The 72,089-nt window shown below is 33.2% G+C and overlaps 3 protein-coding genes and 1 non-coding gene across 4 annotated transcripts in view; 1 reads left to right on the top strand and 3 right to left on the bottom strand.

Moving 5' to 3' along the window:
* The window catches only part of LOC130892860 (uncharacterized), a 27,042-nt gene extending 25,244 nt beyond the window's left edge, over positions 1–1,798 (bottom strand). The window contains exon 1 of the mRNA XM_057798537.1: positions 1,566–1,798. Within this exon, the coding sequence (XP_057654520.1) occupies positions 1,566–1,798 (233 nt within the window). The remainder of the gene's footprint in view (positions 1–1,565) is intronic.
* Positions 1,799–19,435: 17,637 nt separating this feature from the next.
* On the bottom strand, positions 19,436–19,509 carry Trnai-aau (transfer RNA isoleucine (anticodon AAU)). The gene has a single exon. It is a non-coding gene; the product is annotated as a tRNA-Ile (tRNA).
* A 4,220-nt stretch (positions 19,510–23,729) lies between these two features.
* Positions 23,730–49,093, top strand: LOC130892859 (Y+L amino acid transporter 2). The gene is made up of 10 exons (XM_057798536.1): positions 23,730–23,986; positions 27,478–27,724; positions 31,779–31,904; positions 35,249–35,342; positions 36,939–36,983; positions 38,162–38,486; positions 40,117–40,191; positions 40,370–40,529; positions 42,422–42,549; positions 45,544–49,093. The coding sequence occupies exons 1-10, from the start codon at positions 23,789–23,791 to the stop codon at positions 45,691–45,693; spliced, it is 1,548 nt and encodes a 515-aa protein (XP_057654519.1). The 5' UTR covers positions 23,730–23,788; the 3' UTR covers positions 45,694–49,093.
* A 1,166-nt stretch (positions 49,094–50,259) lies between these two features.
* On the bottom strand, positions 50,260–71,714 carry LOC130892783 (guanine nucleotide-binding protein subunit alpha homolog). The gene is made up of 3 exons (XM_057798398.1): positions 71,132–71,714; positions 57,855–58,241; positions 50,260–55,704 (listed from the first exon to the last, which is right to left on the bottom strand). Exons 1-3 carry the CDS (start codon positions 71,609–71,611, stop codon positions 55,465–55,467), a joined length of 1,107 nt encoding a protein of 368 aa, XP_057654381.1. The 5' UTR covers positions 71,612–71,714; the 3' UTR covers positions 50,260–55,464.
* Positions 71,715–72,089: the final 375 nt, after the last annotated feature.

Here is a 72,089-nt window from a genome sequence, read left to right as displayed (position 1 = left end):
TTAAAATAGTGTGCAATATATTTTTCTCAATTAAAACGATGAAGAAGTTCTTCATATTTGATATTTTCTTAAATTTATAATTCTGGGACAGCAATTAAAGCAACTCACCTATATAATCAAACTTTAAATGAGGGAAAGAATATTAATAATAATTAATTAAGTGAAGCAAGTGCATGTAAGGCGTCAGTAAGCCGGTCGATAAATAAGTGCAGTTAAATGACCGGTATTATTTCATTCCATTTTTGTTATTTTCTTTGGTATATGTTCAGTTCAATTGCTTTTTTTTTAGTTATTTAGTTTTATATGTCACTACTCCTAATTCAAAACAAATTTAGTTTCCAGTTCATCATATATACTAATTATAAGTTTTCCGTAGTGGGATTGTGGCAAAATGAAACAATAAAGTGTACTAATTAATATATTTCCGAGCTTTTGAATAGTTGTATATTCAACGTCTGGGAATTAATTAGTTAAGAATTACAGCGTTCTATATCTACCTGGTAAAGACTTTGTTTTTATTAATATATTAATATAAATAACTAAATCTTTTCTCTCGAGTAGGCCTCCGAAACGGCGATTACCTCCTGTTTCCATTCAAATCTATAGCGAACTAATGACTTTTTCCAGTCTAGAAACAAAAAAAGTCCCGCAAGGCCAAATCTGGAGAATACTGTGGATAATGCAGCCTAATTCCCCCAGTATAATCGTGACGACAGTGTAGATGTAAGACTGTTTGTTATTATGGACGAAAATCCCTTCAACTTTTCATAACTCGGCTGTTTTTTTTTTCAATTACGCATCAAATCTGCCCTATAGTTTGACATCTGTCTTTACCCGGGTAGTCGAAGTAGATCAAACCATGTAAATTGGTGGTTATCACATTATTGGGAATAAGTTCCCTAGGATAAAGCTCATTGTTCTATTCTGAGGTATATATTGTAATATAGTTTCATCTACTATTGGAAAAATGGTCCTAGTCTCTAGATATCTAGATAATCGCTGAAATTTTTAGCTCGAGCGGGCTTTTAATCAGCATTAAACAATTCCGCGTACGTTCAGTGTCAGCTACTGGCCGGTAACCACTTACTAATTTTTCCACGATACTAAACAATTTTAGGATAATATTTACGTAACTTTTCTTTAGTTTTAACACTCTTTAACTAACAATATAAATTTATTAGACATATTGGGCAGATTTATGAGGAATTTTGACAGATGATATCTGAAACATGGCAGAAGGGATTTTACTATATTTTTATTTGGCCACTATGTATAGTAACTACTATTTCTGTAATCAGACACCTTCTATTTTATTGATTGAGCAAAAAACTTGATATTCTGGGCTCAATATTTAGTAATTAAAGCATTTTATATTATTAACGAATTTGTGAAAAAACTGTCAGCTTAAACTAAATTTTCAAATATTTTATTTTGTTATTGTGTAAAATAAATATTGTTTGTAGGTATGTAATTTGAGATTCGTCGTTTTGACATTTTATCGTCAAATGAATGCTTTTATTATTCGATATCAAACAAAAAAGAATCATAATTTAACAAAAACTTACTTATTGAATAAAGTTTCCAAAAGTTGCGCAGAATGCGGCAGCCCTTCAACAAGTAAATCCAAAGGTAATTCACCGGCGACGGCAGCTATAGTGTTCGGACCTAATTTTTGTAGCACAGCAGCGGCTTCCCTAAATTGCCGCCCTTCAGCTAACACCATCACTCTCCTTAAAATTAGCCTCGGGCTTGTCGGGGAAACCCTTTCGCGCCGAAATCGATCACCACTGTCACGCATCCTCTCACTATCAACGTCATGTAAATAGTAAAGAATAAAACCATCAAGTGCCTCCGTATCGCCGAAGAATGGAGAAGACACCATCAAGTTCAAGATCGACGATGACAGAACCGGATTCAGAAGATTACGTTAAAAACTTTCTTTTATTAGAATTTTTAATTTATTCGTCCCTAAATATATTATACAATAATCTATTTTAACAGGAAATCATCGTATGATATGTTTGTGTGGCCCCCAGAAATTATTATCAAAATTTTAGGGCGTATATGAAAATATAAAATTGAAAAAGTAGCAATTTAATTAGCTACGTGAATGCTAGAAGGCGTTGTTTCATATATTGTGTGTGTGTGTATACCATTGTATACGAATTTTATTAAACTATCAGATAAAAAAAGTAAATTATAATAATTTATTACAAAGGAAAACTAATTTCGCGAAATGTTATTGTCAGTTATTGGTCATTATTTATATAATTATTGGACATTATTTTATAAGTATACTTTCTACCTTGGTGTCTAAGACCTATACCTAACCTTTTAGTTATATACTAAAAACTGGCTCGTGTTTGACAAATATACATTTCATATAATTCATCTATTTCTTTGGCATCTTCTTCCGTATCTACAAACATTTCTACTTCTTCCTCTTCTCATTTATCTACATCATTCTGTGATTGTATATCCCCTTGTACAAGTTCTTTTCTACCTACATCAACATTCGATTGTTTGACCCCTTATTCCATATTCCATATTCTATTATATTTACATCCCCCTTCGATTTAACCCCTTGCCCAATTTCTTCTACTCCATCAACATTATCCTACGATTAGTTAACTCCTTTCACTTTTATAAACCTCAATGTTGATGCTTTTTCTTTCTCTTCTTCTTCTATACTTTCTTCTTCTCTACTTTCGTTATCCCTTTCGGATTCTTCCTTATAACATATGTGACATAGAAAGGAATCGTTATAATCTGAAATATGTTGTGTGTGAATTGATGGGATGGACGATGAATTAACTTCTTACAAAAATCGCAGGTGACCTAATTTCTTTCAAAATTTCAAAACAAATATTGCATACCATTTTAGTGACAGGTGGAAACTTGGTTTTTGACGAGACTTAAGTGGCTTTCTTTTGAGCATTAAGTTATTTTTATTTGTTAAGTTCTATATCCTCTACTTTGCTCTCTGTCTATCTGCATCTTCCTTTAGATCAAGTTTCCTATTTTCTGTTCTTATTTCTATATCTTGTTTGCACGTTTCGTTGCTAGTATTATCTTTGCGACAAGTTATTACATATGGCAGCCGTTCAGTTTCTCGTTTTCCTATACGTTTAGGAGACTCTAGCTAACCAAGGAATTGGACAAATTTGTTAATAGCAACATTTGGAACCACATTCACAACTGTACTTGTAGTTGGCTGGTTAGTAAACTTAGTGATTTCTATATCTGTAACTGTTCTATAGTCATTAGTTAAGTAATTAGTTAAGTAATTAGTTAAGTAATTAGTTAAGTAATTAGTTAAGTAATTAATTAAGTCATTAGTTAAATCATTAGTTAAGTCATTAGTTAAGTCATTATTAGCTAAGGTGGTTAACTCATTTTGTAGCGAGTCTTCTTCATTATTAATTTCTTTTTTAAAATATCGCTTTATTCTAAACAGGACAAAAAAATAATTGTTGTTACTCGTGTCTAGAAATCCTTTCATCCTTTCAAATTGTTTTATTTTTTAATTTTCAACAATATTTTGAAACGTTTGCTACTCCATTACAGTGTTTTGTTCTTCTTCTTCGTTGCCATTGATTTTATTTTTTGAGCTTTCTAAACATTTGGTTTAAATTGTAGTGCCTGCATCCAGTAGATAAAGGCCACTCACTTTAAAAACGCTTTCTAATATTGTTGATTTAATATGGGAATGCACAACGTCTAGTAGTAATCTTTGTTAGAGGTTGCCCAGAAACTCCCACAATCCATCTAGAAAACGAAATGAAATAAAGTTGTAGTACTTTGGCCATCTGTCCAATATCTGCTCAATGCTCAATAATTGAAAAACTTTCTGTTCAACATCACTTTTACTAATATTTTCACCATACGATAAACATAAGCACCGACACGATAAATTGAAGGTTACCGAAAACAATATGATCAACGACCACTAAGTAATTGACTGGAAAGCTGGGTGGACGAATATTACATGGATATTATATCTATGATAGAATGTACAAAACTACAAACAATTCTAATAGTAGGATTCTAAATGCAAGTGTCCAATACCTATGGGTGTCCAATGACTGTATGGTTTACCCTAGGACTTTCAAAAGTAAATTAAATTAACATTAAAATAAGCCGATATCCTTTTTGTGATCCGAGATATCTAAGAATTGCATCAAAGGCGTCTATTAGGCTGGTTCGCCCTTGCGCTAGACGGCCAGGAAACAAGAAAATGGCCCAAAAAAGCTGGATTGAGTGCAGACGAACTATTACTTCACTCAGTTCCTAACACGTCACGTTTTTTTGTCAGTTTCATCCACAGGATAGACAAAATGGCGACAAATATTTACGAAAATTGCGGGAAAACTGATGATCCAGAACATGTGTACGCAGAATGTAGTAGGTGGGCTAAAGAAAGAGAACAAGTTATGGCATGTGTTGGAAAACTTCCTGGTTTCCAGGAGTTAATACAAACCATGCCCAGTGACAGGAAAAAGCGGAATACGATAGACACGTTTGCGGAATTATGGAGAGAACAGAAAGGGAAAATAGAGTACAAAACACAGATAGGTACTCATCAAACACCTGAAGTTATGGACAATGCCATTCCGTGTGTTAGTTGCTTTAAGACAATTTGAAGTGAGGCGGATGGGAGCTTCGCCCAAACTCTTGATAGCACAGCACATCTCAGCTGTCAGGTAAGGCTGGTAGAGCATCCCTATACCTCTGGAAAGAAAAAATGCTGGTTCGCCTAAACGGAAATAAAAAATTTATTCCGGATGAAAAGCTCTTACTGCCTACTTGCAGTGATTTAAAATGTTCTTCTAATAATCTTATTATTGCCGCTAGATGGCGTTATCTAAATGTGAAGCTAATATTACTAATAATGAGAATAAATGAGGTTACGTTTCATAGTAATGGTGGAGAAAATCGCTATAATTATGCACCACTGATCCGAAACGAATCCTCTTTGGATGTAGATCAATCATCAGGTTGGTTGGTCTATAAATGTGTAGTGCGGGATTCTAAGCGGACAAATGATTAAGTCAGTTTTTTTTAATGAGATCGATAATGGAGAGAGGTATTTACTCTTTTTAAGAAACGAGCTGCCTCTTTGTAGTACCCTTAGCCATTCTTCGGGGCATATTCTTACAATATGATGATTATTCCATATATGTTCGGCATTTTTCAGATCATATATATGTCATGGATGGATAGGACGTGTAAGTTTATTTATTTGGCCATCTAGATCATCAAACCTAACTATTTACTATTTTGCTTTGACCGAGGTCCACAATTGTTCAAGTTTTCTCTCTTTTTCTTGTAAAAACCCCAACAAAGACTCCACAATCGCTGAAAATCTTGTTAAGTTAGAGCCTCTTGATAATCATGCTTTTTTAACCTCACCAAAACAATTTTTATTGTTCTCAATGAGAGAAATTAACTCAAATCCATTAAAACTAATGAATTGGAGTAGACTGGAAACAAAAAGTCAAAAATCTAAGCATGCAACTGGATGTAAGAATAGTTAAAAGTGTTCACTGTCTTCCTCTTGTAGAGAACAGAAGATTTGATTTATAGCATTTTGTTTCATGTAAATATTTATAGGAGATATACGAAGATGTATTGAAATCTAGACCAGTTCTCTGTATAAACAAAATATTGCGTTACCATAGCAACGTACAATAACTTAATAGAAGTGTCAAAGTAAAGTTTGACGTCACAAAAGTAAACTAGAATTACGCAATAAATTAAAAGAAAAAAAATGTCCACCGAAATTGTGAAAATCGAGAAATTGAACTGCAAGCTTCAAAAGAAGTAAATTTTCCATTGAAGATGATGACCGATCGGAAAGGCCAGTTTCTGTATCGGTCCCCGAAAATATCATAACATGATTTTATCAGACCGTTGAATTGAGCTAAAACGGATATCTGAAGCACTGAATATTTCTTCTTAGACTTCTTAAACCGAATTGTTACTAGGGATGAGACTTGAATACATTTCTACGATCCAGAAACGAATCAACAATCGATGGAATGGCGACACGAAACCAAAGTTTCGGGTCCATAAATCTGCTGGAAACGTTCTTGCTTCAGTTTTTTGGGATTGCCATGTAGTAATCATGATTGATATTTTAAATGAAGGTAGAACAATAATTGGAGATTACTATTCGACATTACTGACCACTCTACGGGAAAAAATTAAAGAGAAAAGACGCGGAAAGCTATCCAAAGGTGCTATGATTTTGCAGGACAACGTCCCTGCACACAAATCCCATGTTGCCATTCAAAAAATTCGTGATTTAGGGTTTAAATTACTTGAACACCCCCCTTATTCACCAGATTTGGCTCCGTCCGACCATCATCTCTTTCCTTAACTGAAAAAAAGTTCTAGAGACGTTGCAGGTTCGCTGTATCCAATTAAGAGGAGAATATGTTGAGTAATAAAATATTTTGACATTGAAATTTGGTTTGGTTCTATAGTAGGCTAAGAATTTTTCAATATATCCTCATAATTAGATCATTTTCCTATCCTATTTTATATATAAGAAATGACATATTGTTCCTGATTTTATCACATAAATAACATCTTGAAAATTGAATTTTTCAAACATTCTTTCAATACTTCAGTAAAATAAATAAAATTCGATTTTTATATTGTTACTTGTATATTTACAAAGTCATCTAGGTTTTTTTTACTTGCACTTATAATACATCTTACTTACACTAGGCTACTCAATGCAATAATAATTTTTCTAAATGTTCCTAATTTTAGGTCTCTTCTGTTTCAAAATTAGTTTTTTTTCTCTTTTATTACGAGAGGTAATACGAGGCATTTCAATAGCAGTAATTGCAACTGCTGTCCTATCCACCCCTCAGCGGATGATTTGATATATAGAAAACAGTTATCTAAGTAAGGCTGGGTTTCTTCACTTCCTAATAAAGTCGCTACTAACTATTATTTACCGAATAATCAAAAATTCGGTGTCTTCACCTACTAATAAAGTAAACCTCCGAGTAAACCGAGTTATTTGTCAAATAAGTTATTAGGTTGTCAATGAGAGAATTTAGTAGAAACTAAACCTTTAATATACATCAAAAATGGTTTGTATGTTTATTATAGGTACCTATATTTGATTAGTTAATTTTTGGAAATATTCGTCATACAAATAATTAAATATTTAATATGGATGCTTTTCGAGATTTAGAAGATTTGTTCGATGAAGAATTGATTGGAATACAGAAAATTTCAGAACAAGCTTATTCCGTTTGTCATAAAATTGATCATTACAATTTTTTGTCCGATGATGAAATTTTTTGACCGTTTTCTTTTTCCCATCAATTTTTTTCAATATAAACTATAATTATCAGACCAACACATATTTCTCCAACTAGTGACTACTTCAACATTAACCTTAACAAAACACGTGCAAATATAATGACGCATCGACACAAACGTCAATCGAAGAACTTTTTTTCTCTTATTTCTTTCCTTATTCAATACATGGACGATTGCTATATAGGCATCTTTCATAGTGTTACCAACAGTAGACTATTTGTTAACTCTAGCGCAATATTATTCGTAACCTGAATGGACGCAATTCATCTGAGAGATCAAATACCTTTCTTATTATGATTCCCTTAACCGAAAAAGAGAGGATAGAAGTTTTAATGACGATAGGGAATAAGCGACGATGCTAATTTCTATATTTTGCTGCCAATAGAAGACAACGCAACAGAAATTGTCTTGCAATAAAATATTAATCAGTCGTTTGTAGTAAAGTTTTTAAAGAAATAAAAACTGTACCGATACAAAGTTCCACTTGTTCATGAAACTCTTGAGAAAGGAATTTTATGAAATATTCATGAGGCATTGTGATGAAAATCCAAATGATCTAAATACCGTAGTATTTTAAAACGTTTTGTTCAAATGGTACAGTAAATCTACACAATACTTCATACTGGGCTTGAGAAAACCTCCACCCAGCGCCCTAAAAAAATTATATTTGGGCAAGGAAATTTATTAGTCTATATTTCTTTTATGGAAATTTAACAGCTGAGTGATATTTGGAACAACTTTGTATGGCAGTGCTTCTAGTTTTTCTGGTGTTAATATTATCAAATCGAGTGCACTTCACAAGAAATTTTATTTAATCTTTTAATTAATGAAATCGTTTCACTCAATATCCGTCCTAACCTCTCAGTTCTTCCAAGGATTGACGATCACTCCTTAGTACCTCAGCCAGATAAAGTAATCCGACAAGTTCCTTGAATTCAGCTACCTCTATAGGTTTTTCGTCTATGACCCTTTAAAAGCCATTGGGAAGATAGTTGGAAGGTCTACTCTCTGTTGTGAAGCACAAAATCTTGGTAGACCAAAATATATTCTACTCATTTTATAGATTAAATGTGCCCGACGAAAGGTTAAAACCTTACTAATATTTTAAATGTGAAAGCCTGAACGTTTGTTAGGCTTTGACGCAAAAACTACTTGACGAATCATCATGAAACTTTGTACACATATTCTGGAAGGTACTAGAAGTAGCATAGTATACTTTTTATTAAAAAAAATATTTTTTACAAAAATAAAAAAAATTTGTCAACAAATATCAACATTTTGTTACTTCAGCGCCATCTAACATACAGTAGTGAAGTTCAAACCCCCAATTCAATTGACTATAGTTTGAGCTGTTTGAAATTTTGAGGTTAAGTACCATTGTTATTTTCAACTGTCACTGAAAACGTATGTCTAAAAAATGCCTTGGAAGCGTAAATCTACATTATCTAAAAATTCGTCACGGGCCCGTGCAGTAAAAGTTGCAGAGAAGACAACAGGAAGCAAGGTGACAAAGTGATTTGAGAGCTGCTGAAACACCTTTTCAGACCCAAGTCGCTCAGCAGCGGGTAGCTAGAAGAGCGATAGAAACGCCAGAACAATCACAGGCTAGAAGAATTGTTCGAGCAGATACCACGCGCCGTCGAAATTTCATGTGTAAGGAGTGGTCCGTATTTAATGATACTGGATTTCCATAATACCCTACAATGGAATATCACAATCATCCTCTAATGAATAAAAAATGTCAATAATAATGAAATTTCTCGAGATCTAGATTATCTTTTCATAGGACTACAACATCAAGTGACGGAATTAGTCCCTCAATTACTTCCAGAGTAAAATTATGTTTTCCATCAAGTTTTACGTACAATAGACTCCGGCAATGGTGGATTCTTCTTTCTCAACGCATCAAGAGGAACTGGAATAGTTATTTTCCTAACAAGTGCGGAAAGTGATACTTTTCCGCACGCGACTGCAGTTGTCCCGAACGACGCGGAGCGGAAATCGGGCAAGCGGTCAAGTGCGGGAAAGACACTTTACGCATGAGTTAGGAACATTATTTTTTCTACAACCGTATATACAAAAAAGTATACCAACCAATTTTTCTAAAATTATTTTATTCAAACAAACATAATAATATACAAAACTTTAACTAAAAACTACTAATTATTATAAATATTAATATTGAAAACACAATTTGTTGCATTCTGTAGACTAGTAAGTTATTTGGTTTCAACTGGAAGGTAGATGACGTCGATGAGGATGGCATCGGTTGCAGGTCGCATAAAGATGACGGTGACGGCAACGGTTTTAAGTCATTTGGCAGGTAACAGCTCGGAATTAGTTTCATTTGCAGCCTTCAAAATGGCTTCGGGAAGTTCTTCGTCGGATAAATCCATTAATATTATTGTATCGGATTCGGTTTAATGTGGTTTAATTTAGAAGAAGATTGCACTTTGGTCACTTCGGTCACTTCCATGACGTTTTGAACAACTTTGATGTTTTAGTAACAATTACATGGTTATATAAAAAATATCTGTATTATTTTATATTTTCAAAAAATTAAAAATGCTACAAAAGCTAGAAAAGGTTTAATTTTTATTTGATGGACTATTTCGTAAATATTTATTTACCTGTAGTAACAATAGTTATAATCTCAGAAGCAAAAAACTATCTAATAAGGTAAAAATTTGCATAATTTTACTTTCCCGCACTAGTGCGGGAAAGTGACACTTTCAAAACTAAAATGCGTGCGGGAAAATGGGTTAAAACGCACGGTCGTAGAAAAAAATATTTTTGCTCATCTTATTACTAATTTCCGTCAGAAAAGACCAGAAAATAGCAGTTGCCGTAGCTTACAGGAAAATCTATTTGTTATTTGTTATTGTATTTCAATAAAGCATGTTTTGAAACTTTATTATTTGTAGTAATTTTTAAAAATCGATAATACTAATCAAGCAATAAAATAAACTTATCATATTGATATATTTCTATTATAATGATTTCTGATACTTATTTAATGGATTCGATGCGAGCGAAGCCACGGGTAAAACCTAGTATATATAATAAAGTGACAAAAACTTATTAGTTAGTTCGGTTTTAAACCAAGTAGGGTGAAGAAACGGTAAATATTTATTCGACAATTAAAAATTCCTACCTAAGTTATGTGGCTAATAATTATTTTGGCACTTTATTAGAACGTGAAGAAACCGGTCCTAAGTTGTTAAATTATTTAAGTACGCGCCTGTGTCGTTGGGAAACATAAAACTTTCGACTTGATCGAACATCAACGATCGCTCTTCCATGTTCATTTTGAACGGAACTCAAAGGTGGGAATTTAACATTTTTTTTTTCGTTTCTATAAAAAACGGAGACAACGAGGATGTCGATAATATGAAGGGGTATATGGTAAGCACCACACCCGACACACTGACACAGATTTCGGAAAAAGTGCAAGGGTTTAACATATGATTTTTGGTATTCGTTCATTCGGTAACTTGTCTGATTATTGAACTAGATACATTTACTATTACTAAAAAAATCTCTTATAAATTTTCATATCACTGAACAAATTACTTAAAAAGTGTTAAATAAAAATTTCAACATTGTAACCCCGTAAGTTCCAGCGGAAAGAAATCGTTGGGAGGTTATTAACCTCTGGGATTTCTATGAGGTATTACAATTACTTGTTGAAGAAATTAGGAAAACGTCAAACAAAAGTCGAATCTATTTTCCTTATAAATGTTTTTGATTTTAGGTCTCTTCAGTTTTAAAATTTTAATAAAGACTTAAAAAAGTCGAAACGTCAAATTTTATCTTTCTTCCAAAAATTTTAATACAGAAGAGCCTCAAAATCAAGAACATTTAGATGCATTAATATATCAAAAAGTCTAAAAAATAAGAAATAAAAAATTAAAGAAATATATCTATTTTCCATCGAGCTGATGCAACGCTTACAATTTCTAACCAGTCGAATTGATACAAAATTCATAAGTTGGCACATAAGAAGTGCATGGAAAACAAAAAAAAATAGTTCTTGAATAATTTGATGTCATTATGTTAATACAGCTTCCAAATATGACCCCCGTAACATACTTTTCGACTGCACTGATCTATATTTGAAATATACTACGTATATAAAAGATTTTTATAAAGATTTGAATTTAATAATTCGAAAATAATAGTTCTGTGAACTTGTTGTTATATTCATTATTGAAAGCTATTTGGGTTCACATAATTATCATAATCTGGTTTCACGTTTCTTTGACCTCGTACAAGACCTTTAAAAATTTTTAGGTTGAAATATTGAAAATATGTTTTTAGTGATATTACGCAACTAGTAAAACGTTAGATATTTTTCCAAATATTGTTTATCTTAGACTCTTCATAGAGTTGCGGGAAATACTGTTACAGAAGATATTTTTTATGTATTAGATACATTGATTGGTTCGAATGGATTAGAGACTAGAGATTAGGCTTTGATAAAATCTTTTGATGACTATCCACATTTTTATTTTTAAAAATATCAATTTTTAATTAAATGAATTTTAAAACTTTCTTAAATGTGAGTCCTCTTGAAATGAAAGCGCACTAATCGAGAAAGTGCATATAAGACAAAGAGTAGGATGAGAAAAATATCTCGTCAGAAAATATATTGCTGGTTTAGAAAGAATTACTTACTTCGAACTAAAAAGGCTTTAACTAAGGTCAAAATATTCGATATTTAGATCCGTGTTGAGAAAATATTGATACATATTTCTAAATATGTTTTACTTGAAGTTTTTTACAAAAATGTCAAAAATTGTTACAATTTGTAGACAAAAGCTTGTAAAAACTAAAGAGCAAACATAAAAATAACTAAATAAAGATACAAATAAAATAAATAATATGTCTATATAATATATAAATTCATAGCAAAATTAAACCAGCATACAGAATGCCCGGAATTGTATATTATTAGAATAGAAATCGTTTACAAAGTAGAAGGCACTTTCCAGTAAATATGCCCTCAAATTATTGCGAAATGCAAATATCGATTTGATTTCAATTGGCAAGTGATTGTGCATTTTTTTGCATTGTAAACTATTAAGCCCTTAACTAATTCTGAACGTGGAGTGGGTATGTAAAGGTCGTGCCCCGTGGTTCTAAGTGGATAGCTGATGAAATTGGAGAAGGGTGCTTACCAATTAGCAAACGGTTTCAAAGATGAATAAGGAAGGAATAGTCAGAATTTTTAATGTTTCAAAGAAGTCCTGGCAGTAAGCAGCTGCTGTTTAGTCCGAGTAAATACCTAACAGCTCTATTTTGTAGTTTGAATATTCGCACAAATTGAGCCGCATCACACGTACCCCAGAAGAGAAGGGCATATCGGATGCGACTCAATAAGGGGATAATAAACTGACAAGTTCAGTTCTTTGGAAATAGATCGCAGCCCAAATTGGAGGAACTTAATTTTTTAGATAAGGCTGCAATATGTAACTCCCAATGCAAGGAATTAACCAAAACAAGCCATAAAAATTTTACAGATTCAATGACCTCAATGGTGGTGTTTAATAAAAAACGCAGCAATGTATTTTTATATGATAAATTTTTAATTTTAGAAACGTTAAGAGACAGAATGGTACCATGATTTGAGGGAGATTAGGTCCCTAGATATGGTTCTATGAAGTCATGAGATCAGGGTTGCTCCAAGAGAAACTAATATCGTCTGTAAAAAGACATATTTTATCGTCTACTTAACCGATGTCGTCTATAAACAGAATAAACAAAATAGGGCCTAGTATTGAGCCTTGGTGCACTCTACATTCTATTGACTTGCAAGAAGACGTCGTTGAATCAACCCTTACAAGCTGACTTCTGTTGGTAAGATATGACTTAAGCCATGCGAGAGGTTTTAATCCTAAAACATTAATACTGTAATTTCTTAAAATATGATTAACACAATCGAAAAATCAAAAAAAGTTGTTGCAGTGGAGTGATGGCTGTTAAGGCTGGTGCAGACATTATTTAGGAGAGAGAATATTTGTTACCTAAAAACCCAAATTTATGGATAGTAAGTAACTATATTCTCCAGTTTATAACCGAAAAGAATGTAGAATAATAGTACGAGGGTGGTTCAAATATAAACTTTTTGAATAAGCGCGCCAAAAATTTAGTAAAAGTGGATGTTAGATTGGTCTGTTACGAAGCGTAGAGAACAACAGGGATCGCATACCCCTTTTTTTAAAAGTACTTATTCGCGAAAATTACGACTTTCTCTCAAACTTCAATAGAGGTAAACAACAAAGCCAGAACTAATTTTGTTGTTTTATAAACAATAGAGATAAAAACAACCACACATCCATAAGGTGCACTTCGAAAACGATAAAAAAGTTGTAAAACTTTTATTGTTACAAATATACTAGTTGTTAAAATCCTATTCTAGGGGCCAATAAAACTCTTGTGCACCTTTTTAATAGTTTTTAGTATTTATTCAAGAAATCTCGCTGAAAAGCAGTTACGGATTCATCATTTCGCACAAAACTATCATACGCGTACAAGCGTTGGTCTAGCGTCCACGGCTCCATCTCAATGACTGAAATGTAAACGCTATGAACAAAGGAAACGTTAGATACCAGTCACGTGCCCTTCCCACCATGAGCGCCCGTGTACAACACTTCAAAAACACCTGTTCCCCTAAATGACCTTGTATAGTTAATTTATTTAAATCAAAGTAAAAACAGAAAAAAACAAAACTTTTCTAAAATTTCTACTCAATCCACGGAGACTCGTGTATTTTTTCGATTGAAATAATTGGACACATGTCATCTGTGATATCTGCTAATGCTGGAAGACAGTCACGGAAAATTTCTACGTTTTCTTCGTCTATCCATTCCAAACTTTCATCCCCAACGCACAACAGCTCTTTACCACGAGGCATTGGTTTAATCCTGACTATACTTTCTTGTCGAGCCTCATGAAGAGCTGATCTGTGGTTCTGCAGCTTTACACCAGAAGCGAAATAAATGCCACATATCTTTCTTTAATATCTTCCTTTATTTTTTTGAAGTTGATGTGAGATTTTCTATTATCCCCACGTTTTAAATTAGATTTGGTGAGATTCTATTGAACTCCTCCCTGCCTCATTCTGAGCTCACGAAATTAATGGATGCCCTCAAAGGAGAAAATTCATTGCATCGAATACTCATCACAGATTAAACTTGGAATATGAAGGCGCGCCAATTGAAACGAAGGTTATACTGGCAGCGGGAAAGTTGTTGTGTACCGTTTTTGGAACATAAGAGGGGTAACTTCCTAAAAAACATGGTGAAACTTGTCCACAAATCAAAACGTTATTACAATCCGTAGTGCGATATTGAAGCAATAAAACGCCAGACAACTTAACTTTCGATGGAAACGTTGAACGAATTGGAAACACTAAAAGATCCTCCTTGTAGTCCCGATATTTGAACTACCCCCGATATGTTATACACCAAGATGGTGGACACTATTTTTATTGAGCAAGAATCAAAATTATTTCGCGAGGGTGTTGGTTGATGTTGGGATTTTCTTCTTTCATTATTAATATAATCGATCCAGTAGATCACCAATATTTTATAATAGTTGTTCTAAATTTATTTCTTGTATTTATGCATACAATAACGTTATTAGTGATTTCTTTTAAGAGAAAAATTTACAATGTTCCTTATGCACGCCTATAAAAAGGTAGTCGCATCGGAGAAATTCACTAGCCCGCGGTAAATTGAAGATGTCGTCGAAGAAAATAATAAAAACCTCGAGGCATTCATTGGACCACTTGTCGTCGAGAAACTAGTGAAATTGAAAAGTGGCACAAAAGTGTGTTTAAAAGATAAATGTTGTACTCGCCCAGGTGTGTCCGAGATTATTTTTCAAGCAAATTGTGATCAATTGTTACTTCAATTGATCATTTAGATAAGGATTTTAATTCATTTACGATTTGTATTAATAACAAAAGCGCCATAGTTCATTCGGAAAGTACGTATTAAGTACCAATACGAGGGTTGCTACTTAAGTTTTGAGATAGACAAATAAAAACAAATATTTATAATTGAATATGGCTTCATTCTTCTGCAAACTATTTCTCATTAATATCAATATACTTTAGCATGCGTTTGAAATAATTATCGATTGAGATACCTTCAAAACATGTGATTTAAACGACTCAATCACTTCTTCGGGTGCAGTTGATGTCGCAATTTATTTTTAATTTGCGGGATTAAGAAGAAATCGTTGGGTGGCAAGCATGGACTTTATGGCGAATGACCCATCAATTCGATGTTTTGACTGTTCAAAAACGTTTTTGTTTGAACTGATGTGTGAGAGCTCGCAATATCGTGGTGAAGAATCATTTGTCTTCTACGATTGGTTTCCTTGATTTTTTCCAATACTTCTAGTAAACAAATGCTGGTATACCATTCAAAATTGACTGTTCTATGTTGCTCTAATGGAACGGTGGCGACATGTCCAGTTATTGAGAAAAAACAGGCTACCATTTACTTCGAAGTGTTTCGTGCGGGAACAAATCTGTTTGAGTAGGTCATGATGTAAAGACTACAAGGTGTCTTCTTCCCGAGGGCTCATTTTAGACTCGTTCTGCGCATCTCTTTGGGAGCGAATTCTCATTGGCTGCTTCCCAGCTGGTGCGCTATAGCACACCTTGTAGTCTTTACATCATGGAGCAGGTCACGATTTTTTAGACGTCTTTTGAAGCACCGCGATGGAATTTTTTTCAACACTTCTTTGCTCTAATCGACACGAGCTTTTTTTAACGATTGTCAATTATGGGGTATCCAACGCGAACAAATGTCCAAGTAGTTTAGACGACTTTCACGAAATTCATCGTATAGAGAAAGGCAACCAAGATTGAATCCAGAAAACCATCTAAACACGATGACTCGAGATGATACTTCATCACCAAAAGTCGAAGCGAGTTGATAGGTACAGCGATGTTGGTATAATCCACGTCGAAAGTCATAGAAAATCATCGTACGGAAATGTTTACCATTTTATTCTATTTTTTGACCAAGATGGATATTTCAAGTATCTGTGAACAACTCAAATAGCACTCACGTCCTGAATACGTTCACCATTGAAAATGTCAAACAATCAGCGTTGCCATATCTCAAAAACTGTAAAAGAAATTCAACTTTTCTGTATTTTATTTAAATGGTTATCATCGACATATTTATTAAAAATCTTTTGATAAAAATATCGAAATACTGGGTGAATAAATTACAAAATCCAGAATTAATGTTAGGTTTGTTACTGGAGAACTGATTTTTTACGGAATGACTATATATATGGTTTACAAAAGTGACGTAATATTTAGTCTATCAACTGGGTGTTCTCTTAACTAAATTAAAATCACTTTATAAACTGATTTACATTAGGATAATAGTAGATTCACACTCGTGCAACGTTGATAGCAGAATATTTGACGATTCGGAATCTGAGCTGTTTTCGCCAGTTTTTATTAAAAAGTATATCCCAGAGGACAACTTATTTAGATATAAAATCTCTCGAAACATTTATATTAAAAAAAAAACTGAATCATCCGACTCAAATTCTCTAATATTAAAACGTCCACTTTTACCGTGAGGATGTTTTAAAGATGTTTTAGTCCTTATAAGTTGGCTGCCCTAGGAGTTATCTATTCATACTTCATTAACAGTATGACCTGCATCAATTAAAGCAGTAGTTTCCTGTAATGATTCAACTCCCTCAACGTTTTACGACGTTTATTTTCTGTCAAATTACGCAGAAAATTAAATATAATAAATGTAATATCATATTCTTGAATAATTTTTATCAGTATTCTATATACAATTATACAGAAATTAAACAGAAATCAAAGAGCATATGTGTATCATAACCAATTTCATTTTCATTACAAATAGATCGAATAACTAACCATCCACTTTCCATGACTTTTACTTAATTGCATTGGGTATTATCTTTTTATTAGAATATCATTCATTGTTTTTCATTAGCATGGTGGCTTCGTGTGTAAATAAATATATCAAAATAAAGTAGACAGTCTAGCAAAGACGATATATGAATTTCAAAGAATCTCGGGGGAAACTCATAGTTATACAAGAGCCCTGCGAAATGCCCCCTTCCTATTCAAAACGTACCAACAAATTCTACAACCCTACATGAAATCGTCTGATTCCAGGTATCTACTCTAAATGACTGCGGAGTTAATAAGTTTCTGAAAAAGTATTCAAAGAGGTCCTTTTGGCCAAACTTTTTTATACGTACAACTCTACCCTATACAATGACCTTAAAAAATTCATATCCTCCCTCTACTAAGAAGAGATAAATGTTGATCAACAAGATGTTGACAATCGTGGGCTACTCAATATTTGAAATTGATTTATTTGTTTTTTGTAAGTGTCTGAATTAAGAGTTTTCCATCTATGTTTCATTTAGAATTACTTTTCAAATATTTATCGTAGCTTAACTTAAACAGAAAACAGTTTTTTACATATAAACATGGCTTAGCAGATTAGATGTTACTATATTTTCGTTTTCTAATCATTCAGATACTTCATATTCATCTTGGTTAACAATATCTGAACAATTCTGGCTAAATATCCGTCCTATGATGATTCAGCTACTTTATATTCATCTTGGTTGACAATTTTTGAACAACTTTAGCCATATATCCATCCTCTGATGATTCAGCTACTCCATATTCATCTTGGTTGACAATTTTTGAATAATTTTAGTTATATATCCGTCCTCTAATGATTCAGCTTCTGCATATTCATCTTGGTTGACAATTTCTAAACAATTTTGGCAATATATTCGTCCTCTTATCATTCAACTACTTCATATTCATCTTGGTTGACAATTTCTGAACAACTTTGGCCATATATTCGTCCTATGATGATTCAGCTTCTGCATATTCATTTTGGTTGACAATTTCTGAACAACTTTGGCCATATATTCGTCCTCTGATGATTCAGTTACTCCATATACAATTTCTGAATAATGCTGGCAATTTTTTATGTCAATTTTGGTTATATTTTCGTCCTCTGTTCTTTCAACTACTTCATATTCATCTTGGTTGACTATCCCTGATCAACTTTGGCTATATATCCGTCCTCTTATGACTCAGCTTATTCATATTGGTTAACATTTTCGATCAATTCTGGCTATAAATCCGTTCTCTGATAATAACTATTTTTAATGCAACATATTTTTTATCTGTATTAGTTGTGTCATTTTATTATAAACTACAGATATTTCTCTAATTCTAATATGGTTCTGAAAAGTTAAAATAATAAGCTTACAAAGCCCCAAACTAACAGAAAAACAAACAAATTATCCTTTTGTTTGTTTATTTGATATTGGAAATTGAACACTTTCATGTTTGGTGTTTTTTTGTTACATCGTGAGACTTCGAAGTCATGCTTCAACGATATCGATAACGAGATGTTTCGATTATTTTTGTTTTATTCTAAAATTGTTGTTTCATATTTATGTTAACTATTGCCAATTACTTACAAATGAATTAATTATTGCTCAACTTGAATAAAACGATCATAGTAATAAAATCTTTTTATATAGAGACACAACTCGAAAAATGAGGAACCACAAGCTTAATTGTAAAGTAAACTGTGGAAAATCATAAATAAAAGACAAAAGATGTATACTTATAACACAATTCTAGCACATCACGAGGAAAACCATCGACCAAGACTTGTTTGTGCAAGCATTATTTGAGCTATAAAAACGTTTCCATCTAGATAATTTGAGGTTATCTTCACAGTAGGGATAGATAAATCAGCCCATGAAATTATTCTCTGAATACTTGGGGAGGTAAAGGCATTGGTAGTATTCAAAATCATAATAAGCAATGACACTAAGAAAAACATAAGACTGAGGAACGGAATATAATTTTCAAAATGTTACAAATGCAAAAAAAACCACCACAAGATTATTTAGACTCGATGATAATAGTTGTGTTTAGGTCAAAGAATTTTATAGGTACAAACATTCGCTATCGAAAACGTTTTAATAAAAAAGACATAAGAAATTAAATTAAACGAAATAAACAAAAAATATTTGGCCCATGGGGGGATCGAACCCGCGACCTTCGCGTTATTAGCACGACGCTCTAACCAACTGAGCTAATGGGCCATTTAAAAAATTTCTTTCAATTACTGTAATGGTGAAATAAGCGAGAATTATTAAAATAATATATTTGTTGTAAAAGGTAAATTCTAAAAAAATAAAGTTATTTTTTAATTTATTCTGAAGTAAGAGAACTGTTAACCATGAGCTTGCTGGAGCTACATTAAAAGACCAGCCACTAGTCATATTTTGCGCATTTTTACGCAGGGCTGTTGATTGGAAGAGAGACCTTAGGTGTTTACATTCATCTCTACAGACTACTCCACTTGGAGACTATCCACAGATGTGACTACAACGGCATATGTACTGCTTGAAAGTTGAGGGTACAGTGAGACAAAGAACCTTCCTGTTTCTGAGTTACGAATAGTTTTGAGGAGATCCACTACGCACAGTTCAGAGGTGTATGAATGCTTGCCTACCTAATAGGTAGAATTGTAGTTCTAATAAACTATTGAGTAAATTTTTTGTATTGAAAGTATTATATCATTCAATTAAGTTTGATAATAAAATAAGACAATATTTATTAACTGTTGGAATGAAGTTCGTCAAGTCAGCTATGTAAGATATAAAGAGAATTTTCGATCAAATCTATGTCTAAATATTTTAACATGTCCTTTCTTAACAAAATAATCGTCTCAAAAAAATTATTTTAGCCTTAAAAATGAGATAAATATTGTTTTTTAGATCAATTTTCCCAGACTAATTCAATTTCATTGTTAAAATGAGCCCACTCACTCGTCTCAAGTGTCAGACGAACTTTATATTCTTCAACAAATCACGCATTCTAATTTCCTTTGAATTGAAGCACGTTTATTATATGAAAAATTGCACAACAATGGACTAAATATAAAAAATTGCCTCTTCTTTAATGTGGGAGAGCAAAGCAGTAAATTACGACTTCCTTAGAAATTTATATTATTGTGCAGATGAGTAAAAAGAGGTCAAATATGTTAAAGACTTTTCTTAATACTATTTTAAACACTTAAGAATCTCGATAAGGATTAAGAAAGGGAAGGAGCGAGCAAAAATCAATATTTATACTGAGATATACGAGAAAAGTGAGAACATATGCTTCATGGGTTTAATTTTCGTCAAAGTATGTAAAAAGAAAAATGATTAGAAACAGTACAAAGTAACAAGGAAATGTGATGATACCTTTACTATTTACGGTAGTCATAGCCTTAAAAAAGATTAAAAGAAATGTGTAAATGCTCAACAACAAGCTATAATAAAATTTTAATAACTTTGCCATGGGAAATTACATCGAGAGCAGTAAAACCATCCTTTTGTCTTTGAAGAAACACCATAGATGAAAATCTGAAGTCCTTATTTTTGGATGGGAAATAAATACCACGTGAAATAAAACCAAATAAGCAGCTTGACACGATTAAAATGAAGTAATAATTCCTGAAATGAAATTCTTGAGAAAAAAAGAAACCAGACAATGAAATTTGTAGTATTAAAGCCTATTTAAACCATAATTCGAGTTCATCAATCAGAAGAAATGAATAAATGGGAAGACCAGGTCCAATTAAAAATGAGAATAGAGATACAGTAGAGAGAAGCTAAATAATTAGATAAAACTAGCAAAGAGAAATAGAATAATAAACAACTGTGGTAGTGCATGGTTATGACAGTAAGAGGTCACGACACATGGGCCTCCTGATATGACCATCGTGCCTAACTCCTTGGAAAAACTAATCGGACATCTTGGTTTGAACATTTTGACGTCACTAGGCAAACTGTGTTACATGTTTTATAACTTGTTAAATTATAGTAAGGACTTTTTGAGTATTATTTTATTAATCGAACATATATTATTTACAAGATCAAAAATAAGCGCAGGAGTGCCACTGACGTTTCTACTTGACGTCCGTTCTGCTGCCACCTAGTGGTCATGTGTAGTTGATATAGGAGACCATACACTAGCTATCTAATGCTATCTTATGTAACAAACTGTAAAGCTCCCATACAGAAATTCTAGTCACTAACTAAAAACCTTGTGCAGTTTCAATTCCAGATCATCTGTGAGCATGGGGATGGCCTCCTAGATTACTATATCTGGTTGAAAGTCCAGTCACTAGTTGTAATTCTGCCGAAATATGATAGCTATGCCATAATGGTGGATTTTCTGCTTCCAGTTTGATCAGCGATGTATATCTTCTATGAAAAATACAACAGAAAACATACCAAAATAGCTCCTTGGGTAGCATCCAGAATCGACTTAATATAAGAGGAAGATTGTTAAAAGCAACGCTTGATGTTGACAAAACGTATATTTAAAGAAATTAACAAAATTGGTTTTGTATTCGAAGAAAAAAAGAAGAAGCTGGAAATCAATCTAATGTATTAACAGATAAAGCTTCCTTAGGTATTGTTCATTTACATTTCATGATGTATTTATATTTTTCAGGGTGATTATACTAAAATCTAGTGACAATATCAAATAAGATGATGCTAATATATCCAAATTCGAAGTAACTTTGCCATTTTAATACGATTTTTGTTCCCCACGTGAGGTTAACCGCCAAAAAACTTGTAGCCACTAGCATTATGTCCAAAACACTAGAAGATTTGTTTATTGATCCATTTCTCTCCAATAGGAATACAATTGTCATGCGCGTTGGTGTTGACTCCGCAGCGGCGGAGCTTTCAGTGGAAATGAACGAAATAACAAAATACTTTGGTCCAATTTCATCAATAAATAGAACTGATTTAAAGTGGATAAAGCATTGACGGTACATTTTGTATTGTTTCCATATTAATTCTTCTAAATCGACAAAAAGTATTGTCTCTAATGACAGGATTAAGATGTGCAACTATTCGCTGCTACCACTCATAATTACACTGTCTGTTGCGCGTTTGGTTACCAAAGATATCATCTTCAGAGACCCAAGATTATCTTTTTGTCAAAAGTTCTTGTTGGTGTTCAATATTTATTTCTCATAATGAGGAATGTTGAGGATGAATTACGTACATGTAGACATTAAAGGGGCTGGAAAAAGCTACGTTTGGATTAGCAAAAAGCTACGTTTGGATTAGCAAAAATCGACTCAGCAGTACGATATTGCCTATTCTAAATTTTTCGAGTGGTGTGAAAAAAAAAGTGAGTGAGCAAGAGGATGTTCAAGAAAAATCAAAAATAGGGTTGATGTAAGCAAAACTGGTGTCGAAATGAATATAAAGCAACGTATTTATGAAAATGAGACAAATGGGGAAGACATATAAGGTAAAACTAGAAGCTTATGAAAGTTTTAAATATCTTGCTAGGACATCGACACCAAATAGAAGATTGAAACAAGCGATAATTGAGAGGATAAAGAAACTTGAAGATTATTCAATGTAATTGAGAAACAGTTTCTAGCAAAAAAAGAAATAACAACAAAACTAAAAACGGAAGTAAATAAAAAAGTAGCATTCCCCATATTGACATTTTAATTAAGAAAATTGACACGTGAACAGAAATAAATATGCAAAATATAAAGTGAATAATGAAATCTAAGAGAAATAAGGATACGACAAAATAAGGAACAACATTAGAAGGAAAAATTTGAGCTTAAAATCCATTGATAACAAAATCGAGGAAGTAAAAATAAAAAGTTAGGAACTTACAAAGATAAGAAAGAGAGATCGAAGAGGGGCTGGACAAAATAAATAAAGATTACAGAGGTAAAACAAGGAATAAGACAACAGGAAATAAAACATACAGGTGCGGAAGTAATGGAAACAGTTGTGGAAAAAAGAGCCCATGCAATGACTCAACTCCAGCTTATTATCAGCTAAATTAGTTTCGGTTGGTTATTCACTTAGATGAAATATCCAAAGAATTGGCAGTGGTGAGGTAAAATAAGTGATTCTTGAGAGAAAAATTTAATAATCTGAACATAGGAAAACAATTCGGCAATTAGAAAACTGCACATCACCAGTTTCTCGTACATCTAGAGTGTCAAAGTTATTTTCATCAAAAGAATTATTATCTTCTTATCTTTTTCATGTAATAATTTGCTCCTGTATAATTTCTAATAAACAATGTATAAAAAATACGTTTAACTACTACCAGACTATGAATAAAAATCAAAACCCTTCAATACCTTGATATCTACAGCTCTGTTTATCCTTCAAATTGTGGTAGTGCGCAACGAAATAACCGTCCTCGCGATGTCCATTTGCCTTATTCTCCTTCCGCATAAAGTTCAAATTCTTTTAGTATCCCGTATTATCTGGTCTTATAGAGAACTCCAGGACCTCGTGTATTAAATTTTTGCACTACAGAACAGGTTCAACCATGAATGAAGACGAACCTAAAAAGGGCGATGAGGAAATCACCCTCAAACCAAAAATGACCCTTATCAATGGGATCACGGTTATTGTGGGAAGTATAATCGGTTCGGGGATTTTTGTTAGTCCATCGGGAGTGTTAAAAAATACGGGAAGTGTTAATGTTTCGTTGATAGTGTGGACTGCTTCAGGAATATTTTCTATGGTAAGTAAAATCATTGAATCTGGAAATAATTGTGGGTATTTGGTTACTTATTCTACAATTCTTTTATTTGTTTGTTGAATTTTAAAACGGGATATTATATTTCATATTACAATTTTTCTAATAAAAATGATTATTTTATGTAATTGAAAGATGTTTTCGTGAAAACTAAGAATGAATTGCCAAGAATTTAACAGGAAATGAAAGCTAGATCTGTGGCTGTAACAGTGAGCAACAATTAACATTTCTCAATAGAAAATCAGTCTCATTTTGTCACAAAAAGACTTCCCCAACAAATCACTTGCTTCTTCGTTTGTGAAGGAATATGCAGCTTCGAATATACCTACGCAATAAAGTTTGAGGGGAGTATATTTAATATCAAACATGAAATCTTTTTTCTCATCCAGTGACAAAAATATTACTCACGGAGAATATTTCATCCTTCTGCTAAGCACATTTTCGGAACCTTCTCGTTTAGGGATTGTATTAACAATGAAACTGAGCCAAAAACCGAATGCTTCGAATCAATAGGAGAGACACTGAATCAACAGCTGGCTAGAACACAAGACTTTAAAGGGATTTGAGAAGAAAGAAGGCTGGAAAGTTCAGTTTCCAAGGAAGTTTAACTTGTTGATGCCTGAAAGCATGAATATAGGAAACATATGCATATCCAATTCAAAATTTTAGTCATGGTCATGTTCTAGCTCATAATGGGTGTTAAAAACCGAATGCTTAAGGAAAAAGAAAACCAGGAGAGTCCTGTTTCCAAGGGAATGTAACTAGTTGATGCCATGAAACTATGAAAATATGAAACCCATGGATATCCAACTCAAAATTGCAGTCATGGTCATGTTCTAGCTCATAATGAGTGCCGAAAAAAGAATGCTTCAAATCAATTGGAGAGACTCTAAATCAACAGTTTCCTAGAACAAACTTTAGAGGGATTTGAGAAGGAGGAAGGCTAGGAAAGTTCTGTTTCCAAGGAAGTTTAACTTGTTGATGCCTGAAAGCAGGAAAATAGGGAACCCATGGATATCCATTTCAAAATTGTAGTCAAAGTCATGTTCTAGCTCATAATGGGTGTTAAAAACCGAATGCTTAAGAAAAAAGAAAACCAGGAAAGTCCTGTTTCCAAGGGAATGTAACTTGTTGATGCTAGAAAACATGAAAATAGGAAACCCAAAGATATCCAATTCAAAATTGTAGTCATAGTCATAGTTCTAGCACATAATGGGTGTTAAAAACCGAATGCTTCGAATCAATAGCAGAGACAATGAATCAACAACTTGTTAGAATACAAGACTTCAGAGATATTTTAGGAAAGAGAAAGCCTGTTTCCAAGAGAATGTAACTTGTTGATGCCTGAAAGCTTGAAAATACGAAACCCAAGGAAATCCAATTTAAAATTGCATTTATGATCGTGTTCTAGCTCATAATGGGTGCCAAAAACCGAATGCTTAAAATTAATGATTCCGAATCAATAATTTCCTAAAATACAAAAGCGTAGAGACAATTGACAGAGAAGAACGCTAAGGTAGTTCTGTTTCTAAGCATGCATATCCAATTTGAAATTGCATACATCATCATATTGTGGGTATCAACAATGAATAATTTAAGATGAACTAATGATGTAGCGAAATATTGTTTTTGTTGTATTTTTCGCCCGCTTTCTTAAGTCAAGTACTCAAATTCCATACTCCCAAACCCTGTACTTGATTTTTGTTTTTTATTTGAAGGCCAATGATTAAGAAAATGAGTCTAGTCTCTAATTTTAAAAGGAAGTCATTACGTAATAAAGACAACTATACTGAAATGGTCTTATATTTCATTTTATACTATAATTCTCATAGATTTCATTCTTATGTCAAAACAAAATGGTCTTGGACCATACTTAGACTCCTATTTTAAAAAGTGGCAAAATGTCTATTAGGACAACGCGTCTCAAATCTTTTGAGGTTATTAAGAACAGTCTATAAAGTATAGAATGTGGCTTAGTCGTGCAAGACCGTTCTAAAGTTAGTCCTTTTAGAGGTTTTTTCCGTTTTACCTACCAAAGTCCCTATAACCGCATGGTCTAAGGATGATAATGATTTGATTGGAATAGTCTAATTAAAAAGAATGTCTAGCTACACTTGATGCAAATTATGAAAATAATTCAAATTTTCAATATAATAAACGCAAAATATTTTTGGATGTACCATTACCATTTCTTGAACCCCCAACTCTGATATATAAGAAAATATTACCAGAAGTACCTGGTCTGACCTAAAGATGGCGGTTGTTGCTTGAAAAATACCACTGTATCAGAAAGTACAGCATATGTTCTAAGTTTGAAGACGCAAAGTTCTTATTTGAAATTTCTTAGCCCAACCAATATAAAAACTGAACTAGATTCTACTCTGGATGAGACTGCTCCTTAAGTGATCTGTCCAGTTTTTTGGTAAGGGTCTTCATCTCACTCATCCGTCTGTGCGTCCACCTCATTGATTTTTCTTCTAATAGCCTCTTTTATTGTTTCGTCCTTGATGCTAGAGTTTTCCTCTTTCCATTCCACCAGTAATCGGTGTAGACCTTGTAGTAGTACTGGATGATCGTCGACTGAAAGTGTACGAGCTACCAGACATGGTAGACATTTTAAAGTGTGGTACATCGCATATTAACTGAAAATTTGGAGATGAGAAAGCTGTGCGCAAGGTGGGTGTCGCGTTTACTCACAATGGAAAAAAAACAGATGCTTCCGTCGATTATTTAGCAATGTTTCACAGAAAGCCAAATTTTTGCGCCAATTCATAGCCATGATGAAACTTGGGTATATCATTTCACACCCGAAACAAAAGAATGGGCTGAAAAGGGAAAACCGGCTCCAAAGAAGACAATGACCGTTTCATCTGTAGGCAAAGTCATGGCGTCGGTTTTTTGGTATGAGCATGAAATAAATTCCATTGCCTATCTTGAAAAAGGAAAAACTATCAACGGCGTGTATTATGCGAACTTATTGCAACATTTAAGCGAAGAAATCAAGTAAAAACGGCCCCATTTGGCTAAGAAGAAAGTGTTGTTTCATTAAGACAATGCACAAGCTCACACATCCTTTATTATAATGGACAAAATTGATGAATAAAGTTTGAAGTGCTACCTCATACACCTTATTCACCAGATTTAGCCCCCTCGGATTATTTTTTTCCTAGACTTGAAAAAATTATTCGGTGGTCAAAGACTTCCAACAATAAAGAAGTGAGTTAATGGCTATTTTGAGAAGCTTGACGATTCTTATTATAAAAAGGGTATCGAACTTATTGAAAATCGCTGGGAAAAGTGTATGGAGGTAAAAAGAGATTACGTTAAAAATTGAATATATTTTTTCCAAAAATTTGTGTGTTTTTTTGTTGAGCTAGGTACTTCTGTAAATACTTGAAATGTATTAGACATCGCATATAAGGAAACTATCCACATTTATTTTCATTAATATTAAATGAAGTCACTCTTTTTTTCAGGTGGGAGCGTATTGTTATGCAGAACTGGGTACCATGATAAGAAAAAGTGGTGCCGATTACGCCTACATCATGGAAACTTTCGGACCATTCTGGGCATTTATAAGATTATGGATCGAATGTATGATAGTAAGGCCTTGCTCACAAGCTATAGTAGCTTTAACTTTCAGTCAATATGTCATGAAACCATTTTTTCCTGAATGTGAACCCCCAGACGGCGCAGCAAGACTATTGGCAGTTTGTTGTATTTGTAAGTCTCTAATTAGATTAAGCTCCAACGCTACTCTTTGATATAGCTTAAGAGACATTAAATATATTATACCAATCAAAACACACTCAATTGTATCACATTAATTTCATTGGAAACAACAATCTGATGGAGAGATCCAATTAACTTTATTTCTTTCTTGTCAATGTAATCTAGTACTCCAATTAGTTTCTTTCTTTCTTTCAAGATAAACTGTTATATAATCAGGTCCTTTGGGAAACGACATGTCCCGCTACTCAACATTCTTATAATGATATTTTATATCCTTATTATTGGATTTAATGAACGTGTCCGGCTATCTTATTTACTATACACAGTTTTCTAATGCTAATACATCGAAGGATGTTTACTGTTGGTTTTAAACTGATGTTCTGCTGAGGTTGAAGCTTCTTTCGAACATTATATCCATACGTAGTAAATGCGTACGTTATAGAAAAAAGAATGTTCCTGAAGAGATGGATATTGGTCTTCAGTTGTAGCTTGGTTCATATTTCGATGTTGAAATGGTCCCTGTAGTCTAAGAGCTAGCAAAGATTTTGAGAGAGATTTTCAGGTAGGCCAGTTTTTATATACTATCTCCTTCACTCTCCCGGACATTATACGAGCTATCTGGCTGGCGGTAGTTATTGTGTTAATCAAAACGCATCCTACCTGTACAAGTAAAATCAATTTTTCAAATCATTTTAAGAAATTAATTTGCCAAACAATAATTCGATTGTTAAACCTTCAGCCAGACCGATCTAAGAGTGAAGAGTGATTAAGGATGTTGGAAGATTACAGACAATCACGTGTTAGTGGTAGGTAGACGGCAGCAGTTGTTAGTAGCCAGGATGACGTTAGTATTCGTAGGGCTGCCAACTTTTTTTACAAGAAATAAAGTATATTCAGTTCTATGAAAAAAATTTTAGAAAAATGAACAGTATTTTATTTATTTATTTTTTGTTTTCAATACATATTTCAAATTCAAACCCTAAATCACGAATTTTTTGCATGGCATGAGATTTGTGTGCAGGGGCGTTGTCCTGCAAAAACAAAACACTTTTGGATAGCTTTCCGCGTCTTTTCTCTTTAATTTTTTCCCGTAGAATGGTCAGTAATGTCGAACAGTAATCTACAATTATTGTTCTACCCTTATCTAAAAAATCAATCATGATTACTCCATGGAAATCCCAAAAAACTGAAGCAAGAACTTTTCCAGCAGATTTTTGGACATTGGATCGTAGAAATGTACCCAAGTCTCATCCATAGTAACAATTTTGCTTAAGAAGACTATATACTTTTCAAATCGAGCACAGATCGAAGGCGATGCTTCTACCCTTGTACGCTTTTAATCAACATTCAAACATTTGGGGATCCATTTTGCAGAAATGTTTCTCATGTCCAAATTGACGTGAACTATATGATGAACAAGTTACCTCTTTTGAAGCTTGCAGTCCAATTTTTCACGGTCGCATACGAAGGACATTATTCACCAAGGGTCTTAAGCATATCTTCGTAAATCTGCTTACGTCTTAACCCCTTTAAATACATGTACTTGATGATGGCTCGATACTCCAATTTTTCGATTTCCAAAATTTCGGTGGACATCTTTTCTTTTAATTTATTGCGTAACTATGGTTTACTTTTTTGACATCAAACTTTACACTGACACTTCTAATAAGTTATTGTTCGGTAGTTTGACTTTCTTTCTTGACGTTGTAGGAGAAGAATGTAATTTGTTATCCATTTTTTGTACACTAAACTTATCACTGTTATATCTTCTTCTTCTTCTACTGCCTTGCACCTACAGTGCGTTGGGGATTATCTTATGGTCAGACATCTATTTATAGCGGCATGACACAGTTCACCAGTGTTATTTATGCCATTCCAGTGTTTTATATTGCTAAGCCATGACATTTGTTTTCAGCCTACGTCTCTGTTTCCTTCGATCTTTCCTTGTATGATCAATTGGGGTATTGTATATCTTTATCCTCTAAGAACGTGACCCAAGTATCCAACCTTTCGCACCCCGATCAAGTTGAACAACTCTCTCTCAGTCCCCGCTCTTTTCGGTACATCCGCGTTCCTCATTCAGTTTGTCCATGGTATACACAACATTCTTCGAAGGGCCCACATTTCGAAGGCTTTTAGTTTATTGATGGACGATATCTTTAATGTCCATGTTTCCAAGCCGTACAGTAAAATTGACCACACATAACATTTGACCACTCTATACCGAAGGTCAAAGGTTTACATTTAATGAATGCCTGTCTTGCGTGTTCAATGCGGCATTTAATTTCCTGCTGAGGGTCCCATTTCTCATTTACAGTTGTTCCTAGATATTTAAGCGTCTTCGCTTGCTCGATAGACGTGTTATCTTTATCTATATGCAGTTGGGCACTTAAAATTGCATTTCTACTTATTGTCATGCACTTGGTTTTTGTTGCATTTATTTTTAAGCCATATGATTTCCCAATATTATTTGTTTTATCTAGTAATAATTGCATCTCGAGTACGTTGTCTGTGAGTATTGCCGTATCGTCCGCATAGCGAATATTATTCAGCGGGTATCCATTAACTTTAACGCCATAATCAGAGCCCTCAAGAGCCTCAGCAAAGACATTCTCCACATAGAGGTTGAACAGAATAGGAGACAAAATACACCCCTGGCTTACCCCTCTTAAAACTTTGAAGTCTTCTGGGTTGATTGTCTGATTCAGCCTAACGCGTGCTTTCTGGTTCCAGTAGAGGTTTTTAATAATTCTCATATCTCTGCTGTCAATGTTGGCGCTATGCAGCGTTTTTATCATACTGTCGTGCTTCACGGTATCAAACCCCTTCTTGTAGTCGATGAATGTGATGTAAACGTCTTTTCGTTGCTCAATACAGTTTTCAACGAGGGTATTTAGGCGGAAAACTGCTTCGCGTGTACCCATACCGCTTTTGAAATCAAACTGGGTCATTCCACTTAGTTCTTCTAGCTTTCTGAACATCCTTGTGTGAAGGATACGGAAGAATAGCTTGAGCATATATACTCATTAAACTAACCAGTCGATGATCTTTGCATTTTACCACTTTTGATGTCTTAGGAATCATTATAAAAGTTAAGTAGAGCCAATCGTTTGTTGAAAAGGCTTACCAACATGTTAATGTTATCGTCTTCGAATAGCTTTATAGCCTCTATGCGAATGTTATCTGGTATCTAATTATTTCAGTTTTATTGAAGTTGTAAGACAAAACAAGTCTACGCGAAAAAAGGTTATGTTCTGAGAGTGCACACACTCGCATGTCTGTCAGTGAGTCTTGAATATTTGACATTGACAGATTCGTTCAGAAACTCAGTGTGATGTGGCTGCACTGCACTGAGCAGTGAGCGCCCTCTGACTCAATAAAAACAAATTTGTGCGTGCATCTAAGTACAGTATTTTGTATACTTTATATTTGTTCAACAGTAAAAAGTATAATAAAAAAGTAATACTGTTCAAACCCGTATAGTTGGCAACTCTATGTATTCGTTGCTTCGTTCGTTTTCATACTTGAAATTGAACAAAATATTTTGCTTCAAGATGACTTCTAGGAAGATGGTGTATGAGTACGTTCTCCGTCTTTAGCTTCCATTCATCATAGGTCAGATATTGTTCTCTTTTGAAACTGTATCTTGTATTGAGTAAAATTTGTCTTTAATATTAAGCTTTCAGGCTAGAAGGGGTTGAAAACTTTGCTGAAATCTTTTCTTCGTGGACTGATTAGCGTTGGATCATTAAGTAGCATATTCTACTTGAGGTTTCATTTTGTTACCAAGAATCAAGGGTTCTAGGGATTGTAAGAGACCATGGTTCGATTTGCTGATTTTCGGTATAAGAATCACAGTTTCTTATATTTCATGCAGTTACTCCTGATGTGAATATTGTTTCAATGTTTTTATGCACCTACCAATGACATAAGAAAATATTTCCATAAGTCTGATGAATTTATGTAAATATAATGTATTGTTTGAACATTATTTGTATGTATGAGTCTGAAACGTAAAATTTTTAATCAGAATGTTTTGTTACAGGCGTTTTAACGTTTATAAATTGTTATGATGTGAAATGGGCAACGACAGTTCAAGATATTTTTACTTATGCCAAATTAGTAGCCCTATTTATAATTATTGGAGCTGGAATATATGAATTAACAAAAGGTATTAATCAACATACTTTATAAAAAATGTTTTTGTACCATACATAAATCATATTATCTTTTGTTTGCGATAAATTCGAAAGCTGGATAGTTTTCACAAGATTTTCACCAAAGGATGAAATTAGCAAAGTACTTTCTTCATTTTTTAAAACTAAAAGACGCAAATCAAATCATGGGACTTTGCTTAAAAAGAGCTTCAACTACAGTGTTGGCTAATACAGTGATGTCTTCAGCCAAACACTGCTGTAGAATGAACAATTTCTTAAAGCCGCTTGACATGATGCAATACAACGTGCAAGGCAATGCAAGACGCAATATTTCTTGATCAAAAGCATGCGCAGATGAAGTTCATCTCATTGTTTCATGCAAGATCTTGAAATTATCGGTTTTGTGCTCTTTTTATTGCGTGCAAGCTACAATCTAGTTACTTTTGGCTTATTCTGTTATTTTCATTGTTAAACTAGGTACAAAATATTAGATTAAATTTGAGGTTAGGTAGTTGTTTACATTTACTGTTTACGGACTTGCATGCAATTTCTTGCACGTTGTATTGCATTATGTCAAGCAACCTTTAGGCTATAAATTGAAAGTAGATCTATATTGATTTACCTATAAAATTCCCTGAAACTATTCTGGATTTCTTTTTGATTATTCATTTGAAGAGCAAAATTTCTAGAACTAAACCATCTTTCACTGGCGCTGGCAATGACGAGGCGCACATAAAAATAAAATTTTTTGATTGAAAAATGGATTTAAAAATGTCATATTTCACTGACGGTTTGATATCTCTCTGAAAACACTCAGAAAATGATTATTCTACTTATTTTCAGCTTTGTTTCTTACAGAAGTCAAGCGCACATTTGAAAAAACCATAAAACTCCCTTATCGATATTAGCTCTCATTTACTACTAGCAAATATCGATACTCGTCAGTAATAGCACTTATAAATTGTCAGCTTTATTGTCTATTAAATGATTTATTACTGCATATTTACGAAATAAAACTATAGTAACGAGTTAAAAAAAATTTCACAATATCAGTTTGAATTTAGTTTCTGTTTTTCTTCATGTTTCAAATAAATAAACTCGTGAGTAGGTCCTCATAATAGCTTCTTGTCAAACTATCAATTAGACGGCTCAGAATATAAATAGACCAAGTCCACTTTTCATCATTTTTGATCCATTAAGCAGTAGCAAGTTCTGTTGCTTAGTTACAAATTGTTATTTCACAAAATCAGCGCTGAAGGTACTTAAGGTGGTGAGCAGAACAAGTGCGGATAGATCTGAAGAAAGTCATGTCAGCCATACAAGATAAAAAATATATTTGCATTTTTAATCTTCAAAAGACATTGGTTTCCATCAAGCTCACAATTTCAGTAGCCTACTATAAAAGAAATCTTTATGTCAACAACTTTGATAGTTATTATGTAATAACAGCACTATGTCTGAGGATTTGGTTCCAAGAAACATGCCAGGACATTCTGGTTTTTGACACATATACTGTAAAGCTACTATAAAAACTGGTCTAACTCTAATGAAACTTGGTCAAGACCCTCTATTGGAAATTGAAAGAATTCATGTGAAATTTACAATACCAAGTCACTCATTCCTTCCCAACGATACTAAGAACAAACAATTACAATGAAACCATATGACTGGTAGACATCATTAAAACTGAAAAAATTATTGAAGTTGTGAAAATGCGACGAGAAGAGTCTTTGAATACAAAACATATGGAAGATTCAATCAAATACAGATGGTCAAAGGACACTGAAGTTAGAATATATTTTATGTCCAGGCAGGACCAAATCCTGAGTATAAACAGCAGCTTGGGTCTTAGCTACTTCAAACTTAATCATATTGCTTCCACCTCACTCCATAATGTTTTCAAGATCAGTATTGATGGTGGTGATCTGTTGCTGCCTACGGATTTAGATGTTAACATAGGACCATCAATGTGTCTAGTGATTGGTAGCCATCAATAAAATTGCAAATATGATAAAGCCTTAGTTTGAAGGTGTGAAAATACAACGAGAAGAGTCTTTGAATACAAAACATCTGGAAGATTCAATCAAATACAAGAAAAAGGACACTAAAGTTAGGATGGTTCTGGTGATATTTTATGACCAGACAGGACATTTGCTAAACTCAATCAGATTACCTCCACTCTACTCCAGAATGTTTGCAACATGTTGATGATCTGTTGTTGCCTTTAGATTTGGATGTTAACCGAGTATATTGGGGCTTCTGCGTTGAACCACGACACCAGTATGCTATCGTCGTTGAAGCTATAGATCGGTTTTGCAATTTGGTCAAATAGATAGTTGATATACAGGAAGAAGAGTATAGGTGACAAGATGCATCCATTGGAAACACCAGCGTTAACCTCAAATGTTTCTGAGGTATGTCCTTCGATAGTGACCTGGATGGATCGGTTCTTGGAGTTATAACATGAATTTGATGGATAAAACTTATGTAAATGTCTAAATTACTATTTGAACTTTTTAAAGTGAATAAATACTTTTAAAAAAAGTGTTGTTATGAAGCTCTAGCTTTAAACCTGTGTAGCTCAAAAGTAGGTATAGTGGACTTGGTTCACTTGTATTTTGGACCCTCGTATTCAAGGTTATGAACCTTATAATCAAAGCTAACCTCAATATTCCAGACTAGCTATGCCCTGCAATTTCACCCCTATAGTTTATAGTGTGTTGTATGGTTGATAGTCTTCTATTTAACATCAACACACATACTGGATACACTGTTTACACCTCCACTACACCAATACTCACACTGTCTGACGCGCGTTACGATAACCAAGTTATCGTCTTCAGAGACTGAAGGTAATTAAAATCTAATACCTGTTTTATAATAAATTTTGTGATATGTGAAGTGTGGTGTGAACATTCCCGTCAAGAAGAGTTTCCCGCTGGAATTAATTTTCGCGGGAGAAGGTTTATTGGAAGGAAAATTTAGCATAAAACAAGTAAGTGAAGTAATTAGATTTTACTTTACCTTCAGTCTTTGAAGACGATAACTTGGTTATCGAAATATCAACTTAATCAACATAGATATAAAAGAGTGAGTTTTAATCTATAGACATTTCCTAGCTTTGTTTTAATCTTTACATTTCGTAGAAAGGTTGCAAACATGTTTGAAACTGTATAAAACTATATAAAAAACTTATCAATTTTAATGTTATTACGTACTCAGTTTATTCATAATAATTATATTTAGCTTCTATTCTATAAAAATAGAAATAGAAAACTTGACGCTCACATATTAATGATAAACAAACTCTTTATATTCTTTTAGTTACAGAATATGATCATTATAACTTTATTTTCAGGAAAAACGGAGCACTTCACGTTCATGAACACCAATCACGAAATAACGTCACTGGCTCTATCTTTTTACTCAGGGCTTTTTGCTTATAATGGTTGGTGAGTAAATCGATGCCATAACACCATGTCAAACTGAATTTAAACTTTATTTTCTTTTGAATACGTCAGTAAGATAATCAAATGTATTGATGTACCTCAAACTTCTTCCACGAGACTGCGGATTCACTTACAAACAAACAAACAACGAAGCATATTATGAAAAAAATTTAATAAAAACAAGGGAAATTAGTAAGAGGAAACACTACAATGAAAACATACCATAATTTAATAAATGAAAACAAATTTCGACGAGACTTTGTTATAAACTGTTCTTTACAAATTTCCAAAAAACACATAGGATACTTACTTTTGATTATGAAAAATAATTCCAGTAAGGAAATAACCAAATTTGGAAGTCAACACGCACGAAGAAGACACGCATTTAACTACACCAACTATCAAATGGATAATAATATGTTCCTGCATATTCCAAAAGAAACTATAACATATTTGTAGGATAATGAATGGAAATTAGCTTCTGTGTATAATGTTTGTACTGATTCTCCTTCAATGTGTTTATCTATCTATTTTATATCATTATGATATACACTGCTTAGTTGCTTCTCCTTCTACAGAGAGTGTGTTATAAGGAATGTCGGTATAAGATCGAATAATTTGGAGGTATAGAGCTCCTATCACATCCAGCATTCAGTCAAATTACTATTTATTCAGATTCAAGGCGAAAAATTTGAGCCCAAAGAAGATGTCCAAAGGATGGTTTTACAAAAGTCTCAAAGAGCTTGCTGAAAGTTTGCTACTTAATTTTTGAAATATGGCAACACTGATGTGAATATGCTAAATCTGACATTGCCATAATAAAATTTGGATATTTTTAAAGGGGAACGTCCTCAGAAACTAAACAGCAATCGACTGTGTGGGTCTTTCAAGACGAATCAAATCCAACAAAAGTTGTTCGCTCATGAAGCGCTTCGGAGCAAATGGTTTTTTCAAAATAACTGGACATTTCGCCACCGTTCCATTAGAGTAACGTAGAACGGTTAATTCTGAATGGTACACCAGCATTTGTTTGCTAGAAGTGTTCGATAAAATCAGAGAAACCAATCGCAGAAGACTAATCATTCTCCACCACGACAATGCAAACTTTCAAATATCAGTTCAAATAAAAACGTTTTTGAACAGTCTAAACATAGAATTGATGGGTGATCTGCCGTATGGTGATGGTTTAGCACCCAATGATTTGGTCTTATTCCAGTAGATCAAAAATAAATTTCGAGATCAACGTTTTTCTACACGGTTGATGCGTTCGACAATTGGTTCAAAAGCATGCAAAAGTTTATTGATCTCAATGGATAATGTTTTGAAAAACAATAAAGCCATATGCAATTATTATATTTGTATCAAAACTTAAGTAGAAACCTTCGTATTATTATCTAATTAACAAAGTGAACATTGAATATCGACATTATTTATAAGACATTCCCTATATTGTTTGTGATTTAAGTTTTGCTTTTATTTTTATTGATTTCATAGATCCAATTACGAATCGTCAACTCTGAGGGTGTAATTAGAGTGACCGAAACTTGTAGTTACATTAGAATTGATAAAAAATAAACTAATTATCATTTTCTTTTTCAGGAATTATTTGAATTTCATTATTGAAGAGTTAAAAGATCCTGTTAGGTATGTAAAACAAAATTACCAGAATGTTTATAAAGACACGAACAATGTAATACCTAAATATGTTTCTTACGTTACGAACTCGTCCACTGATATAGACCATGAAGCTGTTCCTATATGATGTCGTAACTAAAATTTGGTAAACTCACCGGGAATTTGTTTGTTATCTATTGACATTATTTTTCTGTGTCCTGTATAAGCTTAAATTCATCAGGAAGTGGTATTTGGCCTCAGTTAAAGTATATAAATATCTGGTACTCAGATGGGGCGAGCAATCAATATTAAATTGAACGCCATCAGCTTTTTAATGAAATACCTTAAAAATTAATAAAAAAAGGCGGAAAAGCTGAAAACGATCCCCAGACACGATTATCCAAATTAATATTTATTAAGAAAAATAAAAGTTTCAGCTACAAATAAATTTATTGAAAAAATAATAGATTCGCATTAACTGCGTATCCAAAAGAGCACAATGAATAAAAGCAGTTATAAATTAAAAACAACTCAGATTTGTGTATGTATTAAAGATAAGACGGGGACTTATGGAAATCCGAGATGGTTGCAGCCCCCAACTGGATTCTCAGATGTTTAAGTTGAGTTAATTTTATTTCTTGTGGTGTACCGGTTGAATCCTTTAGGTGTGGCTGAAACTCCAGCTTGGCAGCTGTAGAACAGATGGAAATTATTGAAGAAGGAACGAGTAGAAAGAACAGATTTGAACAAAAGGAGCTCAAGCACTAGCATATAATAAATTTGAATTTATATTTTTTCAAAATATAACAAAACAGGTCTATTTTTTCTGTTGAAAATACAAATTTATATGAAAACTATCATACAAAATTTGCTTAAAACAAATGGAAATCCATAAAGATAACAGGAATTTTTCTGAGCACAATAAAAAAACTTACGAGCGAATATAAAGAATTCGAATCAATTTTCGAATCGACTATTTTGGAAAGTGATGATACTATATAAAACAAGCCTCTAGCAGCCGTAGGAGTTAGTAAACAATCAGGATAAAGACATCTTATCAAATAAGATCACAATATTTTAAATACTCCTTTTCCTAACCAAACTACAAGTACCACTGGCATTATCATTGATGAAAATATTGACAAAATGACGAAGACGTTGACTGACTAAGTACGATTTTTTCAGATTGTACATTTAATATTTTTCAGGAATTTACCGTTGGCGATAGCGATTTCCTGTACTTTAGTTACTGCTGTTTACGTTCTAACAAACGTGGCATTTTACACAACTTTATCACCAATTGAAATACTAGGTTCCAAGGCGGTGGCTGTGACATTCGCAAATAGACTTTTCGGTCCTTTAGCTTGGACCATTCCCGTTTTTGTAGCGCTTTCAACATTCGGAGCAGTCAACGGAATTTTATTAACATCCTCAAGATTATTTTACGCGGGAGCATGTAACGGTCAAATGCCCGAACTACTCACAATGATTCAGTCCCAGAAGTTAACTCCTACACCATCTGTACTCGTAATGGTGAGAAGCAAATCCTTAAATTTATTACAAAAATATGAAAGATGTTTCTTAATATACATGCGCAGTATTTAAGGTCTTTTTGCTCACGAATACACCAATTTCCATTCGCTCTTAAAGCTTTCGTCACCCAGTTCTTCCTTCAGCTTGAGGAACGTGGTGACGACCTACGTGGGCTCGAGCATTCTCATGAAGAAGCTCGCTGGAGTTTCATCTCAAACACACAACCTTTTAGCCGACTGCGTTTGTTTGAATGTATTTGGTGGCCGTAAACGAAAGTGACATCACTGAACATTTTTTTCCTTTGGGTGTAATGTATCACTGACGTGACGATAGAGTCCATTCGTTAGCATCCGAGGGACTCAACGAGCATTCACTTTGAGATAACCCGTTTCTTTTGAAATTCACCAAGCTCAAGGATAGTCACACACCGATCTTTTAACAGCTCACTATCGATCTTCTGGACAATCACACCTGATATCAGTGGTATTCCATTCAGTTCCTCATCGTGCGATCTTCATTCATTCATCCTGTACTATTTGCAGGAACTTTCACGCGCGAAAAGTTTTCAATCTCGATCTTTGACGGTTGACAAGCGGACTCGAGAGTGGGGGAGCCACAGCGCACGACATTGTTGTCGGATTTAGTCTAGTACCTTCCTTCGAGGCTATAGCTCATCAATACAATCCTCGTAGATTAGTTTGAATATTCATTTGAAGAAAACTGGTTTCGTTGTAGGGTAAATATGTAGAAAACAGTATTTAAAGTATAAATTGACATTATTTATTAGAAACAAATGAATTTACAAACTACCCTCGTGTAGTAAACCAGTGGCTGCTATGCTGTTCATAACAGAAACAATGAAAATCTATGAGTATTGCCCTTCGCGTTCTCGCACGTTCCAGAAATTTATTTCCACAATAAAATTTACATGATATTGCATTCCATTCATCATTGTATTTTTACTATGTCGAGAAAAAGTTACAAAGAAAAATCATGCGTCGTAATTTCTCGTTTTGATAGACAGTTAACGGCATTATTGTTGGTCAATAATTTACCCCATACTGTTTTAATGATAATTTGGGGTGTTTCGAAACACATAAATTCTTTCAGCATTACTTGTACTCGTTGATGAGGACCCTAGAACCAGAAATCGCAAAGATTTGATTCCAGAATTGGAGGAGATCACTATTTTGATCCTTCTCGACCAATTTTACGGTTAGGGCGATATGCATTGGTGATGTACGACTTAAATATACTACATCATCAACGGGGATGAACTATATCTTGTATTCAATATTGATTAGAAGAAAAGTAACAGGACAACTTAATTCCCTTTATTATTCTTCTCGAAACTTAAAAATCTGCTTTGGGACTACGCCATGAGTCTAGTCAAACCACCAAAAGTAATTTACTTAAGGTATAAAGGCAATCTCAGCCGAGGCTTACAAGAAGTGGATTAATTTTATCTATATTGGCTCGAAAGAATACGTGAAATGTTGTTTTTTGGCCAAAGCTCTGAATATTTATATACAAATATTTAAAAAAAAATGCATTTAATATGTAAAATAAGCGCTTATGACTTAGTTATTCGGTAATTAACGAACTTTAATGCTGAATTTTTCATTTTCAGGCCATTCTGTCTTTACTTTATTTAACTGTATCAGATATAGACGCACTCATAAACTACGTAGGCTTCGCTACGTGGGTAAGTCACCTCCTTATATGTACGTCAAACATTTTACAGATATAAAAAATATATTAAAACAAAAATAATAAGAAAAATCTTGATAAAAATAATTAATTTGAATCTATTTAGAAAGAACTGATACCTTCTATTGATAAATATTACGTTAATACGATTCAAATTAACCTCATGATTTTAGTTGAGCATTGGAGCAGCAGTTCTTTGTTTACCATGGCTCCGATGGAAACAACCAGATCTCAATAGACCAATAAAAGTGAATCTTATTTGGCCCATTCTCTATCTTGCTTGTACAATTTTTGTAACGGCAGTACCGATGGCGGCTAGCCCATACGAAACTGGTAAATATTGTATTTTTGAGAAATAATAAAACAATATAAGTAGTGATTTTTGGACGTTTTTGAAGTTTAATGCATCATTTTTGACGTTTAATGCGTCGTAGTTGACGTTATAAGTGTCGTTTTTGAAGTTTAATGCGTGGTTTTTGACGTTTTGTGTGTCGTTTTTGACTTTTAATGCGTCGTTTGCGATGTGTTATGAATTACGTAATTATTTTTTGACGTATACCGTTTTATGCATCGTTTTTGACGTTTGACAAGACCGAATCCTCTTATACTATTGTTTTTGTCGATCTTCTTGAATGAACTAAGACGTTCCATTGAAACAATTTATCAACTTTTATTTTTAAAATGGTGATTGGAATTTTTTTGTTTTACAATTTTAAGATAACTTATAATCCTTTTTTTGGGATTAAAGTTTAAAACTGTACTATCATCTGCTTTTTTTACTATACTATTTCAAAGTAGTGTGTGGGTGTGTTTGCGGTTTTGTGATAAAGAAATTATTTCAGTTTATTCTATAATTTTTGAACGTTTACTTATCAAGATAAGAGATCGCTGACGTCAGCGCGCCAGCAGTGAGCGGTGGAGTGGTTGGGGGTGTCCCAAGTAGCCCATCCTCTACTAATTTAGCATGTTAATCTAACGAAGCAAATAATTTAGTAAGAAGTATATCTAATTCATATTGATAGTTTATGAGATGTGAGTGAAAGTTACCAAAATGATTTCATATACACTTCAACACCATCATCGTGGTATAGCTCTCAGTGGAGCAAATGACATCTGTCGATGTTTCAGCAGCTTTGGTAATACTTTGAGATTATGCCTTGTTGAGTTCCGTCCAATTTTGTTGAAAAGGACTCTCTCCATTTCTTTATGTTTTTTACTATTTCAGGATAATTTTTCCATGTCATTTTATCTATTGCAATTGTTTCTCTATAGTTATTCTTTGCGCTCGTAGAGGTCTGCCTCTTTTTCTTTTGCCTATTGTATTATAATTAAATGCTTATCTGGTTATGTTTGTTGCTGGTTTCCCTACTATAAAGCCAATCCATCTTCAATTTCGCTTCCAAAGTTATTTGATTCAAAAAATGTGGCAGATAACTCATAGGCACCAATAGATGAAACTCAATATAAAGATTTGCCTTCTGAAGAAACTGAAAGATATTCTATCAGAGATAATAAATAAAACGGTCATTAGGCTACTAGAAAATTCTGCAATATCCGTCAGTAATGATGCTCTTACTGAAAAATGGATCGAGGTGTTTGAAGAGACCAGATGAACACTAGACAAACTGAAATCTGTGCGTCCAAGATCTTCTAGACCGGTCGAAAACTCGATTTGTTCGTGATGAGCCTGTCTATTTGGAAGCGTGCTGTTTCTTTAATGGATTATCATTATTTCGTATTTAATACAAAGATTTGGGACTGCACCCTTACAAAATTCAGTTGGTGCAAGAATTGAAGCCTCAGAATGCTAGTCAAAAAGCTTCGCAGACGTTCCAAAGCACAAACATCAGAAACCCCCCTAAAGTGATAGTATGGACTGCGATGTCAGCGCGAGCAGTTACAGGTCCTTACTGTTTTGAATATGAAAGGAGACGCATAGTTACAGTAAATTCAGAGATTTATGTACACATGTTAGACGACTTGTTTATAACAGAAGAACATGGTTCCAGCGGGAACACCACGCAGTCCCGATTTATTACTCATAGACTTTTTCCTGTGGTGTTATGTCAAATCTAAACTTTTTGGCAATAGAAAAAAGTGGGTTTTAATCAGTTGATAGTAATAAATTTATCATTCCCGTGGGTTTATTTGTTAACGTAAATTAATTAATATTACTTCCAACAATTATGTTAAATTATATGATAATGAATTGTTAATAATTTTAGGAATGGGTCTCCTAATGATATTATCATCGATTCCAGTTTACTTCGTTTTCGTTTATTGGCGCAAACCCGATTGGTTCAAAAAGAAATCAAACGACGTTACCATCTTTTTGCAAAAAATATTCGTGGTGGTGGGTAAAGCGAAAGCTGTAAAAATATAAGAACCATTTAGATTTATAATAAGAATGATTTGTGGATGACTAACCAGGGTCCAACGGATAATAAAGCAGACATTTCATTTTTTTTCAAATGCTTCCCTACTTTTTATAGCATGAAGATTATATAAGGTAAAAAGACAAGTTACTAGTCTAATTTAAGGGAAGCAATTGATTGGTAAGGCAAGCTCATCTTTGTGAACTTACGAGATCTGGCTATTAAATAACGAGATTGCGCGCCTAAAGGGCGCTCTAGACGGGTAGAGTAAAAATCTAGATATCTTGTCTATGCACGTTCCAAAATACGTTTCTGTCAATATTATAGTATTTGTGCAATAGCGGTTTGAAACGAACGTGTTTTTTTCTCGTGCCGAAAATCAGGAGCAACGTATAAATCTTGAATTTCTCGTTAAATTGAAAAAAATTCCTACTCAGTGCTACAAATTATTGCAAGAGGCCTATGGGGATAATTCTCTATCTCGTGCGCGTGTTTTTGAGTAGTTTAAGCGCTTTAGTGAGCACCGAGAGAGCAAATCAAAATTCAAGGCAATAATGATCGTTATTTTCGACATCAACGGTATCGTGATGACTGAATGGGTTCCAGAGGGTCAGACTGTCAACAAGACTTACTATTTGTCAGTTTTGGACACACTGCGAGAACGAGTTCGTATACAATGGCCCGAGATGTGGAAGAACAACTCGTGGATTTTGCACCAGGACAACGTACCTGCCCATAACGCGCTATCTGTGAAGCAGTATTTGGCCAGTAAGCGCAGTCCAGCGCTCCAGTACTCACCAGATTTGGAACCTTACGACTTTTTTTTGTTTCCAAAGATAAAATCTGCTTTGAAAGGGACCCGATTTAAGTCGATGGAAGCGGTAAAGCAGAAATAGTCCAAGAGCTAGCTACAAAAAAAAGCATCGATTTGGTACACAGCGTTTGAGCTCGTGAACTGTAAGAAAATACTTAGTACATCCCCGAATGGCATTTCTGGCTGTTTGTTCAGAAATTCGGAAAATCCCTACGAAAAAACCGACAAGGTACACGCGTAAAATTTTTTCCACATGAATTTGGGGACCTTAATTAAGAGCGATGCATTAATGCCAGAAACGGGATCGGTCGGAAAACCCTCGCCAGAAGCGATCCAAAGTTCGGGAAAATCAGTCAAAAAAAAACGACATGGTACACGCGTGAAAATTTTTTTTGCACTTCTAGGGACCCCAACTAAGAACGGCAAAACAGTGCCAGAAATGTATCTGGTCGGAAAACCTTTTAAAAAAATTAAATAAGGTCGACGTAAATTTAAAATCGATAGCATTCAAAGTCGTTATAGTCCAGAGCTTTTCCATTGACACCACTAGAAATATCGTTTTTTCTACCCCAAATAAAAAAAAATCATCGCGATACGCTGCAAATTCGCTGAGTTATTTCATTTTTCGTATCGCGTCCGATTTCAAGCCGCTTTCCCAGTTTCTGGCGTACCGCGCGGCCGGCCGCAACTCGTCTTTACAGCGCTTCTGGCGAGGGTTTTCCGACCGATCCCGTTTCTGGCATTAATGCATCGCTCTTAATTAAGGTCCCCAAATTCATGTGAAAAAAATTTTACGCGTGTACCTTGTCGGTTTTTCGTAGGGATTTTCCGAATCTTTGAGTCGCGTCTGGCGAGGGTTTCCCAACCTTTTTCATTTCTGGAATTAGTGTACCGCTCTTAGTTGAGGTTCTCACATTAGCATGCATCAATTTTCACGCGTGTACCTCATCAGTTTTTCCGGCACATTTTTCGTCGTGGAAAACTGGTTGTAATTATCTTTTGCGGCCTGAACGAACAGCCAGAAATGCCATTCGGGGATGTACTAAGTATTTTCTTACAGTTTACGAACTCAAACGCCATGTACCAAATCGATGCTGTTTTTTGTAGCTAGCTCCCCGTCTAAAAACGGCAGAGCTTCCAAAGGCACTCACTAAAGACTTTCAGCACTGCTTCGATCAATGTAAAAAACGTATGGAAAGGTGTGTGGCTAGGGGAGGAAAGTATATTGAAGGGGAGCATTCGAGTGTAGAATAATTTTTATAATAAAATTCTTAACCAGTCTCGTTATTTAATAGCCAGACCTCGTACAAGCTTTGCATATCGTAAACATAGTGGTTGTTACAATCAATGAAGGAGAACTTATTTAAGCTTGACGGTTGCTCATTGTCACGCATTTTTCCATTGAAGGCATGAGGTCTCACTTACCAAGCGCTTTTTTTAAATTTCTCATTTTTTAGAGACTATTTGATTTTTATTATAATGTGCATTGAGGTTGTGATAATATAAAAACAACCATGGGCCGCTATTGCCTACAGAATAATTTTAATTTTATTATCCATGAATCATTTTTTGAAATAATTCATCATTTTAACAAAATTCGTGGAGATTAATTTAAAGTTATAAGCAAAATTGAACTGAGAATATACCAAAACAAATTTTAATGACTCATTCAAGGGTAATGGGGAGATAAATTTAGTGATTTAATGGATAGTTTCCATTTTTAGTTTATTATACATTTCTTGCTAATTTTCTTTCGATTCGTCTTCCTTACCTCATAGGTTCATATTAGTTTAACTTTATTTCTATTCGAAGGTTGTTTTCTTAAACCTCCGATTGCTCCGTACAAATGCTACATGGGTCTAAAAAAGCGAGCATGCGCTGAAAGCGATTGCGAAGCTTTCACACTACACACTCCGCCATTTTTGACATTCAGGCGTCAGTCGGCGTTATGCTATAGCTACGTAAACATGTCCACCATTATTGATGCTCCCTACGTAGTGTGATTCGTTTTCTACAGACTGAAGTGCTGCAGAAATCCATCGGAGAATGAGTCGTGTGTATAGAGAAAACTTGAGTGATGGTGTTGTGCGTGAATGGGGTCGAAAGTTTAAAGATGGCCGTAATGATCTGCATGATGAAGGCCAATCTATCGTTTCAGGTGACCTGGTTTAACAGAATGGTTGAAGAAAACAGCAATCTCACCATTGATACTTTGTCTATGGAAGAAGGAGAAGGAAAATATAGTGAGATACATAAAAGTACAAAGACTCAATTGGGCTGGGCATATAATGAAAAGAAAACCAACTGAAATGATCAAAAGAATAACGCAATAGATCCCATTGTGGCCAAGGAGAAGAGGCAAGCCGAGAAAAACTTGGTTAAGTTAGGTTACACTTGGAGAAACGAAATGCCGGAACCAAAAGTAATAGAAAATAATAACAAAAGCAGCCAAGACAAACGGTAAACTATAAAGAAAAAAAGAGAAAACGAAGAGTAATCAACCGAAAGTGATTTATCGCAGCTAATAATGGGAAGTCAATGAACTATAGAAAGAATGCAAAATGAAGAAAGCTGCAATTTTACAGAAACGGCATCTTTTATTGATTTGAATATTGAACTAGATATTAACGTTTTGAATTCCACAGCTGTTAACATCTATTTCTAGTAGATTTTTCGCTACGTTTCGTGTAATTATTTTAATAAAATATATTGGTAACTCTCCAATACCCAAAATGAGTACAGATGTAGTTATTTATAGTTTTTATAATGTGGTGACTGTAAATAAAGTTATTGTAATAATATGTATTTATACTACAATCACTTAAGTTATATAACCTAATTTACTATCAACTTTGCAAGTTAAAAGCCTAAACTGCAAATTTCTGATGTCAGTTTGATGAATGAATGATTGTGATATATCGAACGTATTGTTGAAATTTTATAAAAGGTATATAGACATATCTAATTTATCAAAATTGTTTTTTTTATTTGTTTTAGTAGTGATTGTTGCCTTATTGTTATAACTGCCAAATCTATTTGGATTTTTGAAAACAAAATTTTCCAAAATTCTCTATATTTTACAGATTTAACATAAATATGAAACGTAAATATAAAAGAGAGGTTAATAAAAATTTCTAACATACGAAGATGATTCCAGAAGTACCTTGCCCAACAAAGAAAACACAAAAATGTTGGACATAAATATATTTCTCAATGTAATCTCCTTGTAGCTCCATACATTTTTCTCAGCGATGTTCAATAAGTTCAATTCAAGTTCAATCTTTGACCACCGAGTCATTTTTCAAGTCTGGGAACAGAAAATGATCCGAGAGGGCTAAATCAAAGTCAAACTTAAAAAAAACGGCCGCTTTTGCTTGATTTCTTCGCTTAAACGTTGCAATAAGTTTGTATAATACTCGCCGTTGATAGTTTTACCTTTTTCAAGATAGTCAATGAAAATTATCCCAAGGGCATCCCAAAAAACCGACGCCTACAAATGAAACGGGGCGTCTTCAAACTCGAAACATATGCTGTATAGATTGTGTACTTTCTACAGTGGTATTTTTCACGCAGCTACCGCCATCTCTAGGTCAGTCCAGGTACTTCTGGGACCCTCCTCGTAATTTTAGTATACATAACTTGACATTTTAAAAGTAAAGGAAAGTTTTTTTGAATCACTAATTAAAAAACATATACGTATATTATTAAAAAAAAATACGAGGTTTGTGTTAGAATTAAAAAGATACAGAGTAGAATAATAGTAGAGGAAATGAAGCAAACGAGGAAAATAGCAAGGAGAATGAGGATGGATAGGAAAAGAAATGATGTAATTTCAGAGAAGCTCAAACAAGAACCGACAGGAAACCAAATAATTTTAAGATGATTAAACTGGTACGGACACATAGAGAGGAGAACACCACAAAGCCTAATAAGAAAAAGGATAGAAGCAAAAAGATATGAAAAAAGGAAAACCCAGGAAAACTAGACAAGTAGCTCAGGAAGGGGGAAGACAAGGAAAAGCAGAAAAGTAGATGAATTAATTAGCAGAGGATCGTAAAAAGTGGAAAAAATGTATGAAAGGAGAATGAAAAATAAAATCTCGATAATCTGACGCTCGAAAGACAATAGAGAATTCTAGAGAAGAAGTGTGAAAATTTGCCTACCTAACAAAAAAACAAATTATTTTTTATCCATAATAATTTTTATTATTCTATTACTAGTCATTTGAATATGAAAATCTAAATTAATGTGATTGCCTACTCAGCGATATATACTCACCTGCAGAAACAATAAGTTCCTAGTGATGAAATACGTTGACCTTTATTTCAGTGAAGGACACATTTTACGATAATAGATCAGTGCTAAAGCCTTTGAAAATGGTAGGAAATGAAAGAAAAGGGTAGTAGGATGGAATCTAATGGAAAACGAAGGATTTTTATGGTGAAAAGTAAGTTAAAACTGCTCCTCAATGACCAGCATCCATAGGAATGGTGACAGATTTGTCCAGATTGTGAAAAACATTTTTTCGGGAGTCAAATTTTAAAACGGACAATCTCAAGTATAACGTATGACTACGATCCACGGTTTAACAGCAAAAATTAAGAAATTTTCTCAGTAACTATGATGAAAAGTAAGTTAAAATCACTGCTCAATGGCCAGAATCCAGAAGAAGACATTTTTGGAGTCACTATTTGAAACAGAAAATTTCCAGTTCAAAGTATGACTGTGGTTCAGTGTTTAACAGTAAAAACCTCAAACTTTCTCAGAAAGTTTGGTGTATAGCAAGGGAAAATCAGAAGTTTACTGCCTAGAATCAAACAGATTTGATAAAATTGTGAAAAAGACACTTCTGAAATAACGTTTTTAAAAAACAATTTCAAATATGGAGTATGACGACGATCCACCGTTCAACAGTGAAAACTATGGTGAAAAGTAAGTCAGAAATAATGACTTCCTAGTGATAAAATACTTTGACCTTTATTTCAGTGAAGAACACATTTTACTATAATAGATCAGTGCTAAAGCCTCTGAAAATGGTAGGAAATGGAAGAAAAGGATAGTAGGATGAAATCTATTGGAAAAAGAAGAATTTTTATGGTGAAAAGGTCAGAAATAATGACTTACTAGTGATAAAATACGTTGACTTTTTTTCAGTGAAGGACACATTTCACTATAATAGATCAGTGCTAAAGCTATAAGAAAAATGGAATGAAAAATAATTTACGAGCGATCTAAGTTTGAGAAATGAGACTTGGAGAGTTTTTGAGTGTAAAAAACGGTTCAAATGTTTGTTACAAACATATTTTAATTATTATTGAATGTTTCTTCTTAAAAATGGTTCCAAAGTGTAAGGAAACGTCAAGATTCAATAAAATATTAACCAACGAATTTATTAGAAATATACCCCATTAAAAACTGCAGTATTATTTACTCAAGTATTGATTATAAATTAAATTACCAAAAATTTGTATAAATGAATGGATTGTTTAATAAATTACTTATTGTTTATAAAAGTTCGAAAATTGTTATCTAATTATTTTGATTATATATTATTTTTTAATATTTTCCTTGTATTATATGAAAATCTTATGCTTACTCATATCGACAATAAATGTGTATTGTTTATAGCTTGTATAGTTTATGTACAATAAAAAAACCAAAGAAAGAATATCTCTTTGTTGGATAATAATAAATAATATAACCGAAAAGGGGAGTTTCATTTATTTTTTTTTTTTTTCATATTGAATCACAATTTACTAGCCAGAATCCAACATAAGGGTGTCAGATTGGTAAAAATTATGAAAAAGACACTTCTGGAGTAATATTTTGAAACATACAATATTAAATGAAAAGTGAAACATCATAAATTACTGGCCAGAATCGAAGGGAAATGTGACAAATTTGTTAAAATTGAAGAAAAGGCACTTATGGGGTCGTGTTTTGATACAAACAATATCAAATATAAAGATGACTGCATTTCATCATTTAACAGTATGAACAATTATATTTTATCAGCAACTATGGTGAATTCTAGGTCGAAATAACTTCTTAATGACCAAAATTTCATAAAATCGTGACATATTTGTTAAAATTGTGGAAAAGACATTTTTGAAGTCATCTTCTAAAATAGACGAACTTAAATATAAAGTGTAGCTTCAAATCACCATTTAACAGTGAAGAATTAAAATTTTCCCAGCAACTATGGTGAAAAATAAATCAAAATCACTCCTTAAAGCCTAAAATTCAATTTTCAAAATAATAGTGACCAATTTGTGAATATTGACACTTCTGGAGTCATATCTTGGAACAGACAGTCCCAAATATAAGGTGTAGCTTCAATTTACCATTGAACAGCAGAAAAATAAATTTTATTAGCAACAATTGTATAAAGTAAGACAAAATCAATCCCTAATGACCAGAATCAAATGGGATAGTGAAAGATTTATCAATATTGTGAAAAAGACACTTCTGGAATCAAATTTTGAAATAGACAATCCCAAATATAAAGTGTATATATATATATATATATATATATATATATATATATATATATATATATATATATATATATATATATATAAATAATTGAATTCTCAAGCATATTTTGATTAAATTCTCTAATATAAATACAGCAGCCTACAATTATAAACCATAAAGGCTACTAAAACTTGAGAATTTCTACACTGAGAAACATTTTGCTATGTTTGTAAAAATTAAAATTTGGGAGTTCAAGTAAGTTTTTCTGCTACTTTTATTATGTAAATGTATAATTGTTAGTGATTTTCATTTATAGCAGAGTCCAACGGACATTATTGTGTCCAATATTATCTGTTTATGGTTTTAGAATCTGATGGGAGAAATAAAACCACATAAGAAAAATATATATAGTAATTTAATAAACAATTTGTACACTATGTATTACGATGAAATGCAAATTACAGAATATCTTTTTTACATTTGAAATTATAAACCAAAGAAATTTCAGGTTTACGTAACCTTAATTTAAAATAAATAAAAATCTAATATTTTTTTTTTTTTTGGAATGAATAATTTGGGCGTTTCTTTTGGAAACAAATATAACAAATTCTATCCATTTTTCAAAATACTAAAGTTCAAACAAAAGTCGATAATTTATTATTGTGACTCTACTAATCCCTGAGTAATTGGTCATCTCAAACATACAGGGACGCCCTAAAAATTGTTAATTCAAACTAATAATCCCAGTATGTTATTAAGCCATTTTGGAAAAAAAAATTAAGGTTGGTGATCTAAACTATTACTGCAGGTATTTTTGTATTTTGTTACAAATAACAATATTTGGTTATTAGATAGAAAAAATTTGGTAAAATATTTACGAAACATCAAAGTGACGAAATTTGTGAGTAAACTGATTCAATTGAGCCCCTAAATTGCCATAACTCAGCAAATTAAAAAAATTGAGTCGAACAGATCTTCTCGTGGCTCAAAATGAAAGTGGTAAACAAAGACGATCAAAGGACATCAGTCATAGTACTCTAAAGAAGTTAAAAAATTCCATGTGCCAATGAAAAATTATACAGAAGAATATTCTGTAATTTGAATGATAATTCAAAGGATTAGATTGAAATAAGAAAGACTTTTTAAAATGAAGTAAAAAGAAGCACTGAAATTGAGTTTAATGTTCTGAACATCAAGCTGACGGGTAGAAAAGTTTGGCAAAAATATCTTAAATGTTTCAAACTATTTCAGTACAAGTTTCTCCATGATTTGAAAAGTGATGTACTGAGTGTTCTTTTACATTTCTCGTTTATTTTTCATAAAATATCTATTTTTGTCAGATGTGGTTACACAATCCGGCAGAAAAATCGTATATTTTTTTATACAAATTTATTTTTAATTTCTTTATGTGAAAATATAACGCTTTTATTGTACAAAAGTAATCTTTTACTTTTACTTTCTATTTTCCACGCAAGATTTTCTCTCTGAATATCTAATTTTTTGAGATGTCGTTAAAAGATCTGGTAGAAAAACGTCTATTTTTTATTTAATTCCATTTTTAGTTTCTTCTTGTGAAAATATCATAATGTTTGTTATAGTATCAAAGTAATTTTTTACATTTTTTATTCTTATTTATAAGATATCTGATTGTTTAAGTGTGTATTCACATGATCAGGAAAAAAAAGCAGTCAAAAAAAAAATAATATTACTTTGTTCCATTAAAATATGGAATTACCAGGATTATTTCGTAGCATTTCATGAATTATCTTATTGTTTAAGGTGCATATACACGATCCAGCAAAAAAACGTCTAATTGAACTATATTTTCTTTGATATTTTCATGGATGGAAGAAATACACCCATACCAAAAAAAAAGAAATCTATACAATAGAAGATGTTGCACTTAAACCGAAAAAAAGAAGATTTAAACAAGAACCAGTAAGAAACAAAATATATAAATTAATAGATACATTAGAAGTTTAATTTGTTGTTTTATAAATAAACATATCTCAACTTTTCAAATAACCCTCGTAGTATGAAATATAATAAATATAAAGTAGTTGTTTTTGCGTCACTATAGGTTTAATGACTAATATTACTTGATTATCCCATTAAAGTATCATATTAAAAAGTAATAAAACAAAGGATTTCTTCATTAAACTTTGATGACCATCTAAACAGGGTAGTTTTTTTTAAATTGAATAATTTTCCTTGTAATGGAAATCAATGTTTACTAATAACATGTCTGTGAGTAAATTTTGAGCAAGGAAGTGGTAAAACATCTAAAAGGGCTAAAGTCAAAAGGATCTTTACTCCTTTTGATGACTCAAAAAGAACCGAAAATAGTTTTCAATGCCTTTATGGTTCAAAAATGATTTTTACAGAATTTGTTTACGAAAAATCAGATCCTTTTAATGATCAATTCTTAAATAAACGAATCAAACAGTAATTTGACAACGGAAATGCACGAATTTATGGAAAATGATTGTTAAGAAAGCGAATCAAAAACTACTACTAGTTGTTCTTAGTCTTAATAGATGTTTTGACACTTTTTTTGTTAGAGACAACAAGATAAATAGCAGATCAAGTAACTTTAAGTCAAAGTTTAATCCTCACATTAATTGAAAAAAAATTATAATGATTAATGTTTCCAAAAGTGTATATGGTACAGTATAATCTGGTATCAAAAGCTGCTCATTTTCAATAAATATTCAAAAAAAATATGGAAGAGCATTTTCACAGCTGTAGATAATACTATCGCAGTAAATTCTTATGAAAATAATTTTTTTACAAATATTTATTTACAATTATTAGTAATTTATCAAGGCAAATCTTAATTGTGCTTTTTCTTAAAGATTCGAATAAATTTTCATGAATTTCAACTACAACTACATCAAACTAAAATACGTTTGATGTAGAGAACAAACCAATTCAATAGTTTTTTCTTAGAATCAACTCAAATTTTGATAATTTTTTTAAAAATTTTTTATATATATTTATAACTAGTGTTTTTATAACGAATAATTTTGTTCTTCTCTATTTTCTGCTCTTTTTTACAAAAATTCTCAAATTAATCATAGTATCTTAATAATCTAAAAATGGTAATCCTTCTGGTCATACCAATAATTAATCTTCAATAAAATCCATATACTGAAAATGGTAATCCATTAGGGATGACAATGGTCATTTGGAACAAATAGTGTCCAAAATTGGTACTAAAGCTTCGCTAGCTGTTGACAGAGGTTTTATCGGAAACTATATTAGAGTTAAGACACATCTACATGGCTTAGAGAAGGAAATCATAACTTTTTGTTAAAAATTGGGATGAAATAGACAATAGAGTGTTTAGACTGTATAGAAGCTACAATTTTGATATCAATCCTTTTCTGACTGCAATTGTGTTAGTCGAATGGCTTAGCAACTGTGGCCAGAATCCATCGAAATTGTGACAGATTTGTCAACATTATGAGAAAGACACTGCTGGGATCATATTTAGGAAAAAACCATTAAACAGCAAAAAAATCGAATTTTAGTGTCAACTATGGTGTATTGTGAAAAAGGCATTTCTGGAGTCATAATTCGAAAGCAACAACCTTAAATATTAAGTAGGACTATGTTCCAGTATTTAACTGGTTAAAAAAATCAAATTTCATCAGCAACTATGGTGTATAGTAAGACAAAATCAGATTTTAGAGGCCACAAACCAACGAAATGGAAACAAATTGTCAAAATTGTGAAAAAGACTCTGCTGGGGTCATGTTTTGAAAAACGAACCTCAAATATACAATCTGGCTACAATTTACCCTTTAACAGCAAACAAATCGAATTTTAGGAGTACCAATTGTATAAGGTAAGATAAAATTATATTTTAGATGACAGAGTCCAATGAAATAGTAACAGTTTTGTCAAAATTGAGAAAAAGACACTGATGGTTTCATATTTTGAAAAAAACAATCTCAAATATGAAGTCTGGCTACAATTTACCATCTAACAGCAAAAAAATCAAATTTTAGCATCAACTATGATGTATAGTAAGACAAAATGATATTTACAAGGCCACAATCCAACGAAATGGAAACAGATTTATCAAAATTGTGAAACAAAAGACTTCTGGGGTGATATTTGAAAAAAAAAATAACTACAAATATGAAGTAGGACTATGTTCCAGTTCCAACTAAGGCGAATAGTACAAAACATCACACTTTAATGACCATAATCAAAAGGAATGATGACAGATATGTCAAAATTATGAAATATACACTTCCTAGGTCACATTTTACTCATATTAGATATAAAGTATGCATATGATCCACTAATTCATAGCAATTCATTTCTTTTTTACAAAAATATAGATAAAACTGAATTGTGGAAAATATACATGAAAAAATCATCAAAATCGGAGCTGTTTCTGAAAACTTTTAAAAATAGACTATTTATAAAGTGTCCACTTTAAAAACGATATAAATCTAAAGGTGAATTTTCATACATTTTTACATTTACAATTAAATACAAATAAAAATACATTTCGCAAAATTTCATCAAGCTGGTGAAATCAAGCTGAGAAACAATATCTTTGGTCATTCCTTAGTGGAAATAAACTTCGTACCACCCACAAAATAATTTTTCGAAGCAAAAATAACGCATTACCCAAAGAAAATACCATAATAATAGTCCTTGAAGGACGAAATGATTTAATTTTTATCATCAATTGAGGGTAATAAACGGTGTATAATTCAGTAATATATTGCAAATCACGCGATATTTGGCCCTTCGAGCCTTCTAATTACACTATTTGATCCTTCAAGCATTCTAAATGGTATATATCCGGCTCAAAAGACCAAAAAGTGTAATTAGAGGCTTGAAGGACCAAAAATGATTAATTTTGATCATCAGTGAAGAGTAATAAACGAAGTATTTAATTTTTTACTGCAAATCAGGCGCTATTTGGTCCTTGGAACTTTCTAATCACTCTATTGACATTTCTAACCTTCCATATGTTATATAACCGGCTCAAAAGACCAAATAATACAATTAGAAGGGTCGAAGGGTCGAATAGAAGGTCGAAAGACCAAATAATGTATTTGGAGTAACGATAAATGTTATTAAACAGTGTGTTTAGTATTATACTGCAAATCAGGCACGATATGATTATTATTTTGGTTTTTCCGGATTTTCTTGGAAAAAAATTGGAAAGCAACACGAAATTTTTCATCGAAACTAATTATAACAGGAATGTATTTATTTCTTTTTTATATCGGTCGTAAAACTGTTTATATATCGGATCATTTCCATTCATAAATGTTTGGAAAAACAATGAACTTCTAAAACGGGGACTATGATGTCATGAAAAAAAGTTTCGGGCGACTTTATAGGATCTTTTAATAACTGTTTAAACGCCATAAACGAATTACGTAAATTTTAATTATGTATACTATTTTCATTGGGAAGTGATGCGTTATTTTCTTCGAATCCGTTCATTTTAAAATAAAAGTTGTTATAGGTGTCCAACATTTAAAAAAAATGAGAAATCCACTTTAAATCAGTCTTAATAAAATCTATGTTGCATCGAACACAGCCTAGTGAATCTAATTTTCCGCAACTCTCACTGAAGCATCAAAATTTCCAAATTTCTGTGGAGGATTGTGTCTTTGACGGAGTTGAACACCACCTTAATGTTCTCTGTATCAACTGCGGTGGTAAAATGATGATAAAGAGGTTTCTTCGGATCCCGCTTGATGGCTGTGAACATCGTAAGGATGAACGCTTGGACATCTTGCATCGAATGGGAATTTCCCTTGAATTGTGGAAAGTACCAGCGGATGTCTGTTTCAGGATTCGCCACCTAAAAAAATAAACGTGTTAAAATTTTACTTTACTAAACTGAAAAGCAAAATTGGTTACTATTTAACATCAATAAATATATTAGGAGTTAAACAAATTAACCTTAGAGTTGTTATACTCTCCTAACAGTTGTTTTCAACATTTCCAGCTTCCAATTTCACCGATGACTTTGATAAAGTTATATTTTTGCTGAAAAGTTTTTTTTATAAAGCATTCTAAAGCTAGGTAAGCCTGAGCTTCTTCCTCCTCCTGCCCATAGTACCATTAACCAGTTTCTGCTAGGTCTAATTTAATCAGGAGTTTCTATAAGGAAGCCGAAGAGGTGTATCTTCCTTTTGCTTGGATTCAAATACTTTTTGGACCTGGAGGTATCAAAGTTTTCAAATGATTTAGCCTTAGATAGCACCTCCTTTTTGTGAAAGTCTTACAAGCATTTTGTACCCAAATAAATCTTCTTCTGGGTTTATACAAGAGATTTATGCTCCTTTTAAAATAAATATATTGGTTTCTCTTTCCATTTCATTATTGTACAGCTAGGAATACAAATTTTTGTCTTTTTTAACAAGTTTTTGGGTAAGTAAAAAGCTTCCTCTAGATCAATCCAAGGCATTTATGCTCCTTTCAAAGAGAATGTGTTGGTTTTTTCGTTTTACTTGATTCTTATACAACCTGAAGTCTTAGAAAGCACTGCTTCTTGTGGAACTCTTCCTAAAAGAAGCATTTTGTGCTCAACGAAAGTTAGTTACAAGGCGTTTATGCTCCCTTCAAAGAGATTTTGTTGGTCTCTTCTTTTCCTTTGATCGTTGTACAACCAGCAGCTCAGAAACGTTTTCTTAAAGAAGCCATTTGTATCCAAAGAATGCTTCTTCTGGGTCAATACGAGGCGTTTAAGCTCATTTCAAAGCGATTGTGTTGATCTTTTCGTTTCCCTCCATCCTTGTACAACAAGGAGGCACATTTTTGTACCCAAAGAAAACTTCTGTTTGTAGCATTAGAAGGCACTGCTTTTTGTGGTACTCTTCTTCAAAAAAAGCTTCTGGGTCAGTACAAAGTATTTGTGTCCTTTCAAAGAGATTTTGTTGGTCTCTTCTTTTCCTTCGATTGTTGTACAACCAGCAACTCAGAAACGTTTTCTTAAAAAAGCATTTTGTACATAAAGAAAGCTTCTAGGTCAGTATAAGGCATTTATGCTCCTTCTAAAGTGATAATGTTAATCTCTTCTTTTCCTTTGATACTTGTACAACTAGGAATCTAAATTTTTTTCTACATCAACAAGTTTTTCGACAAATTTCAGACAATGACATGGAAGATCATTGCTGAGTAGTAAATTTTTGAAACTATCGGTGATAATTATTCTGAATTACATGTTTTTTTATACGTTAGGTTTTGTGCGCTGATGATGTCCCTAATCGTTCAAACCGGTTATATTTATGTACAAAATTGACCTTGACTATCAAAAATGAAAAAGAAGCAAGTTAAAATAAATCCTCTTGTTGAGAATACGTCTATGACTATTGCATTTATAGTTACAGCACTTGGTATGTTGAAAATCTAGTGATTGAAGTATTTTAAAGAAATTTTCTGCAAAAAGAAAAGAAAAATGTGAACGCCAACAGAAATTTACTCTGGGAAGTGATAAAATTTCAATAAAAAATAGTAAATTAAGTACAAAAGAGCAAACCACATATTTTATAATGAAATTTCTATATTATGGTAATGATTGATTGTTGACGACTTGAAAATGGCGATTTTCACATTTATTTCGCCAGGAATATAAACCACGTTTTGTTAAAAAAGTGAAAGCAACATCATATCCAACAAACTTTTAAAACACCCATATAAATAGGGTTTTTTCACAATATATGACCCTGTAAGGTTAATTCCTATAGAAGATATGATAAATTCGGTCGAATATTGAATCATAAAATTATGAAAACATGTTAACATGATTTGGTCACTTGTAATAATTCGAAATTAGTCCTGAAAAATGAATTATATGATTAATTAGCCTAGTAATTCACCAGAGCTGAATCCATTTGAGAATTCACAGCACTTCCACGATGATGAAGTTACAAATATGGAGAATCAAATAATTTAAAAGGTAGACGATATAGAAAAATGGTATTGAAACGTTTTAAAAATAACACTCACCTTTTTTTCTAATAAATCATACTTATTTAAAAACAGTATAATTGAAACTCCAATGAAGATGACGTTATTGATAATAGTATCAAATATATCTCTCGCTTCTTCCAGTCTATTTGTTTTCCTATCTTCCAACAGCACTTGATCAAATTCAGATGAAGATACCAAGAATAGGATGGAAGTAACTGAATCAAAACACTGGAACCATTTTTGTCGCTGCGATCTCTGTCCTCCGACGTCGACGAAAAGAAACGGGATACCGTTAATGGGTACCACGCATTCTGTGATACCTTTGGTAGCTTTTCGACAATGGAGAATATCTCGATTTGTTGGAATATACTCCGGTCGGGATATTCGATCTAGATTGTTGAGAAAGTATTCTACAGAATCACTCTGTAACATATTTAAAAATAAAAAATATTATTCCATTGAATCATGCTTTTTTAATGTCGTTTTGGTTAATGTTAATGAAATAAGGTTAGGTAAGGTACTTTCGATTTCAAAAAAATGACTCAAGTCGCACGTTCGCGGTAAAAAGTCTCTAGCGATTTTAGCATCTCAAAGCCATTTTAGCTTTATAATGAGTGGTCTATGAGTAAAGAAAAAATATGAAACGAAAAAGAATCTTAAACAACAACCTGCAGTATGTGGACAGACATTGTCTTACATCACGATGAAACTGTCGTTTCTTCTATATATCACTTCGTCGTTAATGCCCCCGCTCTACCACAAGTTTCAATCAAAACCAACAAGGTTTTCTTTTATGCGACACAGCGCAAATATTCTCCAGGTCTTCTGTACACGCAATTCCTTTTTATACATTTTTTTGTGATTTGGATAAGGACCTTATTCATGTGGAGAAGGGATTTAACAAACTTGGCCCTGATATATAAAATATTCCTCTGCAGAGTGAAAGTTGTGGTGAATACTAGAGTGATGTGTATGAGGATGGTGCTAGAAGTACATGATCCCAGAAAGAAAACACAAAAATTTTGGAAAAAAATATATTTATTTTTCAACGTAATCTCCTTTTAGCTCCATATACTTTCTCCAGCGATTGTCTTACATCACGATGAAACTGTCGTTTCTTCTATATATCACTTCGTCGTTAATGCCCCCGCTCTACCACAAGTTTCAATCAAAACCAACAAGGTTTTCTTTTATGCGACACAGCGCAAATATTCTCCAGGTCTTCTGTACACTCGTCCTCTTCTATCAATATGGTTACCGATCATAGTATATTGTTGGACTTTGGGAGCATTACAATATTTTATATCATTTTGAAGCTAAAGCTAAAGCTTCAAAATTTTACAAAAAAAATACAATTTCTTGTTCTATTCTTTTGCCAGTGACTTTTGATTGCAGGGGTGCCGCCTGAGCCGCCCTCCGCGTGCGTGAGGAAGGAGACCATGTAAAAGACGGCTCATTTTTATGGGCTTAAGAAACAGAAGACATCGTGCCGAGGGATGAATGGTACCTGAACCCTAATCTGATGTCGCGAATAATATCTGCGTGAGACCTAGTGAAATTCCAAGGGTCCTGCAAGAGCAGGAGTCATAACAAATTCTCCTATTCATCCCTAAAGGCTCTGAACAAACAAGGACAACATTTCTCTTTCGGTGTTTTTGACTCGGCTCAACATTAGTGATGCGAAAAAACAAGGAGAAGGAAGGCCAAGTTTGGGAAACTATAAGTACTTAGATCTGCTGAATGTATCAACATAAGTAAGAGCAATCTACGAATACTAACAGAAGTTTTATCGAGGCTCTGTCGCCTCAACAAACACCTGAAGACGCTAGACCTAGCAGATAATGTGGCGTGCAGATTTTGTTACACAGAGGACGACACCTCTATCCACATTCTCTCGAAGTCTGAAACACTATGAAACTCCAGAGCACTACACCTGGGTGCGTATGAAATAGAAGACGAAGATCTCTGGTAATTGAAACCATCCCACATTATAGACTTTTTAAAAGGAGTGGGATTAATGAATCAGTTGTAAACACTGGATTCTCCAGTATCGCAGTAAGAAACGGGGACACTATAGATCCTATATTCATACAAGGCCAAGACTACTGTAACGATCGCGAATACTAAAGTTGCCTCGACCTTCAAGCCTTCTCCGACCAGGGCACCCAGCCGGGAGTTCCAGATTAAAAATGCAAGAACCCCTGATTCTACGCCCATCGAACAACTAGATACGCGAAATCGGAGAGACGATCGATTCTGCAGCTGACCGTGAGTCGAGCTATACAACCCGATATCGGCTTCACGGAATAATAGCTGGTGGATTTAATTAACTGGGGCTACACACCACAGTGTCTCTCTCTTCGGCTGGTTAGGATTCATATCTTAATTAGTCAAAAGGTTCAAACTAAAGCGTCTGATTGGCTTTTCAACTTCGCTCTTTTTAATTCATTCGATTATCGAAATGTAGATGTGTAATTTTTTTAAAAAATCCAAGTTGTACTAAATAATTTAACCAAAAGATCAACACCGTTAAATAGAGAATTAGAATCACTTTTGAATGAGGTACCACATAACGTAAGATTTTATTTAAAATCAACAACTATTACGTCACCATATTATCACCGATGACATAATGCAAATGTAAATTAAATTGTGGATATATTAGAATAAAAAATTTCGTTTAGTTTTGTCAAAAACTATTATGCTTACAATTACACTATTTTACACATTTTGACTTTTTTAAAAATATAAAAAATTGATAATTTCTTCCCTGCGAAACATCTTAAGATCTGAAAACGGGAAAAAGTGGTTGGCAGCCAGATCTGGAATGAAGTGTCACATCACTTTCTTTATCTTCCAATGAGGCCGATTTTCCGTTATTTAGTCCTTCAAAAAATACGATTGAATAGCTCCAAACATTGCTGAGAATGTTTTTGATAAATTGTGAGCTTGGACGGTATCCACTTGAACAGAATCTCACGTACGCAAAATAATCAATCACGATATGACTAATACGTTATATTGATATCTTTAGGATATCATCTAATCTATCGGTTATTCGAAATTATTTTGGATTTTTTTTATGTTTTCGGCGGTTATAACTTCTTTGGGACGTTCATTGTACGCATCGTCATTTCGACTCGTTTAAACCATTCCCCTACGTTTGATTTTCCTGGGGCAAAATAAGTGCAATGTTTATCAAACCTTTAATAGTATTTTTTGCTTTATAAACACGCAATTCCTTTTTATACATTTTTTTGTGATTTGGATAAGGACCTTATTCATGTGGAGAAGGGATTTAACAAACTTGGCCCCGATATATAAAATAATTCTCTGCAGGGTGAAAGTTGTGGTGAATACTAGAGTGATGTGTATGAGGATGGTACTAGAAGTACATGATCCCACAAAGAAAACACAAAAATTTTGGAAAAAAATATATTTATTTTTCAACGTAATCTCCTTTTAGCTCCATACACTTTCTCCAGCGATGTTCAATAAATTCGATACCCTGTTTATAATAAGAATCATCAAGCTCCTCAAAATAACAAATAACAGCCGACCAAACTTTCTTCTTAGCCAAATGCGGCCGTTTTTGCTTGATTTATTCGCTCAAACGTTGCAATAAGTTCGCCATTGATAGTTTTATCTTTTTCAAGATAGTCAATGAAAATTATCCCACGCGCATCCCAAATATCGACGCCATGACTTTGCTTGCAGATGAAAAGGTCATTGCCTTCTTTGGAGCCGGTTCTCCCTTTCTCAGTACATTGTTTTGATTGTTCTTTTGTTACGGATGGGAAGTGATAGACCCAAGTTTCGGCCATGGTTATGAAGCGGTGCAAAAATTCGGCTAAATTTCTGTGAAACATTGCCAAACACTCAATGGAAACATCTTCTCGGCGCTGCTTTGTTTCATTGTGAGCAAACGGGCACCCATGCTCACTATGTCTACTAGCTCGCGCACTTTCAGTCGATGATCATCCAGTACTGTGTATTTTCTTGGAAATTGCCTTGCCTGCAGATAGAGCGGTATTTGCCCTCTTTGGAGCCAGTTCTCCCTTTTCAGTCTATTGTTTTGATTGATCTTTTGTTTCGAGTGTGAAGCGATGGACCCACGTTTCATCCATGGTTATCAAAGGGCGCAAAAGATCACACTTTTTGAAGTGCCTACTATGTCGCACATTCTGTAGACGATCATCCAGTATCACTTTATGAATTTTCTTCAACATTTCTAGAGTCATCACCTCATTTGGTCGATCACTGCGATTTTGGTCTTTGTAGGTCTTACGGCTTCGTTTAAACTCTGCTACCCAATATTTTACTGTTGATAACGAAGGAGCAGTCGCACCCAGAGTAGAACCTAGATCAGCTTTTATATTGGTTGGACTAACGCCTTTTAAAGCAAACAAACAAAAAGTTAGTCTCAGTATGCGACTACAGCTGTGACTGTATTATCTTCTATTGTCGGCCATTTGGCTGGGGTTCACCAGGTTACAAAAAAACTGCAGGAAACCTGCAACACCGATGAACTAATAATACGACAGCTGTCAAATTTTTACACGCGTTTTTGAATGTTAGTGCTAACTGAAAATGTGAAAAAAAGATTTTTTAAATTAGCGCGCAAATTTCTTGTATAGGGTTTTCCAGATATTTTACCGCTAAACGAATAGTAAAACCTTCACGTCAATAAAAACAGTCTGGTAAATTGAAGATAATAAATAAACAGTTAATAACTTACATATTTATACTCGCCATAAAACACAGACATATTCTAAAGATAGAATATTAAATAAACCTTGATTTGGATGTAATATTAAAATAAAATGAGTATGACATGCGTTGTTTTACGTATATAAACCAGTTTATGACACCAAGAATATAATGAAATTCGTTGCATCATGTATAATTTATAATGTATGATACTTAAGTTAGTTTTTATTGCGAATATCATCCAGAACTATTATAAAGACAATTATGAAGTCTACAGTAAATATCAAATATAAAGTATCGGAATCGTTCACAATCAATAAAGGGTGCTGCATCTTCCAAACACTTTTTAAACTTTACAAAAAATATGTGAAAAACACCTTAAACAGGTCGCTTTTTATTCTTGAATTGATCATTTACAGTATACCTTTCCAGCACCTCCTCTGAATTATAAGCACCCCCTCGAAAATTTTAAATAAGAAAGGGGGTCGTGTGGCACCTTGTTGGAAAGGGATTTCAGTCTTCTGTTTATATATAAATATAAAGTTTTTTTTTTCAAATTTGGTTACTTTACGTAGAATGAAGATAATAATGAGAATGTATTTTGAATTAAATGTTCAAAATGACCACCATTCACTTCTTGACAATAACCGAGGTGATTTTGTATGACCTCAGGGTTTATTTTGTTAATTTCTTCAATTATCCTAACTTTTGAATCAGCAATATTGTCTGCTCTATTAAAATATACTTTAAATTTTGAATAACCCTTTAAGAAGTAATCGAGAGGAGTCTAAACGGGGGATCTAGCCGGCCTTTCGATAGTTCCACGTCTTCCAATCCACCTATTGAGAAAAAACTCATTTAAATAATTTCTAACTGTACGTGCAAAATGCTGGGGAGCTCCGTCTTGTTGGTAGTAGCCAATCATTTTATTATTAATTATACCAGCCGAAACTTTCACTTCTTTAGGATATTGAGTGTGAATCTCAACCATCCAGTGATGATTTTCTCTGCTCCAATATCTACAGTTTTGTTTGTTAACCGTTCCGTTTAAGTGAAACGGCGCTTCATCAGAAAAAACTATTCTGTTTATTAACTGCAAATCTGCGTTCATTATGTCCATCATCAATTCACAGAATTCTTGCCTTCTATCAGGATCTTCTTCATTTAACTCCTGAACCAACTGAATTTTGTACCCTCCAGTTTGCAGATGATAAGGTAATAAATCTACACGACACAGATGACTTAGAATCATGGTAGAAGAGACATTGTACGTGAGTATAGGAGGGGATACAACTAGAAAACAACGAAATTACAGCGAGTTGTGAGAACTAAATATCTAGGAGTTATTTTTGACAGAGCTAGGACAGATGATAACGAAAAGAAATGTAGAATAAACAAAGCAAAAACAGTAACTAAATGAGTTGGTATATGGATCGGAAACGAACCCTGTGGCACTCCGCATGTAATTTTCATTTTCTTCTTCTCTCCAATTAGATAAGGTAGTTTGGTACGTCTTTATATGCCAGGGCATTGACTGTGTTGATCCTCGGTGCACAATTAAAGGCATTGCGAACATCTAGAGTGACCAGTAAGCATAGCTTTCGATTTACCCAAGCAACGCTTTTGATTCCTTTTACTTGTTTAAGGTCGTCGATGGTTGACTTTCCCTCTATTAATTCAAACTGATTACTTGACAGTCCGCCTCCACTATTCTCGATTCTCAGCAACCGTACTCTTAACAGATATTCAAGCAATTTTCCGATGCAATTTAATAGACAAATTAGCCTAAAACTTTATTTACTTTGTCACCTCGCACAAACCTCGGCATATCCTAAGCAGTCTCTCAAAATGTTGTACATGCAGGATTTGCTGCACAATTTTGTTGATGTCCCGAACTGTCACCCTTCTTCCATTTGGTCCCTAAACGATGGCCGGCCAAAATGTTGTTCGTCCACGGACATGGACATGTTTCCCATTCATCTCACACCGTTGGGGATGAAGTCCACCGGAGGAACGTTTTGTGCACACAAAAAACGAATGACGGAGCGTAATTCGCACCAGACGTGAGAATCAAGTGGAAGATCAATCTTTCACAAAAATGAACGTTGTAGACAGCTCGCCGGGGCGGGAACTGGGAGAAAGGGAACGAAACTACAAGTCAGTTTCGCCTAACAGCGTACGTACAGTTCGCACCTCATTAGGAACTTTATTTTATGGAGAACCCTCGTACTATCAAGGTCGATAATCAAATTTTGTTTTTTATTGATAAATTACTTGGAAATAATGAATTATATTTCGCATATATTAATTAGAAAACGTGATTCATCCTTTTTTATTTACGGTGAGGTAATCATTTTGACAGCATATTGCACCTTTTCATACATTTTTTTATCGGAATAATGTTTTTTATTTCGGATTATTTTTAGATGAATTTTGCGAGAAATCACCTCGAAATATACGCATTCCATTGAAAATTGATAAATATCGTGAGCATTGTGTATAATCACGTAAACTCATTTCATAGTATTTTCGGTAAATATCTAAATATAAAACTGGATAAATTTTGAGCTTATTAATTAAAGTATTGACAGTATTCTGGGATTTTCGATTTATTTATATCGAAATTTCATTCTTTTCGACACAATTGATTGGTAAAAAATTAATATTCTCATAATTTACGAGGATTGTCTTAAAAATTTACGGCTTCAATCTGAAAATTTTAACAATTATCAAGGTATAATTCGTCAAAATTAATTCATTACATCTACTAAACTCTCGTTATTCATGATTAAACGGGCTCTCTTATCTGGTTTCCATCACTGGAAACGAATCTGCAAATCGCCATTTGTTCGGCTTGATAATGATCTCAAAACTTACTTTTACTTCAAAAACATGAAAAGAAAAAAAATTGACATGCTTGAATGAGAAGTTCTGTATTTCCAAAACCATTTGAGTTACCGATTTATTTTTGACATGAATCAATTGAGAAAACTTATGTCTAAAAAATTTTTCTTTTTGGCTTCCCACAGTTTTATATTTATGAAAAATATACAGGGTTGAAATAGGAGTACAGAGTTTTTTTAGGTTTTGTTAAGTTTTTGAAGAGGGGGTTTTTTTTGGATACGAGGAGTTCGAAAAAGATACCAGTGGCTCGGAAAAAGATTAATATAGGCAGAAAATTAGATTTTCCGGAAAACTATACATATGATCCGGAAAACTAAGATGATTTTTGAATTTTTCGGACAGAAATACATAATATTGCAGGTTTTTTGCATACTTTCACTATAAAGGTGGCACGATGATGGCCCCAGAAGTACTTAGCCTGACTTAAAAGACGGCGGTATTTTGCTTGAAAAATACAACTGTATTACAAAGTACATAATCTATACAGCATATGTTTCAAGTTTGAAGACGCAACGTTGTTTAGTATTTGTTTGGCAGCCATCGATAGTGAACATTTTCAGTGAATTTGTAAACATGAAAAGAATTGGTCATCGTTGTGTGATACAATACTTTTATTTCTAAGGCGCTAGCCCAAACAATAGGGGTGAGACTAATCCTTCGTTATCAACAGTAAAATATTGGGTAGCAGAGTTTAAACGAGGCGGTATGACCTGCGAAGATCAGCATCGCAGTGGTCGACGAAATGAGGTGACGACTCCAGAAATGTTGAAGAAATACCACAAATAGGTACTGGATGATCGTCGACTATGCACGAGCTAGTAAAACAATATTAGCCATTTCAAAAAGTGTGGTACATCGCATATTAACTGAAAATTTGGATATGAGAAAGCTGTGCGCAAAATGGGTGCCGCATTTGTTCACAAAGGAACAAAAACAGCGTCGAGAACATGTTTCCATCAAAACAATGAACTGAAAAGGAAGAACCGGCTCTAAAGAAGGCAAAGACATTTCCATCTGCAGGCAAAGTCATTGCGTCGGATTTTTGGGATGCTCGTGGGATAATTTTCATTGGCTATCTTGAAAAATGAAAAACTATTAACGGCTAGTATTATGTGAACTTATTGCAACGTTTGAACGAAGAAAGCAAGCCAAACGGCAGCATTTGGCTAAGAAGAAATTGTTGTTTCATCAAGAGAATGCACCATCTCACACATCCTTTATTATAAAGGCAAAAATTAATGACTTAAAAGTTCGAATTGCTACCTCATGCACCTTATACTCAGATTAAGCCTTCTCAGATTATTATCTTTCCCAGACTTGAAAAAATAGCTCGCTGGTCATAGATTTTCCAACAATTGAGAAGTGATGGCATCAGTTGATGACTATTTTGAAGACGATTCTTATTATAAAAAGAGTATCGAACTTATTGGACATCGCTGAGAAAAGTGTATGAAGCTAAAAGGAAATTTACTTTGAATAATAAATATATTTTTTTTTCAAAAATTGTGTTTTCTTTGTTGAGCCAAGTACTTCTGGGACCCTCCTCGTATTATGACAAAAAATTCAAAAATAATGAACAAAAATTTGACATGCTTGTATAAAATGTTTTATATTTCAGAAAACATTCAAGATATCGATATTTGTGACATGAATCAATTGAGAAAATGTTTCCTTCAGTTTCATATTCATGAAAAATATACAGGGTTAAAGTTAAAGTAATTTTTTTAAAATAACAGTTTTTTTCAGTTCAGTTGTACTTGCTTTATAAGGAGATTTTTTACTTTGGTCGATTATTTTTGGGTTGTAATAATATTTTTTTCAGTTCGTTAGTCTTAATAAAAGATTTTTTTAATAATTTTGTTATGAAAAAGTATTTTGAAAAGAATCGCGTATAGGTAAAAGAAAAACAAGTATAATAAATCCATTAATTTAGATATGCCCCCACAAAATCTAAAAACGTGCATGAGCAAACTTTAATAAAAAATTCTAGCATTATACAAAAGGAAGTCTCAATCTATTTTAATCTACTAATTTAATGATTTTCATAAGCGATTAACCTAGTCTTTTGGTCAATTGTAGCCAATGTACTAAAATTAAAAACTTACTTGATTTATAAACAATTTTTCCGAATTATTTTCACTTTTCTATACAAAAATAATATTTTTTAATTAGAAATTTTTTTAAAAATATCATTTAAAGACGTATAATAAAAGGAAAATAAGTGGAATATTGTTTTCTTGCAATATTTCAACGTAAAACTCAATTTGGGGATAACTTTAGGTCATATAACTAGGACTATAAAAGCCGTTATTTTGCAATTGTATGGCTTGAGGAACATGTGAATGGTGATTCTGTGAAGTGCAAGAGAAGTTACATCGAATATTTGCGAAACACAAATATTTTATTGCTTTTATTGACAAAATATGTAAAAACCGGCATAAAAACCATCAAGAATTAAACAATCTTTCATTATCTTCACGATATTGGACAGTTTTTAGGTTATAAAATGATGCTATAAGCCATTTCATCATTACAATGACTTCAAAACCGGCTGATTTTGATTGTTGTATCATACCTAACAGGCTCTTTAATAGTTATTTCAGTATTACTACCAGTAAAAATCATTCTATTTTCCTTATGATACTGGACAAAATGTTAGGTTATGTAATGATTATGTAGGACATTTCAATACACCGTAATAAGCAGCGTGGACTACCATGTGAAAAAATATGCTTCCACCAGTAGCTTTGGCGATAGAAAATGTTCAGGGCGGTCTCGAAAAACCACAACCAATGATGAGAAACGTAATGTATTAATTAATAAACGAGATCGACTACAAACGGGTCCAGAGATTGCTTTTGAGTACTTCTACAGTGAAAAGGAGATTGCCACAAGTGGCCTTTTTGGAAGAGTGATAGTGAAGAAACCTTTCTTAGACGACAAAATTAGAGCGGTACACAGAATGACGCGCTCGAGACGTTCATAAATGTCAAAGACAATTTAGCTTATGGAGAAACTGTGATAACGCACACAATAATCGCTACTAATGTCGACTTTCTACTTTTTACGGGCTGATCGTCAAAAGCATAACCTCACTTTTCTAGTGTATTTTGTAGTTGCAGATACCCTGATAAATGACTTCACTGAATGAAAGGCTGATAGAATTTATACTAATACAAGTTCGGCAGAATATAGAGAACCATTTTCCCATTTAAAAATTCTATGACAAGAACATTTAATTGAATGTTTTGCAAAATAATATCAAAAGTTGATCATATGAACCCCGATTCATTCATCTATATTTGAAACATTCGTCTGGATTTATTTAAAATATGTTGTAGTAAAATAACTGTATATATTTATATTCAAATTTATATACTCTCTAGATATTTCATACACTAATAACACATTATAAATAATTCAAAATCGATGATCACAATTCAAATTTCTTTATATATAAGCACCACTTTTAAGGTATGTTTACTAACGAAACAACGTTCATTCTGTGTAACATTTATGAACGACTAGAGCACGTTTTGTTCGCGTTCAATCTGGGCACCGCTTAAGAGGCTACCTTGGGCTGAAAAATTTAAAATTGGACGCATGAAGAGTGGGAGAGAGTTTTATGAAGTGATAAGTCAAAATTAGGGGTTTTTTGAATATAACTGAAGAGTATTTGGGCGACACCCCTGCATTCGCGAGTCACTGAACACAAATTAGCTTCAAAATGATATAAAACATTGTAATGTTTCTTCCTCTCACAGTCCAACAATGTTATGATCGATAACTACCCTTTTTATACAGGGGGTCAACCTATTACGACAAGGCCAGAGTCAGCGAGAAGTAGCCAGTGCGCTGAAAAGAAACGCGAGGAGTTGCTGGACAATCATAACAAGACTTGAGGCCACTAAAATTGAGTCAAAAAGTCCAGCTTCTGGCCCCAAATCAACCCCAGCCCATTGAACTGATAAACAACGGATCTCCTTTCTGTTTTCAGACTGAAGCAGATTGTGCTTGCATGGTAGCGATAGAAAAGGACGAGTCTACAGAAGATCTGGAGAAAGATTCGCGCTGTGTTGCATAAAAGAAAACTTGGCTTTTGGAGGATGTTTTGGTGGATGGTTTGGTCGAGCATAGAAGAGCGGTGGAGCGATACATAGAAGAAATTTTAGGGGATCACGTCGTTCCATTTCATTGTAATGTAGGACAAAGCCCTTCTACATAATTACTACAGGTTCTGTATGGCAGTATTGGATTGGCTAGAACTTAAATCCTATTGAGCATTTATAGGGCAAAATTAAGAGAAAAGTTCGGGCTAGAAATACTGCACCAGTCACGCAATCGGAGATCGAGTAAAAGGCTTATTTATTCCATGAAAAAGCGATTGGAAGCTGTTATTAGGGCCAGGGGAACACTAAACATTGATAGATTTATTCGAAATAAATTATTATTTGTGAAATTCGAGCTTGTATTTTCTTTAGTTTTAATTATAACCCTTTTTCATAGGTTAAGATTCTTTTTCTTTACAAAAAAACATAATTCAATAACAACATAGACCACTTATTTTAAAGCTAACACTAATGGCTTTGAAATGCTTAAATCATAAAAGGATAGAAGCTACAGATTTTTTGCTAGACTTTTTACAGTGAGCTTCCGTTTTTGGCATTTAATGTTTGGTGTATTTAATTCAATAATTTATGTTGGAATTTTTGGAACCGTTGGTGATATTCTTACTGAACACACTATTTACAGTACCACTACACCAACAATCACAATTACACTGTCTGACTGAAGGTAAAACAGTTATACCTTCAGTCTCTGAAGACAGTAACATGATCATTGAAACGCGCGTTAGACAGTGTAATTGTGAGTGTTAGTGTAGTGATGTGTAAACAGTGTGTTCAGTACAATAATTTATATATTAAAAAAAGTTAAATAGTCCAACTCCGTCTTTAATCTTGTTATAATCATAATGAATTTTGTTATTTAATACAGAGTGATAAGGAAAATGACCAAGATAAAGACATTTTATTGCATTATTGCTGAAATATACTATGAATGATGCAATATTTCGAAACATTAAGAATAACGAAATAAGGAGAGATTAATGAAAAAAGAAAAAACTATACATAAACAATTACTAAATTTTATCAAAAATTGTTTTCATAAATTCTAAAAAGTATGAATCAACATTTGATAAAGCTATTCAAGAAATGTATGACACTGCTTCAATACACCCAGTTAAAATTTGCATTTAGAAAATCAAAAGTATAAAATGAAAAAATTTAACAATAGAAAGGATAAATCAATGCCAATTCAAATCAGTTTTGAACTCCATATATGTATTGTATGGGCAAACTAATTAAATAAATATCAATTTTATCTAAGTAAATATTTATAAAATTATTATTCAAATTTGTATTTGCTTTTGCATGAGTTTCATTTCATATAAAATTGAATTTATTAGTAAATAATGAGTTTTAATAAATAACAAGATATGTTATGTACATACAGTGTCGTGAATTTTATCTGGTTACGAAACAATGTGATTCAGTAGTCAATATTTGTCACTCAAACATTTTAATTAGAAGATTTATTATAAATTTGATTTATATTAATTTTTTTGAAACAATGCCATATTTTATATGAAATTAGAAAGATATAGGTCAGCTTTAAAATACCTTTTAAAATGTACTAACCAACTGAAACTCCCTTCTGCGTTCATACGCCCTTCTTATACCACTGTCTTTCCACAATTTAGATAAAATAGGACAGAATTGACTAAAGTTCCTCGAATCCAGTACTAATTTACCATCAAATTCGAGTAATTTTTTACCGTACTCCGCGTTATTACTATCTCCCCACTGTATCCCCAACTTGTCTCTAGCGTCCGCGAGCACTTTCATACCTTTAACTAAATTTTGATAAATCACTTGTTGGTACTCCTTAATTAAATAGTTTTCAAATTTAATACCATGAATTATCCTCATTTGTTTTAGAAAAGTAGATTTCCCACTCTCCCCAGCGCCTAACAAGAGGAGTTTGACCTGTCTTTTCATAGCTTGTCTGTCTTTTTCAATAATTTTGTCGATTTCGTGGCTCTTGTAGCGTTGTTCAAGTTCTTCGGGACTGAATTTAAACCGAAGGCAACATGGACACGACCACATTAAAGTGGACATTTTTAACAAAAACTTTGTAATCAAACGATAACCCTCATCATCACTTACTACATACTTACTAATAAAATAATTCTACTGTCAACTAAACATCATAGACAAATATGACAGATTATTTGTCAAAAATTGACAGTGTAGTGGCGCTGCTTATTAGTAGACGGAATATTTTCGAACTATAGTGACTTGTTAATAAGTTTTACACGACCATATTGAATAGAAGATTTTATTTAAGGAGAAAAGTTTTAAAAAATTCAATTTCAATATTTACTCAGGTTATTGTACCGACGCTTGTAGTGGAAGTAGAAATAATTTTTCTGACGCCTTTTAAGTAAGAAATGGATTAAAAAAACGTTAGGTTTCATGTAAATCTTATTTCCAGTATTTTATCCGAAACGTGAAAAATACTTGAGGTTCAGTCATGTAAAAGCATATAAAATACAGTGAGGTAGATATAAATTGGACCGATGGTGCTTTAGTATAC

The sequence above is a fragment of the Diorhabda carinulata genome, chromosome 4 (genome assembly GCF_026250575.1).
Source record: "Diorhabda carinulata isolate Delta chromosome 4, icDioCari1.1, whole genome shotgun sequence".
Classification (NCBI taxonomy): Eukaryota; Metazoa; Arthropoda; class Insecta; order Coleoptera; family Chrysomelidae; genus Diorhabda; species Diorhabda carinulata.
Note: the sequence above shows the minus strand (reverse complement) of the source record. Positions and strands in the feature narration are given on the sequence as shown.

Bases quoted from the DNA above. Each gene is read 5' to 3' on its own strand.
- LOC130892859 (XM_057798536.1), top strand. From the start codon at position 23,789: ATGAATGAAGACGAACCTAAAAAGGGCGATGAGGAAATCACCCTCAAA. The intron at 35,343-36,938 runs GTGAGTAAATCG...TTTCTTTTTCAG, and splicing joins CTTTTTGCTTATAATGGTTG to GAATTATTTGAATTTCATTA. The intron at 40,530-42,421 runs GTAAATATTGTA...TAATAATTTTAG, and splicing joins GGCTAGCCCATACGAAACTG to GAATGGGTCTCCTAATGATA.
- LOC130892783 (XM_057798398.1), bottom strand. From the start codon at position 71,611: ATGTCCACTTTAATGTGGTCGTGTCCATGTTGCCTTCGGTTTAAATTC. The intron at 58,242-71,131 runs GTTAGTACATTT...AATATGTTACAG, and splicing joins GCAGAAGGGAGTTTCAGTTG to AGTGATTCTGTAGAATACTT. The intron at 55,705-57,854 runs GTGAGTGTTATT...TTATTTTTTTAG, and splicing joins ATGATTTATTAGAAAAAAAG to GTGGCGAATCCTGAAACAGA.